Raw genomic sequence first — 72,089 nt, 5'->3', positions numbered from 1 at the left:
AGACCTAGGATAAGAATATTACTTATTATTTTTGTGACCTTGGACAAATCACATAACTTCCCCGAGTTTCAGCAGGGATTTTAGAGGTTATCTAATCCAAGCCCTTCGTTTTACAGATGAGAAAACTGAGGCCCAGACAGGTCAAGTGCTTTGCCCAAGGTCACACCAGTGACAAAACCAGGATTAATAATGACTACAATAGCCAGCATTTATATATGAGGTTTATATAGATACCATATATAGATTGTGTCTCTTGATTCTCACTCCAGCCTTGGGAAGTAGTTGCTATTATTATCCCGATTTTGCAGATGAGGAAACTGAAGATGAGAGGTTAAATGACTTGTTTAGGGTCACATAGCTGAGTCAGAATTTGAATTCAGGTCTTCTTAACTCCAAATCCTGGGTTCTATCTACTCTGGCATCTAGCTGCCAACCCAAAGTCTTCTGACTCCAAATCCATCACCCTTTCTACTACCTAAAATTTATACCATCCACCTCACAGGGTTGGTATGAGGAAAATACTTTGTAAGTCCTAAAGTGCTATATACATGTGAACTATTCCTAAATATTTTCCAAAGTCCATGCTATGGATATTTTGGGAGCTATGCTCAGCATCATACTGAGCAAGCAAAAATGTACTCACTAATAACAGTATGGTAACAGTGCTGGATTCAGAGTCAAGGGATGTGGACTTGTATCCTGGCTCTGCCACACACTACCTGTGTGACTTTGGGAAAGTCTCTTCATTCTCTGGGCCTCAGTTTTCTTGTCTCTTAAAGAAAGGGGTTGGATTAGGTGACCCCTAAGGTCCCTTTTAGATTTATGATTCTGTGATCCTATGAACCCTGGGATTATTTGTCATTGTAAAGTGTACCAAAACATTTTGTTAAATAGTTGCTAGAAACTCTTCAACTATTGGGAGAGCTGGCATTCTTCTGTCCAATATCACTTTTTGGTTTTAGGAAAACATGATACTAGATCAAATGATATTACAGATGACTGTTCTGTAGGAAGTGGGGGACTCCTTCCATTCATCTGAATGGAATTCCAAGTAGCGTTTTTTTAGTTTTATACTAGTGTTTGATTATAACATTGATGATGTCTAGTATCATGCCTTAGTTTGTTAAGTTACAATAATAGCTAGTATTTATATGACATTTTAAGGTTGGTAAAGTACTGTTCATAATCTCTTTTGATCTTCCCCATGAAGAAAGGGTTATTATCTTCATTCTATGGATAAGGAAACGGGCTCTTCCTCAGAGCAAGTTTTGAATTCATCTCTTCTTGACTCTAAATCCAATACTCTAGAGATCCACTGTGCCACCTAGATGCCATAAAAGATTCTCACTAGCAAATAGGAGGGCCCATGTTTTACTCCCAGCACTTCTAGAAGCGTAGTGATATAGTGGAAAGGTTCTAAACTTGGAGTCAGGAGAATTGGACTTTAATCTAAGACCTGACTCTCTAGCTATATAAACCTAGGCTACTTACTTAACAATTTGAGTCTCAGTTTCCTCATCTGTGAAATGGGGATTATTACACTTGCACTCCTCACAGGATTGTTGTTAGCAAAACATTTTATAAACTGTGAAGCACTGATATATGTGATTTGTTATTAACATGTCTTCTCAATTATTAATGTGAGATTATTAGTCAGCTCAATGAGGGGGATGTGATAATGATAGCATCATACTTTCTGACTTATAAAATAGCCTTTTCTTCATGATAACCCTCTGAATTGGGAAGTACAAATATTATTACCCCCACTTTATAGATGGAAAATCTGCAGGAGGTTGTCCATAAAGTGGTCTTTCTGGTAATCGTTGTCTGTAGGAAATTTTAAGTTCCTTCTAGTGTCTTCTTCCTCTTAGTTCCTCCCCAGATTCCTCTTAGACAGTTATAATTTTCTGCTTTCCCATCTGAATTCTGATACCCACTGCCTTCCTTGTTCCTCTGACTCTGCAAAGGGTCAATATTTGACTAGAGAAACACTTGGCACCTGGGCTGGTTGCTCCAGTCTGGAGAAATCTTTCACTGCAAACAGAAGGAAAGGCTGTGGAACAGGAAGAGGGGTTGTGTCATGTAACAGCATAGCTGATTCAGACAGAAGCACTGCAGAGTGTACTATCTGGACATAGAATCACAAGTAAAATCCTAAAAGAATGATCAGAATGGTATCTCATTTCATGCCAAAGAGCTTTTTGAAGAGCCTAATTTTTTTTTTTAAAGTCAAAACACATTGGAAATTCAGAGAGGAAAATTACTATTATCTAGTCTTAATAATTGTAGTCACAGTTCATAGCCTTTAATATCTATGTATTTGAAGATACCTACAGAGAGAAAACTAGGACACTTGCATATTGACCAATACGATATGCTTAACTTAGGAGAGAATTTCTTTTTATTCAGGGCTCAAGAAACAATATAGTTAATTTTCTAAAAATTGCATTGAAAATCATTAAGTTAAATAATCTTGGATACTTGGATGGACCTATGATCTTAGTTAGGCAGGTACTTCAGCAGTGCAGATTGCATCTTCTTGCACCCATCCATATCTTATCTTATATGATTCTTGTCCACGTCCTTACCAGAATCTTGCATAAGAGACAACCCAATGTGCTGGGAGTCTCACTTTAGATCTTTGGGCATTGCATGATATAAATGAAGCATCCTTCAAATGTCCATCAGTTATCCCTCATTTTCACTATATACTCAGTCCACCACCTTTTCCAGTATACATCTCTTATTTGCCACACTTTACCCAGTTCACTTTTTTTTAATTTTTTGCTTTTTGGAGGGCAATTTGGGGTTAAGTGACTTGCCTAAGGTCACATGACTAGGTTTTTTTTTTTGTTGTTGTTGTTAAATGTCTGAGGCTGGATTTGAACTCAGGTCCTCCTGACTCCAGGGCTGGTGCTCTCTTCACTGCGCCGCCTAGCCACCCTGCCCAGCTTACTTTTCACAAATCTTCCCTGATAATATGTTACAACCCCCTTGTGTCTCCCACCATGAATATCTCCATTGATCTTTGGGTAATCCACAACTTTTAACTCTTCCAAGGATTGGTACTCAGTGATACAACATTATCAAAAGAATATTGATGTTAAAAATAGATCTTCGCTGTGAGGATCAAATGAGATAATATTTGTAAAGCACTTAGACTAGTACCTGGCACATAGTAAGTGCTATATAAATGTTATTATTGTTGTTGTTATTATTAATTAGAATTCTGTGGTCATTAAAAGCACTGTCCAATTTCCAAAAGGCAATTAAGTCCACTCTTCTGTTTAATTCAGAACCTAGCTCACTGCTCATTTTCAGTGTCTGCATTTGCTGATTGGACAGTTTTATTGGTTATCTGTCTAATTGCATATCATTATCTGAACGATAGACATCATTCATCCATTTGGTTTTTCCTATGTGGATAGTAAAGCTGTACTCTTTTCATAATTATGAATCTTATTTAAGAGGTTGTGCAATATTCCAGGATCTAACATAATCAGTATAATGTTGTCTACAAGCAGAAACTTCCAAAGAAGGGGTTTTTAACCTGGAATCCATGAACCCCATGAAGCTGGTGGATAGATTTCAAGGGGGGTTGATGAACTAAGATGGGAAAAAAGAATTACACCTTTATCTTTACTAATTCTAACTGAAATTTTTAGCATTTCCTTCATTATCACTTCTTTTACATCTTTCATGGAATCTCAAATGATTTGGACATATTTATGACAGATACCTTATTGAAAGACAACCTTAAATGTAGGTATTTTGCTCTAACAAATCAAATGCTCTAAAAAAATCAATAATCAGCACAAATGATCTAATATCTTTTATACCTTTCAGTAAATTGTGTGACTGTCAAGATGGATTTTTCTGTAAAATATCATTTATGATACATTTGCCCTTCTTAGACCTTTAACAAGGATGACCCTTTATAAATGTGTGGATTATTCTCATAAAGATTATTGTGATTTTCACAGTTTCCTTTCATTAGGTAGTGATGATTTGTGATTTACTCCCAAAGGATTTGGTATCCTTCTCCCTTCCAGACATATTTAGAATAGATCCCTCAACTATCTCAAAACTGTTGCTTTTGGCATGGGCTTTCTCCATGTTTACATAGTTTCTTCCACCTGCTCTTCTCACCTTTGTTTTCATTATCATCATTTCTATTTCTTCATAGATCTAGAGCTCCAAGAGAGCTCCAAGGTGTACTCATCATACTTCCTCATTTTATAGATGAAGAAAGGAAACAAACATTCATTAGGTGCCTGCTATGTAGTGGGCACTGTGCTAAGCATTTTACAAATATTATCTCATTTGTTTCTCACATCAACCCTGGGAAGTAAGTGTTTCACTCTTCCTGTTTTAGAGTTGAGTAAACTGAGGCTAACAGATGTTAAATGATGTGGCCAGAGTTACACAGCTAGTAAATATCTGAGGCCAGATTTAAATCAGGTCTTCCTAACTCTAGGATTAGTACTTTATTCACTGTGCTACCTAGCCTTTAAAAGAAGAAACTGAGGCTCAGGGAGGTTAAGTGATTTGAATGAGGTCATATAGGTAATAATAAATCCTGAAGATGAGATGTAAATCTGGGTGCTTTGAATTTGGAGCCAGTGCTGTTTCTACCATACCACACTAACTCCCTCATGTAGCATATCTGGGAACATGCTGTTTAATTCAATTCAGTTGAACAAATTCCTACTCATGTCAAGGTCAAAAGGAAAGGCCATACTTACACTAAAATAGTTATAGCATCACTTTTTGTAGTTTTTAAATGAAAACAAAGTAGATGTCTACTGATTGGGTCAAGCTAAACAAGTCATGATATATGAATGTAATGGAATATTACTGTGCTAAAAGAAATGATGAATGTTATGGATGCAGAGAAGTGTGAGAAGACTTTTATGAACTGATGCAAAGTGAAGTAAGCAGAATAAAAAACTTCTTACTATGGTCAAAGCACTGAGGATACAGACAGAAACATAATAGTTCCTTCCCTCTACATTCTTCTGGGGAGAGGGAAGAATAAAATAAATTATGCAAAATGTATAAAAAGTCAATTCACAAGTGACCTTCATTATTTCTTCCCATAATAGCTCAAATTCATATTTATATCATGCACCAAGTATTATGAAGCACCTTCTTCATAGCATCCCTGTGAGGATTTGTAAAGATCAATATCCTCATTTTATAGATGAGGCTCAGAGAAGGAGACATGCCCAGGCTCATGTAATTAGTTAAAACTGAGATTTAAACCTATGTTTCCTTAGTCTACATCTAGTATTCTTTCTCTAACATCCCATTAAACTGTAAGCTCCTTGAGAACAAGGGCTATCTTTTGTCTTTTTTTTTTTTGGTATCCTCACCACTTAGCATAGTGCCCACATAGCAGGTGCTTAGTAAATGTTTATTGATTGACTGTACTACTATACAACTTGTCCTGACCACTTTACCTGGGATTGGTCCTATTGGTAGCACTCATGTGACCTTTTTTGTCCTGAATTAATTTAAAAAGTTATGGGGCAGCTTCATGTCCTTTCTTAGTATTATCTTCATCTAATGATATATATTTTTTTTATTGCCTACAGATGCCCAGAAGTCTGCTGGGATACTGAATCTGATCAGTCAGACAGACAGAATTCTTCCCCTCTGTTGGCTTACAAACTGTGATAGGCATCACCAACAGACAAATATTCCAAGGAACAACAAACCAAGAATAGCCAAGGCTACAAATAAATAAATGAATATAAGTATAAATGCACATATGTTTATATTATGTGCAGAATTAGGGTCTATGGTTCTGAGTTCAACAGTAATTTGTTTGGATGGGGAGAAAAATTATCACCTGATTTGTCCAATCAGGGAAGGCTTCTTGTAAAGGCAGAATTAGTAAGAAGTCTTGGTGGGAAGAGAGGGAATTTACCAGGTAAACTTGGGGAGGGGCCATGAGAGCAGGGATTGTTTCATTCTAATCTTTGCAGCCTTTAGTATCCAGAACAGTGCTGGACACATAACAGATGCTCAATAAAGGCTTGCTGAATGAAGGATTGCTTGATAAAGCATTGTATACCTTAAAACATGGAACTGAGAATTAGATGAGGAAATGGGCTTATATAACAGTTATTTCTGTTATATATTTGCAAAGTATTTTATGGACATTGTCTTAATTGATGTTCAGTCTGAAAGAGAGATAAACTTATAAGTTGCTGCATAGAGAGCCGATATGGAGCTGGCCCCCGAGTTAGAAAGACCTGGTTTTAGGTCCCTGCCTCAGGTATATGCTGACTGAGTGACCCTGGGCAAGTCACTTCTTTCAGTAGCCCATATATCTGTATAAGAATATAAGCTGCAAAGCAGTTGTCAGTCTGCGTTAGTGGAAGAAATCCAATAGAATCACCATTACTGGCCTTTGTCCCACTTTCTTCCCCCATCTCCCCAAACCAGGGAGGTAGAAAATGCACAGAGAAGAAACAGGTTCAGAGTATAAACATAGTGGAAAACAAGTTGTAGATTTTGCAGGTGAGAAAACATTTGACTGGAGATAGCCTTAGAGATACAACTGGAGTGAGGTCAGCTGTTTGCATTGGTGCTGTTGCCCAGGGTTGCTATGGGTCTGAGTTTTTAGATTCTGAAATAGAGCAAATAGGACTAGTGAATCTTTGGACAAAGCTCCCTGTTCAGAGTGTGCATCTTGTGGAGATTGTGTGTGAAGGGAGGTTGGTGGCAGGAGCCTGGTCACCTTTGTGGGTATTACTGGGCAGCACAGTGACTGTGGCAGGGAGATTTTGGGGATTTTCCTCTCCTGGGTGTTTGTGAGTTCTGCTGATTGCCTTCCCCTAATAAATGCTTGTTGATTGATTGATCAACAGTTAGGAGAGTTGTGGTATGTGTGGTTTTTTCTTTCTTTTTTTTTTTTTGTCTCCTTCTTGAAACCCAGGAGCTAGGAGATGGAAGAGAGTTTCTAAACCAGCCCTTCTTTATTCTACAGATGAGGAAACTGAGGCCCCCTGGGGATAAAATGACTTACCCAAAGTAACACAGATATTAAATTGAGGAGTTGAGATTTAAAACTAGATCTTCAGATTCCCAAATCCAAGACTATTTCTCTTCTCCCTTGTCTTTACCTGTTGAGAAGGGTGATGATGAAAGGTGTGGAGTGCTGGAAAGAGCAATAGATTTGAATTCAGAATATGTAGGGTTCACATTCCATATCTGTTACTTTGCATGGTTGATGTTGGGCAAGTAGCTTCAGTCAGTTTGTAAGCATTTATTAAGCACCTACTATTTGCCAGTCATTGTGTTAAGCACTGGAGATATACAGAGAAAGGCAAAAGAAAAGGCACAATTTAATGATTGTGATGACTCAGCTCTCTGGTCCCCAGCTTCCTCATCTATAAACTGAGGAGGCTGGACTCAGTGACCTCTAAAGTTCTGTCTAGCTCCATATCTATGATTCTATGAGCAGTAGAATATAAGCTCCTTGAGGACAGGGATTATCTCACTTTTTCTGTATCCTTAGCACCCATAACACTTCCTGGTATATAGTCAGCACTAAATAAAAACTTGTTGATTGGTTACTGATTAACTGTCAAAGCTGTTCTTCAGAACATTCTCTTTGAGCCATTCCCTGAACCTTAAAACATGACTGCAACATCAGTTTTAATATCCTTGTAGTCAAAGGCCCTGGGACCCTACTACAGCAAGATTCCACGACTCTTCCAAGGTTTCACTGATAATAGGTAAAAAAAAAAATCCAAACCTCAGAACTTTAATCCAGTTCTATGGACTTGGAGTAGTCGTTTTTGTGACTAGCTCTGTGCTAGATACTATAACATATCAAAAAGGAATAGAAAACAATATCCCTGTCCTCAAAGAGCATGGTTTCTATAGTATTTGGGGGGGGGGAGTGTTCAAATCTATGTTCTTGAAACTGGAAAATATGGTGTCTATTCACATATGAGATAATATAGCACAAAGGTATATGGATGAAGGTATCCAGTGTGAGGAAAAGATAATTGTAAAGTGAAGCTCATGAAAAAACTTTAAGTTAAAGGTGAGTCTTTGACCTCTAAGAAAGTATAGAATAAACAGAAAACAGATGGGATAATAACCTAAATAGGTAGCAGCTACAAAATACTTTAAGATTTATAAAGGGCTTTACATATATTATCCCACTTGAACCTCACAACATCTCTGTGAGGTAATTATATGTGCATTGCAGAGGTGAAGGAACTGAGGCTCAGAGAGGTTAAGGAAATTGTCTGTGGTCACAGAGTATGCTTTGGGGGCCAAATTTAAACCCAATTCCCTTTTGACTCCAAGTCCAGCAGATGAAATACTATGAATAGTAGCAGAGAGTTTGGATTGAGAAGGGTATGTGAAGGCGGGGTACTGCAAAGAAATTGGAGTAGAGAGGAGGGGCTACATAGTAGAATAGGGAGTGGTATTCCATGATAGGTAAGGTGGACCTTTGAATGACAGATCCAAGATTTGGGATTTGTTATATTAAATAATTGGGAGCCATTGTGAATTCTTAAGTTGGGATTAGAATGTTGGGAGAAAATTGGTACAGAAGCAATATGCATAAAAAGGGGCATCTGGGGAAAAATAATCTGACAGTGGTATGTATATACAATGGGTTAAAATAAGGAGAGAGTGAAGGCCGGAAAACAAGCTAATAGGTTATTGCAACAACACAGGCATGTGACGATGAGGGCCTAGACCCAGGCTGTGGCTGCAGAAACATAAAGGAATGACAAAATGTGAGAGGCAGTGTGAAGTAAGACCTGACAGGTCTTGGTGACTAATTGTTTTTAATTAAGCAATCTTTTTATGCCAAGGGTCCCCTCATTCCCTATCAACTATTAGTGAAGCTAGTTCCCAAATTTTCTGGCAGAACTAGTCTGATAAATATAGGAATCTTTGGACAATTGGCAATAGCATGACTTGGTAGATTGTATCACCAATGAGCCACACATAAACATGAATTCCTTGGAAACAAGGGTGTGTATTTATTGAACACACTGAACTAAAATACACATTGATTACCTTGATGAAAGGTTAGGTCAAAGACAAATACTAATTGAGCAAATAACTTTTTTTGCATAGGGAATTCAAGTCTCAAAATCTATTCATGCAAACATATGTATGAAATGAAATATAATTTGATTTTACTTCTCATTGAGCTATTCAAATGCTGAGTCTAGAAGTTTAGAAAACTGGCCGAGGTCACAAGTCAGCTGGGAAGTTATAAAGAAAGAGAGAAGAAAATTCTGTCTTAGGAATAAGGCTTCAGCTGTGAATGAGATTGGTGGGTAGGGGATGAGAGAGGAAGAGACAGAAAGAGAGAGACACACACACAGACAGAGACAGACAGACAGACAGACTGAGACAGAGAGAGACAGAGAAAGAATCAGGATTTCAGAGCCCCAACTTTCAAAGATTTATTTCCAACTAAGAAGACAGAAGAAAGAGGCCCTGCTTCTGTTCTAGTCTTAGTCTTCTTTCCCACTGACTTCTGACATGGTCAAAGGTCAGTTTAACTTTATATATAGGAACAGTGAAAGAAAAAGGAAATAAATGATCACAGTCTTATGCCTTAGAGATAAAAAAAAACGGCATTGACAGAAATGGGGAAATTGGAGAGAGGAACCAGTTTGGAAGGCAAGATGATGAGTCCTTTGTAAATGAACATTCTGTGGATAACTTGCAGGAAGTGGAGATATTTATTTGGAAGAAGAAAAGACCAAGGGGTTGGGTGGAAGGGAAGAAAGGATATGATCACTGTTATCAAGGATTTGTAGAAGTGTCAGATGAAAGAGGGATTAGGCTTGCTCTGTTCTGACCCAGAGAACAGAACCAGGAGCAACCTGTAGTTGTCAAGTCATAAATTTAGGCTTTATGTCTTCCTAATAATTACATCTATCCCAAAGTGGAACAGACTACCTTGAGATGGTTGGACTAGACAGCCAGGGAAATCCCTTCTATCTCTAAAATCCTGGGATTCTACGATGATCCAAACCTGGAAGAGAAATAAATGATATGTGGGACAATCGAGTCACAATTCTGAAAGATCACTTCCTTGGTAATGTCTTGATAGAACTTCTTCCTCACAAGTTATCCTTGGCAGTAGAGTGCTGACCACTGTACTTTTTTTTGCATTGTTTATAATTTGAGATTGTGATATTTCATTGATTTATGGACTCAAATTACTATTATACCAAGAGATTACTGGTATAAAAGGGATAGGCTTTTGTAACAGCAAGCAATTTGGCATCACTGAAAGTACTGGGGAATACCCCAAATGCACTTAAGATCTTTCTCCTATTACCTCCTCTTTTTAGGCCTCAGTTTCCTAATCTGTAAAAAGATGAGACTGGACTAGATGGAGGAAGGAAACAATCATTTATTAAGCATCTACTATGTACTGGGCACTGTGTTAAGCACTTTCCAAATATTATCTCTTTATAACAACCTTGTGAGGTAAGTGCTATTATTATCCACATTATAGAGAAGAGGAAATTTAGGCATAAAGGCATTAAATGACTGGCCCAGGGTCACATAGCTAGTAAGTGTCTGAGATTAGATTTGAACTCAGTTTTTCCTGAGGCCAAGTCCAGTACTCTATCCCCTGTGCCACTTAGCAACATCTTTTTCAGCTGTAAAATCCTATGAATTTGTGGTCTTAATAGGCTACAAAAATTAAACTGACAAGATGACTTTTAATATGGAAAAATTTAAATAAAGCCCAGCAAGTAGACTCAAGAAATCAGCTGCGCAACTACATACACAATAGGAGAGAAAGGACTTAAGAGTGATTGATGTGAAAAAATACTTTGGGGTTTTATGAGCTATTGTTCTCTCTGCTTGCCAAATGTTCCCTTCTTTCCTGTGTCCCACAGGTACTTAGACTACTAGGGTCTCCAAACTTGGGTCTGTCTTACCCTGAATATCCTCTAGCACATATACCTCTGCCAAAGGGTTCAGTTCATGCCATTTGTGAGGGAATTAATGAATGAATAGGGCAGCTAGGTGGCACAGCAGATAGAGTGCTGGGCCTGGAGTCAGGAAGACTCATCTTCATGAGTTCAAATATGGCCTCAGATACTTACTAGTGACCCTGGGCAAATCACTTAAGCCCTGTTTGCTTCAGTTTCCTCATCTGTAAAATGAGCTAGAGAAGGAAATGGCCACTCTAGTTTCTTTGCCAAGAGAACCCCAGATGGGGTCGCACATCGTTGGATGTGACTGAAATGACTGAACAGCAATAAGTAAATGAATAAAGGTATAGAGCTTTCTAAAGGTTGCCCATACCTATTCTAGAAGGATTGTCTAAACAGGAATCATGTATTTTTTTCAAAATTTAAATGATTTCATGAGCCAGGGACTGCTTTAGAATGTAATTAGCCCATTGTTGAAGATTCTGCTTCAACAGTAAAGGGTGGTAATAAGAAGGCCTGCCCCATGGAGAGATGGAGAAGTGATTGTTTACCTGGTGATTTGAGGAACACCAGAAAACCCACCATGTCCAAAACATCTTCTTCACCAGCCTTCCTTCACTAATGCTTGGAACTCCAATCATTAGTATCTGCTAGGTGACTCAGTGGATAGACTATAGGAAGACCTTAATAAGAAATCTAGTTTCACACGCTATTTGTGTTACTGATCCTTAACCTCTGTTTGCCTCAGTTTCCTCAACTGTAAAATGGAGATAATAATAACACTTATCTCTGAGGTTGTTGTGGGGATGAAATGAGATTATAAAATCTCATGTCATAGGTGTGATATAAATACACATTATCCCCCTCTTCCTTCTCCTCCTCCTCTTCCTCTTCTTCCTCTTCATTCTTCTCCTCCTCCTCCTTTTTCTCCTTTTCCTCCTCCTCCTCCTCTTCCTCCATCTTGTCACTAACTTGTATTAGGGGATTGGTTACCACAGACCTCCTGAGTAATACTGCTTGAGTGGAGCAGCACACAAATAACATTGTTAAGCATTATAGGATTAGCCTGGATGAAAGAAGTGGTAGATTGTCTTAGGAAGGACATTGGACTTGGAGTCAGTAGAGCTGGGTTCTAGTCCTACCTCTGAAATTTTCATGACTTGGACCTTGGGGAAAACACTTAGTTTTTCTGGATGTGTTTTCTTATCTGCAAAATGTGATATTTGGATTAAATTCTAGGTTTCCTTCTAGTTTTTGTTGTTATTCAGTCATTTTCCAGTTGTGTCCCACTGTTTGTCATCTCATTTAGAATTTTCTTGGCAAAGATACTGAGTGGTTTGCCATTTCCTTCTCCAGTTCACTTTATAGATGAAGAAACTGAGGCAAACATGGTGAAGTTACTTGCCTAGGGTCACACAGCTAGTCACACAGCTAGCTGAGGTCAGATTTGAACTCAGGAAGATGAGTGTTCCTGACTTCAGGCCCAGCACTCTGCACCACTTTGTTGCCCCTTTCTACCTTAAGTATTCTATCATTTTAAGCATGGGACATCGTTACCAAAAGAACTAAGGCAATCTTGGGTTGTATTTTATATTTATATAAGATGTTTTCTGCTTTGTTCAGACCAATTTGAAATACCATGGAGAGTTCTGGACCCTGTATATTAAGCGGCACGTTGACAAACTAGAAGCCGAATACTAAAATTTTGACATGTGGAACAATTGAAGAAACTTGGGGGTATTTGATCTAGTGATGAAAATAATTAGTGGATACATGATAGCTTTCTTCAGATATTTGGAGGATTGTCATATAGGAGACATATTAGAGTAATAATAATAAAATAACTCATGTTTATATAGCTCTTTAAGGTTTTCACAGAGCATTATAAACATTATCTCATTGGAGCCTTACAACTAACCTATGAGGTAGGTACTGCTGGTTATTATGGTTCCATTATGCAAATGAGGAAACAGACTTAGGGAGATCATGTGACATGCCTATTGCCACACAGCTAGTAAATGTCAGAGGTGGGTTTTGAGCTCAGGTCTTACTGACTCCAAATCTATCACTCAGCACACACCCTCTCCAGGGCCAGTTCCAGAGGGCAGAATTTCCAACAGGTGGAAGTTAAATGAAAGCTCATTTTAGTTCAACATAGAGAAGATACAGAATAGAAGATCCCATTGTGTTTATGGTCTGATGACTATAAAAAAGCATTTGATTTGGGAGAACAAAATGCCATCTTAAAAGCTCTCTTCCATCAAGGTGTCTCCCAGCCATGCGTAAAAACCATCCAATATTCCTTGAAAGATATAACAACAGAAACCCTTTGTTCAATGACCTTCTGATCATAAACATTCAAATACTTGTTGAATAAACATTAGATGAGCCATAAAACATGGCAACTTATGCTTGTCCTACCACTGCCACACAGGAGCTCCAGCACAAAGGTCCAAGTTGGACAGGGATTCCTGATATATGTTGAGAGCCTCTAGCCTCTTCTTTTTTCAGAAGGCATTGTGTTGTTTGCTTCAAGCCCCAGAACACTGCAGAACCTCCTGGAAGAGATCTGTAGCCACTCAAAATGTTTGTCTAGACCAGCCACCCAGGAATAACTGGGATAAAGTGGATAAAAAAGGCTATTGATCAGATCATAATATGAATAAAATGATAACCTGTAGAGCTTGTCTATTAATGTGTGTATATATGTATATACATGTGTATTTGTATATATACACACATATACATAAACATGCAAATATATAAATGTCTGTTTTATCTGTATGTATACATATACATAAAAATCTTATGTGTTTTAAGCTTTAATAACTTCAGAAATATAAGTGCTACAAACTTAAAAAAAATCAAAACATCATTTGGAAGTCTATTTAAATTCTTTTATTTTTATTTTTTGTCATTCAGTTGTTTTCAGTCATTTCTGACTCTTTGTGAACCCATTTGGGGTTTTCTTGGCAAAGTTACTGGAGTGGTTTGCCATTTTCTTTTCCAGTTTATTTTACAGATGAGGAAACTGAGGCAAACAGGGTTAAATGACTTGTCCAGGGTCACATAACAAATAAGTGTCTGAGGCCAGATTTGAACCATGAAGATGAGTCTTCCTGACTCCAGGCCTGGTGCTCTATTCATTGAGCTACCTAGCAGTCCTTTATTTTTATTTAACTCTGTGAATTTTTAACAATACATTTTTTCATTTACATTTTAGCAAGATGGGGGGCCTTTCATTACATATTGCATAAATGAGAGCTTCTGGATGACACTTTCTCAAACTCATGTAGAAGCAAGAGGTTCTCTTTGTTTTTTGGTTCCTTTTTTGCTTTTTGGAGGGGAGGGGAGGCAGGGCTAATTGGGGTTATTGACTTGCCCAAGGTCACATGGCTAGTAAGTGTTAAGTGTTTGAGGCTGGATTTGAACTCAGGTCCTCTTGACTCCAGGACTGGTGCTCTATACACTGCACCACCTAGCCGCCCCAAGGTCCTCTTCTTTGACCACCTTGATCACTTGATCTATCTTCATGAGGCTGTGGGCTGGTTTTGATAAAATTGTGGGATATGCCCTGAGACCTCATTCTTCAGATGATCTCAAGGCTAGGACTACAAATTCAATCCCTCTAGTCACTGATGAAAGTTCTTAATGAAATTTGAAAGTTGACTAGAGTGATATATAGTACAAGACAATGATTATGTTTAATTTTAACAAAAACTTATCAATAGTTTAAAAATTTAAATAATCTTTCAAACAGTTTAAAAAAATCTATAGCATTTATACTTTTGAAGTTATTAAAGCTTAAAATTATTCTAAGACTTTTGGGACATTATGTATATGTATGTGTATACACACATATATGATACAAATGGGTAGTGAATAATAAACTGGGTTAGAATTATACAGAAGGAGAGCAGATTCATTGCTATGAGGAAATTATAAAGCTCCTTTAATGATTGCCACCTTTTCCCAGAAACAAAGTCTCATCTTTTGCTACTGTTCTTCTTGTATGACTGATTTGTGAAATACTGGTCTATGAAATATTAAAAATGAGTATCACAGAAGTCAGTGGATAGGAAAAATGGTGGGTGTGAGTAGGCTGCCATGTGTAGTAAACAAGAAACTTCAAAGAACGCCAGTAAAGGATATTAATCAATTACTCAGCAAACATTGTTAAGTACCTACTATGTGGCAGGCACCCTGATGTGTTCTGTCATAAGGGAAAAATGTCAGCAAAAAAAAACCAAAGGTTAGTCAAATGATAAGAATGAGGGATAATGGGTATATAGCCTTAGGCTCCACTGGAATTTTTGCATTGTCAGGATGAAGAGAAGGCTCCCAGGACACCTGGTGGATCCTCATGGCAAACTCCTCCAAGGACATAGACAAGAGCTACACAGAGGAAGGTCAGGCATGGATGAGTGGCAATCTGCATCATTGGATGGAACATCCATGTAAATGATATCACAGATTCATTTGAGTACAAGAAAGGACTTGCCTGTAACTACAGCCATCCAAATGTGAATTAGGCTGCTTTATGAGAGTGAATTTCTTTTTGGTAGGAGATTTCCGAAGGGATTTTTGTAGAGGGCATTCCTGTATGGCCTAGGATGCTAGACCATATGACTATCAAGGCTATTTCTACTGCAGAGATTCCGTGACTCTCCTAAAAGTAACTGGACATACAAATGGCAGCAAGTGGGAGACTGAGTTAGAGAAAGAGAAATGAGGAAGCAGAATGGGATTGTAGTGAGAGAGAGAGTAAGGAGAGAGGTTTGAATAGTCCAAGGAACTGTGTCGGTGAGATCTTAAGGACATGGTATGTTTACTAGTCCAATTATATGTGTCTTGGTTCATATTCTGAAGAGTGGGAAAGGAGAAGAGAGAAACCAGATGTGACTGGCTAGAGCTAGCTGGGAAGTGATAACTGAAGGCAAATGAATGGATGATCTCACCCAGAGATTGAGTGTGGAGAGAGGATAGGTGTTAAACATCAAGATAATGCTCCAAAACCCACTTACCAGCAAGATTGTCATGCCTGTCTGTGAACCTCATAGGCTTCTAGATTTAGAACTGGGAGGGGAACTTAGAGTTCACCTAATCCAACCCCCTCATTTCCTTTGATTTTGGTTTCCTTCTCAATGTTTCTTGGGGACCTATATATCCAAATACAGACCTAGTGTGTTTTGGAACTTTTCTTTTCACGGTTTAGTTTGAAAGTAAAATTTCAGGCCTATTACATCTATTCTCACCTTCAGCTCTAGCCCAACCTCAGAATGCCTTGCCAGGTGCCAGAAGCTCTAGAGACACTATTTCTCTTTCCTAGGTACTTAAGTAGGAATCAGCTTTTTCTCACTGGAGAAAATGACACTTCACAGGGGCCAAATATATTTTTGTCATTTGTGAAGGAGTTAATAATAATACTGGTCTAATGGAGTTCCTTATGCTCACAGTGTAGAGAATGACTTGACCTCATAAAAAGAGGACAATAGAAGCAGGTGTACCATTGCCAAAATGGTCTCACCTGGAAGATAAATATCATAAACCATTGCTGCCAAACAGGTCTACAGAAATCTGAGGCATCCTTTCATCTCTCTCTCTCTCTCTCTCTCTCTTTCTCTCTCTCTCTCTCTCTCTCTCTCTCTCTCTCTCTCTCTCTCTCTCTGTCTCTCTGTCTCTCTCTGTCTCTCTCTCCCCTACCTATCTACCTATATATTTTGCCCAAAAAGAAATAGATGGATATGTAAATCAAGAAACTTTAAAGATCTGGGAAAAGAACTCTGGAAATGAGCAGTCGTGCTGAGCCAAGTGGCCTTTTTGCGAGTCTAGAATTTCTTATGTCCCAATAACAAAGGCTAAATCCCTCAGGTAAACAGTCCTAGAAAAAAAAATATTATCAGCTCTCCTTAGATGAAGTTAACTCAGAGCTCCTAAAATGTCTTTGTTTTCCTGAGCACTGCTGATTCCTTTTCAGGAGATTTGCCCACAGATTTTATTTGCCCCCAAAATGGTCAAGGCCAAGTTTTATAACAAATTATACCTCCTTCCCTCCCTGTGGGCACATGAAATAAGATTGGAGCACAAATGACATGGCAGGAGCATTGTTTTGGCCCAACTCAGAATGATAATGCTGGTAATCTGCTAATCTGGTTTTGAATTTTGGAGATGGGGAGAAGAGAGTAGATAAGGAAAATAGCAGAAGAAAGAACCCACAGATTTACCTAATGTTCAATTGGATTAGCTGTAGGCCTAATACAATATTACCTGGCACAGTGATTTTTTCCCCTTTTACTAAAAATGCCATTTTCCCCTTAAGGTATCAATATAAACTTTTATGACAAAAGATCAGTAAAAATTGAAAATGGCAATGGCAATTTTTAAAAATAACTTACTTTAGGGAACAAAGTATTTTTTTATCCCAGAAAACAATAGTAGCTTATATCCATATAGCAGCTTACATTTTACAAGACATATTACATATACTATTCCATTTTATCCAGACCTCACAACCACTATCTGAAGTAGGTAGTATAAGTGCTATATTCTCATTTGACAGTTGAGGAAGCTGAGATCTCCCTAAAGCATAGTTTTTCTTTGATAAACTCCAGAAGCACTCTATTACCTCCAGGATCAAAAACCAAATGCTGTGTTTGGTTTTTAAAGTCCTTTGTAAACTGGCCCCCTCCGACCTTTCCAGACTTCTTATACCTTATTCTCCTCCATGCTTTCTGTGATCCAAGGACACTGGTCACCCGTCTTATTTCTAAAACTAGACAATCTGTCTCCTGACTTTCAGCATTTTCACTGACTGAAGCAGTTGGGTGGGTACAGTCAGTAGATCGCTGAGCTTGGAATCAGGAAGATCTGAGTTCAAATGTGACACCAGACACTTTTTATATACTTATAGTATGATCTTGGGCAGATCACTTCTGTTTTCCTCAGTTTTCTCAACTGTAAATTGGGGATAATAATAGTGTCTACCTTCGAGGGTTGTTGAAGGATCAAATGAGATAATATTTATCAAAATAGAAAAAAAGGCATAGTGCCTGGCACATAGTAGACTTTATGTAAGTGTTTATTCTCTTCCCTTATTCCTATCCCTCATGCCTGGAACACTTTCCCTTCTCATTTCTGACCTTCTGACTTCCTTCAAATCTCAGATAAAGTCCCACCTTATGCAAGAAGCCTCTCTCATTCCTTCTGAATATTAGTGCCCTCTCTCTGATATTGTCCCCAATCTTTCCTATGATTTGGATAGAGTTGTTTCCACATTGTTTCCCTATTGGACTGTGAGTTTCTGGAGAACAAAGACAGTTTTTTTTAACCTTCTTTTGTTGTTTCTCCAAATCTTATCACATGCCTGATATGTAGTAGGTGCTTAATAAATGCTTGTTTTTGACTGAAGCCCAGAGAGTTTGCATATCTTGCCCAAAGTCATACAACTGAGGCTTAAACTCAGGTCTGTTAACTCTAAGTCAGGATCTTTTAAAAGAAAATGCAATTTATTATTATTTATTCAGACCAGTAATGTTTTGTTTTTAAGTGATATTTGGCTCTTTCACAAGCAGGCTATGGCCCTGTTCTTTAAGGCATTTAATTTCTGGAGTAGAGTAGTGTATTGCCTACTTGCTTCACACACCAAAGCCATGTGACTACTTTGGTTAATGGTGATTGTAAATATGACTTCAAAGTCATATAATTGTGACTAAGACCATTATAAAGATAATTTGCAGGGCAGCATTCTACCCAGCCAGATGACTATCCATAGCATCCATGATTTCCAGTCCTTTTACCATAAAGAAGAAAGACCCATGGATAGTGATCTGTATTATCTGGATCAATGCTTTGGTTCCACCCTAATCTGGAGACATCATGTTATAATAGCCCAGGGATTAAGTGAAATGTAATGAAATGGATTGTAGAATATCTATCAGCAGCTGGTGGGATATAACTCTCCACAAAGAAAATGAACGTGCCTACCATTTCTATAGCACCTCCAGTTTAAAAAGACTGCATTTTCATGAGGTCATTCGTTGCTCAAAGCACCCGATTGGTATGGAGAAAATATTCATGTGTACATTTTACAGATGAGAAAACAGTCTCCTAGAGATTGAAGAGTCTTGCTCAAGGTTACGTGGCTGATAAAAAGCAGATGTAGGTTCTCAAATCTTTAGGTTTCAAATCTAAGGGTTCTTGTTGCTATGCTATCCCACCTCTCTAAAGAAATTCATGCATTGGGGCAGCTAGGTGGCTCAGTGAATAGAGCATCGGCCCTGGAGTGAGGAGGACCTGAGTTCAAATTTGGCCTCAGACACTTAGATCTTACTAGCCATGTGACCTTGGGCAAGTCACTTAACCCCAATTGCCCGGCTTTCCCCGCTCCAAAAAGTTAAAAAAAAAAAGGCAAAAAAAAATTCATACAAAACACTAGAAATGATGAAAGAATGATTTTTGTTTCTTGAATCATCTAAACGAAGATGGAGCAAAGCCTAGGCAAAAACAGTCCCTATCTCCCTTAGTGGGATGAGAAGATGAATTGGATCTCCTCATAGCATAAGTATTGGCAATATGCCCATTATCTCAGCTCCTAGATATATATCCTAGATATCATTGTTCTAATGTTTAGCTAGAAAGAATTTGGAGATTAAAGTTTTTATGATGCCAAAATGAGGGGGAATCATTAAGACAGAAGGAATTTGAGATGACCTATTTCTACTTTATCATGTAAAATTTAAACTTGAAGCAACAGTGATTATCTGTAGCCTTACGTTTTCTGTTTCTAGAGAAGACCAGTCCTCTTTGTGGGCAGAGGAGAGATTTTTTTTTTGGAAGGCAATTAGGGTTAAGTGACTTGCACAAGGTCATGGGGCTAGTAAGTGTTAAGTGTCTGAGGCTGGATTTGAACTCAGATCCTCCTGACTCCAGGGCAGGTACTCTATTCACTGCACCACGTGGCAGCCCTGAGAGATAGTTTTTTAGAAGATATAATTTGAGGGCCTGACAGACACACAGACTATCCTGTCACAGGGTTGTTCATTCATAGTATGTAAATTTAAATTTCTAATATTGGAATTCCTAATAGGTTAGACAATATGGCAGAGGAATTGTCTCTTACAGCCACAATTAAGACACAGAGATCATTTGGATGTTCACAGGAACGCTGTAAAGTAGGGCAGGTTTCCCTCTTTTACTCTGTAGAACCCCAAATTATTAGGAGCCAATGAAGGCCTCCAGCATGTTTTACCTTAGAAACCCACTAACCATGTGACCCTATGCAAGTAACATAAGTTCTCTTAGTCTCAGTTTCCTCTTCTGTAAAATGGAGGTAATAAAGTGACCTTATAGGATTGTTTTGAAGATTAAATGAGATGACATATATTTTACAAACCACAAGTTGCTATATAAATGCTATAACTATTAAAAAAGACTTACAGGAAGATAGACAAGAATAACTCCGGATCAGAAAGCATGAAGGACTATTTATTTTGTATATACAATGGCTTGTTGTGAGGATTAAAGAAAATCATAGTTGTGAAGTGCCTAGCACATAGTAGGTGCTTAATAGATGCTTGTTTCCTTCCTTCTTTGTATTTAAAAATGATAAATGGTCCTCCTTTCTTTTCTTTTTTTAAAATTTACTTGGACAAGACTATTTTTATCTCTCTTTCCCAAACCTCTCTTCTCCCCTACCCTGTATTGGAAAAAAAAAAAAGAGAAAGAAGAAAAACAAAACATAAATTAGAAATATGCCTGGTCAAGCAAAACAAATCGCCAAATTGTTTTATATATATGTCTCATTCTGCACCTTGAGTTCATTCCTATCTTTCTGAAGGTGGGTGTAATACTTCATTGATTGGTCATCAGGAATTGAGATTGGTCATTGTATGGCTCAGAGATCTTCACTCTTTCGAAGTTATTTCTCTATACGATGTTTTTATTGTATAATATTTTTCCTGGTTTTGCTCTCTTCTCTCTTCATTAGTTCATAAAAGTTCTTCCAGGTTTATCTGCAACCATTCTTTTTGTCATTTCTTATGGTGCAATTGTATTCTATTCCCTTCACATGCCATAATTTGTTCAGCTGTTACCCAGTCAATAGGTACTCCCTCAGCTTCTTCTTCTTGACTAATAAAAAGAACTAATATAGGTATTTTTGTGTGTATGAACCCTTTTCTTCTTACTTTAATTTCTTTGGCCTCATAGTGATGTACCACTGAATCAAAGGGTGACTTTTTGGATATAGTTTTAAATTGCCTTCCAGAATGACTGAACTAATTCATAGCTCCACCCGCAGTAGCAGCTTTCCTGCAATTCCTCCAACATTTGTCAGTTTCTTTCTTTTTAAATCATCTTTGTCAATCTCATGGATGTGAAGTGGAACCTTACAATCTTTTAAATTTGCATTTCTCTAATTATTAATTATTTGGAGCATTTTTATATGGTTGCAGATATGTGGACTTTTTTTTTTCTTTTGAGAATTGCTCATTCATATTCTTTAACCATTTATCTATTAGGAAATCTCCTTACCTATCTTAGAAACAAGAATGTATCAGAGAAACTTGCTACAATGATTTTTCCTTATAATTAAAAAAATGTTTTATTTTTATTTTCAGTTCCAAATTCTCTTCCTCCCTCCTTCCACTCCCTCACTCATTGAAAAGGTAAGAAATATACCACCCATTATACATATGAAGTCATATTAAAACCTATTTCAACATTACCCACTTTAAAAAAAAAAGAAAAAGAAATAAAGAAAAAAAATACTTCAATTTGCAATCAGAGTCCACCAGTTCTCTCTCAGGATGTGGATAGCATATTTCATCATGAATACTTTGGAAATATTGTAGATCTTTGACCAGAGCAGTTAATCTTTTACAATTTATTATCATTACTGTATTGCTGTTACTGTGTACAATGTTCTACTTGGTCACTTAATTTTGCATCAGTTCATATACATCTTCCCAGGTTTTTCTGAAACCAGGGTTACATAGCTAGTGTCTGAGGCTGGATTTGAACTTAGAAGGATGAGCCTTCCTGATTCCAGATTTGGTGCTTTATCCACTTCGCCACCTTCTAAGTCTTTGGCATTTGTGGGTTGAGAAGTATGGAAACTGCCACAGCTGCCAGTGATTCAGTGCCCTGATGCCCCCCCCCCCCCCCACCTCCTATGCCTGTGCAGCCCTCACTGGACTTTGCTCTTCTCTCAGACTGGTGCAACAGACCTTTCCTGCCCACTTTCCAGGTGTCTTGGGCTGGAAATTTGTTACACTGTCATTTTATGGGTTCTGTTGCTCTAGAGTTTGTTTAGAGTAATTTTTTTACAGGTATTTGGAAGGGTTTGGGGGAGAGCTCAGGCAAGTCCCTGCTTTTACTCTGCCATCTTGGCTCCTCCCTGCTTCCTTATAATTTTAAATGTTAGTTTTGCTTGTGCAAAAACTTTAAATTTTATATAATCAAAATTTTCAGTCTTACCTTTTGTGATCATCTATATTCCTTGTTTGGTCATGAACTTTTTCTCTATTCAGAACTGCAAAAGACATTTCCTCCTTTGTTCCTCTGACTTTATGTTGTGACCTTTTTGTATTTAAATCATATATACATTTGTAGCCTATCCATACTTGACGTTAATCTCTAATAAATGTCAAGTATCTATTATAGGTCCCATGACTTACTGTTATTGAGTAAAAATAGATACTCCTTTGTCCAATTTGGGTATATTTGAAATAAAAAGATTTGAATACTTTGAAGGACTTGATGGTTGTCTTCAAATACATCAGTTAAGGATGTTGTGCAAAAGAGATTAGATTTGTTCTAACTGATCTTAGAGTGCAGAACTAGTAAAAATGGTTGGAAATTGCAGAGAAGCAGATATCAACATGAGGTAAAAGTTTCTGAATAAGAAACTCACTGTAAGTCTCTTAATAAAAGACTCACTAAGAGACTCCAAGACAAGGCTAGATACCTTTGTTGAGAACGTCCAACTGTTTTTGTTTTGTCCAGAAGCCATAAGGGTCTTCCCTTCCCACATTGATTTTTTTTACTAGGTAAAGAGGCCATTCTTTGCCTAATTTCTTACCTAGCCTTTATCACTGAATGGGCTTTGCCTCAGTCAAACTGAGACCTGCTTAAAAAGGTCAAAGTCTCCCACTGCATCTGGGGCCATCTCCAGTTGTCCTGATCTATATCTTGCCACTGGGCCCAGATCGCTTTAGAGGAATAAGTGAAGCTGGTAACTTTACATAGCACTCCCTAACTTAAATCCAGTTCACTTGAAAGTCATGGCATTACCTTCCTGATGTCATGGTCCTCTTTGAGAATGAAGGACAAACAACAAGAATAACTCCGTTCACATATAGATTAGACTAGTTAGCCCCTGAAGTTCCTTCCAATAGAGATGCTCTAATTCTGTGGTTCAGCTAAAACACTATAGTTTGTTTTTCACACTCTCATGGACACACTAATTAACCTCCCAATACACTATTTGTTAAATAGTCTACTGTTGTTTATGGAAGTTAAAGTTATATAAGTACCTCTGTCTCTGCTACTGGGTTTATTTATTCTGAATTTTTGCTATTATTAAAACCAAGGTGCTCTCTGAATAACATATCATACTTAAAAAAAAATAAACCAGAATTTTAGGCACATCCTATGTAGTACTGTTGCATAGCTTAAATTTACTCTCTTCTTCTCTTTCACCACCTCCTGATTTGAAAACCGAGATCTTCGTCAATAATTTTAGTTAATAGTCACTCATTTAAGAATTGCTCTTCTTTTGATGCTATAATTCGAAATTTGTTTTTGTTCTCACCTGACAAAATAGGTCCTAAAAATCTCTGTTGAAAAGCATCATATTGTAGTCCAAAGAACACTAGCAAGGTATTTATGGAGAATAGTGATTAGTTCAGATCACCTAGATTATGGACTATATGAAATGGAGTAGCATGAGATAAGGCTGAATAGATAACGTCTCTTCAAGGACAAAGACTATGAGATCATAGTGTAATAGGGAAAGCCCAATGAGGCCCTGGTATTTGCAAAATGTATGAATTTGCCCTCCCTGGTGCATGCACACAGAGAGCATGTACAAGATCCCCTGCTTGGCAGCAATTCAATGTGTGGAAACTTGGTAAGCCTACTTCTTTCTCCGAATGATGGAGGGGTTTGTACTGTGGTGACAAATAGTTTTCAAATTGCTTGAGGAAGTGGAACTAAGAGTTCATACAAAAGGAGAGATGGTCTGGATCAAGCAGGTCACTTCTTAGGATTGGGTCCTTGCCAGGCACAATGACTGTTGCTGTCAGCTCCAGTGGTAAATTCTACCAACTATGGTGGCTGAGGTGATCTCCAATGACTTTTCTGACTTTTTGAAGCTCAAAGGGTTATAGTGTGGTCTATTCAAACAGTCTTTTTATCTCTTTTCTGATGGTTTTGGAGTGAGGAAAAACAGCTGTGGCTGCCGTATCTCTTTACCTGGCTGCCAACTGTCCCTAAGTAGATGGTAACTGTTCCTGTTTATTCTTTCCTGATCTTTGGTGAATGAGTATCCGGAGATGGAATGGACCAAGTTATGACCTTTTGAGCTTCAAAAGGTTAGAAGAATCATTAGAGGTTCCCTCAGCAACCATAGTTGGAGCAGAGACCATTGGAGTAGGAGTCATCCCTGACCAGTGACATGTTTGACCCAACCAACCAGTGACTGTATCTTTTAGTTAAGATTATCTTATCCACAAGGGGGCAACTCATGTATCTCAATGCCTTGCCCCAAAATGAAGTGGTGGGGGGAAGGGAGATAACTCCTTAAAGAAAGGCCTACCAAGGCCAAATGACATGAGGCACCTTTCACCCCCATATGTTCCCTAAATGTATAGCTCAGTACCTATGCTTTAAGCTGGAGCTCAGTAGGGACTGAATAGGTGTCAATGGGAGAGTACACCCGTGACTTGGGGGGATATTTTTGTAATTTCTGTTCTTTCTATATCTTCTCAGTAAATGTCCCTTTATGAAAGCTGATTTAGGTCAATTGATTGTTATTCAGAACACATTGGATCTGGGGCTCATTCATGATAGTATTGTAAGTTACAGTGCCTTAAGGTTATCCTTAGATCCATGAAGGAAAAAAGTAGTCAGGTGCCTTCCAAGGACCCAGCCTAGTGGAGGATGGAAGAGTGATCCCCAATAGTGCCCTACAATCGGATTATAACTTTAGACCCAGAAAAGGTCTTAGAGTCAATCTAGACCAAGCTCCTCATTCTACAGAACAAAATCTGTCACAAGGAGGTAAATTAACTTGCCCAGGGTCATACAGCTAGTAAGCAGATAAGATTTGAATCTAAACTTTCCTTCCTCCAAACCCATTGTTTTATCCATTATGGCATGCTCTTTCTTAGACTTGGAATCTAGTGTTGGCTTTACTTCTTACTAAGCTGAGACTTTAGATAATTAACTCCTTTGACTCTCAGTTGCCTCATCTATAAAAAATGGTGATAATAACTGCCCTCCCTCGTTCAGGAGTTGTTGTGAGGATGAATCAATAAGCATTTTTTAATTAAATGTTTATTGTGTGTTAGACACTGTGCTAATTGATGGAGATTCAAAAGAAAAGCAAAAATAGTCCCTGCTCCCAAGATCAGTGTATTCTAGTGGGACGATCATGTGGCACAGTAGATAGAGTGCTGGGCCTGGAGTCAGGAAGACCAAATACCTGAAATACTAGCTGACTCTGGGCAAGTCATTTAACCATTGTTTGCCTCAGTTTCCTCATCTGAAAAGATGGAATAATAATAGCATCTACCTTGCAGGGTTATTTTGAGGATCAAATGAGATAATAATTGTAAAGAACTTAGCCCAGTGCCTGACCCATAGTAAGCACTATATAATTGTTAGCAATTATGAATATTTACATAAGCTAATACATGGGGTTTTTTTGTTTGTTCCTGTTTTAAGAAATAAGGAGACTTTACTGTGTTTATAGGCAACAGGGAAGGAAACAGGAGACATAGAGGGACTGAAGAGGATCAAGTGAGAAAATATATGACAAAGGGTTTTGGAAACTGTAAAATTTTAGGCATAGAAGTTATTATTAGCATTAGCATTAATAGAAGACTTGTATCCACTTGTACTCTTTCTTGGCCAGATGATTTCTGGAGTCCTAAATTTAGTTCTGGGTGGCATATTTTAGGAAGGACATGGACTCATCTAAAGAGGGTGACTGGAATGGTCAGGGGACCTAAAATTCAATTCAGTTTAAATGTAACTTATCAGAAATTTATTAATCTCCTCATCTGTATGGAGTATTATTCTAAGCACTGAGTAGGATATAAAGTTTAGATTAGATATGGTCCCACCCCTTATGGTGTTTACAATCTAGGAGGAGGCTATGATATATACACAAATAATGGATACAAAATAAAACACTGTAAGGATGTAAGGGAGGTAGGAGTAAATGCAAGGTGCATCAGGGAGGGTCTCCTGGAGGAGTTAACATTGGAGTTGGGTTTCAAAGGATGGTAGGAATTCAACACACATGGGAGGGAGAGAAGAGAGTACCTGCCAAATAAAAGGTGCTAGAAAAGGCACAGAGAGGTGGCAATGAATATTAGTTCAGGTTGTCTAGAATATAGAATACATGTGGGTGGGAGTAGTATGAGACAGGGCTGGAAAGATAGGTTGCTGCCAGACTGTGGAGGGCTCTGCATGCTAGGTAAAGGAATCTGGATTTTACTTAGTAATTTATCTTTTCCAAGTTTTGAGAAGATTGACTTGTCTATATCTTTGTGTAAAGTGAATAGTTCTGGCAGCAGCATGGAGAATGGATTAGAAGGAGAAAAGGGCAGAGGTCAGGAGACCTATGAGGAAACTATTACAGTAGCAGGCAGGTAGTAATGAGGGATTGGAACAGTGAGGATCAAGAGGAGGGGAAAGAAACTAGAAATATTTTGGAGATGGTATCAACAAAGCTTAATGACTTATTGTATATGTATTTGAGGTAAGGGAGAGTAGAATAAATAACACCAATGTTTTTAATATGGAGGATTTGATGAATCATGGTACTCTGAAAGTGAACTGAGAAAGTTTGGATTTGGGAACGGGTTGGAAATTTAGCACCAGTTTAGAGAGAGAGACAGACAAAAACAGAGACACAGAGAGAGAAACAGAGACACACACAGAGGCAGGTATTGTAGCATGGTAGATAGAGACTTGGTCTGGAAGTCTGAAATCAATAATTAGTCAATCAATAAGCATTTGCTAAGCACTTATTATTGTGCCAGACATTATGCTAGGTGGTAAAGATACAGAGGCTAAAATGAAACAGTAGTTGCCTTTAGGAGTTTACATTCTATGCAGGTGGGGTAGAACAACACGCCCAAAGATAAATGAATGTAAACTGTATTGCATATATGCATATAAAATATGAAGTATATTGTGTATAAAATATAAACAACATATATGTACATATAAAATTTGTAAATACAAAATAATTTGGTGATGAAGGGCATTGGAAACTCTAAGTATCAAGATCAGCTACAGAGGATCTTCATAGGATTCAGAGCTGGAAAAGGACCTTTAAGGCCATTTAGTGTAACACCTTCATTTTACAAATAAGAATACTGAGACCAAGGAGGGTGGAGTCAAGATGGCAGAGTAGAAACAGTAGAAACAGACTAGAAACAGAGTAGAAACAGAAACAGGCTCTGGCTCCCACCACTTCCAATTCACGTAAAAGGTGATTCTGAACAAACTTTGGGGCTACAGAACCCACAAAATGAGACAGAGAAGCTAACCTGCCACTGAGGACAGCCCGGCAATCTGGCAGGGAGCAGCCAGTGTAGCACTCTGGTTGCTGACCCCAGCCCCACAGGAGCCAGAGGTTTTAGTCCCAGGGTGGGCCTGACCAGCTGCTGGCTGGAGGGACTTCAGATCACCAGGAGCTGTGGTGGTTTCCAGAATCATCAACCCATAGATGCTAAGGACAAAGTGAGAGGTCAGTGCAGTGGGGACTTTGGGATCTGGTAGTTTGGGAGTGCATCAGTCTTTATCCCCTGATTGGAGAAGCCTCTGAGGTGCCGTAACCATGCAGCCACCATCATGTGGCAGCTTCAGCTCCTGGCCTGAAGAGTGTAGGGGGACCAAAAGACCAATCTGAGGGGTAATCGCTCTTGCTTTAACCTGCTTGGATCTGGATTGTGGTCTAGGGTGGAGGTCCTGGGGTGTGTGACCAGCTTGCCAGAGTGTGTGGAGCTTCAGAGAGGGCACACAACTAATACCTTCGGCAGCTGAGAAAACCCCAGTGTTTGGTACAAAGCTCCCCTGTCTGGTATCAGAGTCCTACTGTGGCAAAAATCCCCAAAGTCAAGTAATTGAGTGGCAACATGAGTAAACAAGGGAAGCAAAGCAAACAGAGGAATCCAACATTAGACTCCTCTTTTGGGGACAAAAAGGATCAAAGCATGGAACAGGAGGAAGACAGTGAATTCAGAACTCTGGCAACAAAAGCTTCCAAGAAAAATACAAGCTGGTTACAGGCCATAGAGGAGCTTAAAAAGGATTTTGAGAACTAAATAAGAGAAGTGGAGGAAGAATTGGGAAGAGAAATGAGAATGATGCAAGAAAATTATGGAATGAGAGTCAACAGCCTGACTGAGGAAAATAACACCCTAAAAAATAGACTAACTCAAATGGCAAAATAGACTCAAAAAGGCAATGAGGAGAACAGTTCCTTAAAAAGCCAAATTTGTCAGATGGAAAAAGAATCTCAAAAGCTCACTGAAGAGAATCATTCCTTCAGAATTAGATTGGAGCAAATGGAAGCTAGTGACTATATGAGAAATCAAGATACTATTAAAAAGATCCAAACAAATGGAAAAATAGAAGGCAATGTGAAATATCTCATTGGGAAAACCACTGACCTGGAAACTAGATCCAGGAGAGATAATTTAAAAATTATTGGACTACCTGAAAGCTATGATCAAAAAAAGAACCTAGAAATCATCCTTCAAGAAATTCTCAAGGAAAATTGCCCTGATGTTTTAGAACCAGAGGGCAAAATAGAGGTTGAAAGAATCCACCAATCACTTCCTGAAAAAGATCCCAAAAAGAAAACTCTTTGGAATATTATAGCTAGGTTCTGGAATTCCCAGATCAAGGAGAAAACAAAGCATCCAGAAAGAAACAATTTGAATATTGTGGAAACACAATCAGGATAACCCAGGATCTGGCAGCTTCTACACTGAGGGATCAAAGGGCTTGGAATATGATATTCCGGAGGTCAAAGGAGCTGGGATTAAAACCAAGAATCACCTACCCAACAAAACTGAGTATCACGTGTCAGGGGAAGATATAGTCATTCAGTGGAATAGAGGACTTTCAAGCATTCTTGATGAAAAAACCAGAATTGAATAGAAAATTTGACATTCAGATACAAGAAGCAAGAGAAGAATGAGAAGGTAAACAGTGAAAAGAAATCATAAGGAACTTACCAAAGTTGAGCTATTAACATTCCTACATGGAAAAATGATAATTGAAACTTATGAAACTTTTCTCAGTATGAGAATAATTGAAGGGAAGAGAAATGTGTGTGTGTGTGTGTATATACATATATACATACATACACATATACACACATACATATATATATATATATTTCTATATAGGAGGGTATATGGGTGTATGAATACATATGTGAATAGGTGTATATATATATATGTACAGGTATACATAGATAGAAGGCACAAGACCAGTTTAATGGGAAGGGATGATACTTAAAAGGTGAAATTAAAGGTGAGAGAGGAATATAATGACAAGAGATGGGGAGAGACAGATTGGGGTAAACTATCTCATATAGAAGAGGTAAGGGAAAATGGTTACAATGGAGGGGAAGAACAGGAAGTCAAAAGTTCTCATTGAATTTGGCTTAGGGAGGGAATGACATACACACTAAATACAGTATCTCACCCTACAGTAGAGTAGGGGGGGAAGGGGATGAGAGGAGGGATGATGGAAGGGAGGGCAGGTTGGGGGAGAGGGAAGTTGGAAGCACCCATTTTTGAAAAGGGACAGGATCAAAGTAGAGAATAGAACAAGTGGGAGGTGGGATAGGAGGGAGGGAAATACAGTCAGTCTTTTACAGTATATCTACTATGGAAATGTTTTACATAGCTACACATGTACAACCTATATTGAATTTTTTATCTTCCCAGTAAGGGTAGGTGACAAGGGAGGAAGGGAATGAATCTGGAATTCAAAGTTTTAAAATCAAATGTTTAAAATATATATGCTACTATCAATATTAATAAATGGGAAATAAGATATGAAGGCACTGGGGCATAGAGATCCACCATGCCCTACTGGAAAGTTGGAGGGGGGATGGGGGAAGATATGGGAGAGAGCAGATTGGAGGAGGGGATATCCTGTGGGACTGCTATTTTGGAGTGGTGGGTAGGGGAAAAACGGGGAGAAAATTTGTAACTCAAAATCTTGTGGAAATGAATGATGTGAACTATAAGTTAATAAAACATTTGATTAAAAAAAAGAATACTGAGACCAAGAGGAGTTAAATGACTTGCTCGTTGTCACACAGGGGGTTCACTAACATAGCTGGGATTCATGTAGGGGGACATACTCAACCTGAGGTCAAAAGGAAACTAGAGATACTAAGAGGCAGAGGTGAGGAGGGAGAGCATTTTAAGCATGGAAGACAGCCTTTGCAAAGGCAAAGAGTTCGGAGATGAGATGTCATATATGGAGAAAACCTATAAGGTATAATGTGCAAAGGGGAATAAAGGGCAATGATGTTGACTTGGGAAGGTGGACTCTGTGAAGGGAATGTAAAAAATGAGGGCCACCAAACATTTTGGGGAATTCTCTTAGATTTCTTAACATGACGTTGATACTGTTGGAGTGTGCAGGCCATCCTTTGATTGTACATCACTCTCACTGTGTTTTGACAGATCCGTCTCTTTCCCTGGTCATACACCTTTCTGATGACTTCCTTACCTTATTGCCTATACTGTTCAATTTATCATTAGTAATACCTTGCAAACTGCTCACACTTACCACATACTTCTCCACCGCCCTTTGGTTACTCTCAAATTTAATTCTTTGAGGACAGAAATTTTCTTTATTCCATGCTTTTTACTACATGCTAAATAAAATGTAGAAAAAGAATTTAGTCCTTTAACAAATAACCAAGTCACTTGTGTCTCTACTTTAAAGCAAACTGCAGATTTCCTATTAAAAAAACAAATCTTTCATTTTAAAAGGTTGAAAAGGATAGTGCTTTAAAAAGAATCCCAGCTGGTGAAATTTAGGAGCCTGAAAATAGCCAAATTCAAGAATATCCCCTGACTCCAATCATTTAGCATTTTCAGTTGATTGTGAATTGGATAATTTGTAGATATTAAACTTTTTTCTCGTGTTTTTTTTTTCTTTTAAAGACTGGAACACCAAAGTGAGTGGTGGTGTTGAATCCAATAACATCATCTCCTTTTCTTACATGATCTAGTTTATTTTTGGTTTAAATAATGCCTCATTTATACTGACATATTTTTAGCATGAGGAGTTTCCATCCCTGATGATCTTAAGAAGAGAATAGATAAGCATCTTTCCTGGATGGTATAGTCATTAATCTCCCTGAAGGCAATGGACTGGTATTAGATAATCTTTTAAGGTTGGACCTGGCTCTATAATTGTATAAAAACAAATGGACTTGATTTGTATTCAGAAAGTCATAGAACCTCTGAGTTAGACAGGATATCAGAACCCATCTAGTCCAATACATAACTGAACTTGCATTCACTCTACAACATCCAACCTTGGCTCTCAGATTCCCTAGTAAAGGGGCTTTCTCTATTGCCCCCTGGTGTAGCCAATTTCGCTTCAGGACAAAGTTTTACCATTAGGAAGGGTATTTTTTTTTCCCCTTCCTATACCAAATCTGCCTATCTAAAATTTTTCACTATCTCTCCTACGTCTGCCTTATAGAACCCCCCCAAAAAAACCCCAAGTCTGATACCCATTCCATATGAAAGTCAAATTACTTTTGGAAGATATTTGAAGACATCTATCATAGTTTTCTCTATCGAATCTTTAGTCTAAAAATCATTAGTTCTTTTTTTTTTTTAATAATGCTCACATGGCATAATTTTTCATCCTGATTACCTTGCTTTAGATGACTATTTCTAGCTTATCAGTGTTTTTCCTTTCACATGTATCTCAGAACTGGATACAATACTTCAGCAGTAATCTGACTAGTACAGATTGAAGGAAGATATGAAGGATTTGGATTCAAGATGTCCTGGATTTGAATCCTTTCTCAGATACTTACTAGCTCTGTGACCCTAGGCAAATCATTCTCTGAGTCTCAGTTTTCTCATTGGTATGAAATTTGAACGAAATAATATATGTTAAGCACTTTGTTAACCTTAAAGCACCACTCAAATGTAAATGTATTATCGGTATTATCTTATTAGATAAGGCCCAAGATTGTAGCCTGTTGAAATCTTTTTGGATCCTGACCTTATCATCTAACATATTAGCTATTCTTCCTATATATGTGTCATCTGAAAATTTAAGTATGCTATCTATATCTTTGTCTAATTCATTAATAAAATTCTCAATAGTGCTTCCTCAAGCACAGATCTCTAGCACATTCCACTAGAGACTTCCATCCTAGATGACATCCAACTGTGAGTATTTGTATCTGACCATGAGACTAATTCTGAATTCATCTAACTGTGAGATTATCTAGACCATGTTTCTCAATTTTTCCTTTTAAAATATTACCTTTCTATTCTCTTAATTTCCCACAGAAGCTAAGTGTTGCAGTGGATGAAGTGTTAGACTTGGTGTCAGAAAGACTCATCTTCCTGAATCAAATCCAGCCTCAAACACTTACTAGCTGTGTGATGCTGGGCAAGTCACTTAACCCTGTTTGCCTCAGTTTTCTCATTGGTAAGATGAGCTGGTAAAAACAAACCACTTTAGTATCTTTGCCAAGGAAATCACAAATGGGGTCATGAAGAATCAATTATAACAGAAATGTCTGATCAATCAATCAGCTGATCAAAAAGTATTTATTAAGCACTTACTATATGCCAAATACTATGCTAAACACTGTGGATACAAAGGAAGGCAAAAACAGTCCCAACCTTAAGGAATTCACCTTTTAATTGAGGATAATAATGTGTAAATAAATAGAAAGATAGAAGATAAATACAGATTAGGTGGAAGTAATATCAGAGGGAAAGATACCAGAGAAAGGAGAGCAGGATGCAAAAGGAAAATTTTTAAATTAGTCAGTTGGCATGAGTAAGGAAAGCATTCCAGGCATGGAAAGCTGTTACAAAGGCTTGGTGATGGGTCACAGAGTGTGGTGTAAGAGAAAGAGTAGTGTGGCTCTAAGATCCATTGTGGCTACATCATAGATAATGTGGAAGGGTAAGAAGACCGGAAAAGTAGGAGGGGATAGAGTTATGAAGGAGTTTTAATGCCAAACACAGGGTTTTATAATTGATCTTATATGTAACAAGGAGATACTGGGGTTTGTTTAGAAGAGGGGTGACATGAGCAGATCTACCTTTTTAGGAAAGAATTTCGGTAGCTAAGTGGAGGTTGTATTTCAGACTTGAGTAGGGAGACCAATTAGAATGCATTTCAGAAGGCAAAATGGAAGGGAAAGGCAAATCTAGAGTGGGACAGTAGAGGACTTTGGGAATGGAGTTTGTATATTGGCAGTTCACAATTACTGGCATAAGAAGTGTATAAGGGTGTGGGAGTATGCTAACCACTGAGGAATGAGTCCAGGCAGAGTGTTAGTCATTGGCAAGAAGTCCATTGAAGGAGGGATGGGATTAGACTGTTCAAGGTCCTCCCTTGGACCTTGTTCAGTTGCTGGGTGTTAATATGTTAGGTTGTTCCCAGATTTAACAATCTTTCTGAAGCCATCACTGTTGCTTTTGAACCCCCTCTTCTGCATTTTCTTCCCTCCTGGAGATAAGCTGTTGACTGTCAGGAGAGTGACAAGGTTGGTGAAGGACCATGTAAGGTTCCATTGAAGGAAATGGGGATAGTTAGCCTGAAAAAGAAAATTTCTAGGTAAGATAGGATTATTACTTATTAGGAAGGATACATGGGGGATTTTACTTCAGTTATGGATTGGACTAGCTAACTTCTGAAATTCCTTCAAACTTAGTGTTTCTATGATTTCCTTTTTTCCTTTGTACTTGATCTATGTGGATAATTCCTATGATGTTGATTATACATTTTCGTAGCACATAAAGGACTATGTGACACATTCCTTGCCCTTTCTCTTATGAATTGTTGTATTCAGGGAGTGGTGTCTAAATCTAGATCCAAGGTCCAGCCATGAGATTTGCCCTAAAGGGTGATGGGGAAGGAAATATGAATGCACATTAAGAAAGGATCCCTGTTGAGGTGTTACCAAGTCCAACCCAGGGAATTTTGCCAATATTTAGTCTGTATTACTGTAGACAAACAAGGGTGTGACATGCCTAGAAGCTCAGACAAAGATTATTTACCAATTACTAGAGTTTAGCCCAGGAAGTATGGAAAAAATTATTAGGCCTATACCTCAAGGAAATCGAAGAAATGAACAAAAGTCCAATCTTTACCAAAATATTGATAGCAACATGCTTTGTGATAGCAAAAAAAAAAAACAACAACAAAAAACTGGAAACAAAGCGAGTACCCATAGTTTGGGGGAATGGACAAAAAAACAATGGTATATTAATATAATGGAATATTTTTGTATAGCAATGAATTATAGATATGAGGAATTCATAGAAATATAGGAAGATTTTTATGAATTGATGCAGAGTGAAATAAGTGGAACCAAAAGATACACAATATGCATAATATGAATAATAAATCAATATAAATAAAAAGATTACTAATAGGAAGCCAACTCTGAGTAACTAAAAAACCATAAAAGGTCCTAGAAAACAAAAAATGAAATATACCTTCTTATTATAGAGAGGTGGGGGCCCTTTAGGGTAGAATGCTCTATATGTTGTCAGATGTCATCACTTTATAACAACATTTTGTGATAAAGCTATTTATTTTTGTTATAAAGGAAGGTGCAATTTCTAAGGGGTGAAAGGTTACTTTTTTTGCCCCACCCCGGAAATGACTATAATTTAATGATGAAATATCAGTAAAACATTTTTAAATAAAAAAGAATTATATAAAAGAAAACCCCAATAAATTTGGAGAGAAGTCCATGAAGCAGCAGCAACAGAGACATTTATTTACCAAAGGACTATGGAGAAGGGTCTGTTTTTTAAGCCCATCTTGCTCTAGCAGAGTGGGGCATCCTCAGCTGGAACTGATGCACACTAATTTTGATTGTTATGCCATCAGTAGTTTAGTCTTCCATCATAAAGAATAACATAGATAGATGCCATGTTGTCCTTCTATGTCCAATTCAGTCTGCTATCATCATCCATTCTGAACTGAGATAGTTAAGGAGAGCAACTAAATGCCTTTTGTGGAAAGGCTTTTGCAGAATACCCCTCATGCTTTATCCAAATTACAGGGCAAAAGTAATTCTAAAGCCTTTGATTGTGAGCAGGACTAGAAATAGAACTGAATTAGCATTCGCCATCCTATTTTCCCTAACTTCTCATATACATATATTATTGAATAGTGCTTTAAATATGCATAAGGTTCTGTTAACATTAAAAAAAACTGTTTGGTCAGTAGAGATAGTGGCTATTCATGAGACAAAGGAAGTTACCATTTCAATACATGAACAATCTATGATTAGGGTGGTCGCTGCTTCCACTGATGCAGTTTGTAAGTTCTTTATTAGGATTCTATAACTAGAGCTGGTAGGGACCTTGGCCCTAGTCCCTTCCATTGTAGGTAAAAACCAAAATCAAAACCAAGACAAGTCCTAGAGACACTAAGTGATTTTTCCAAGTTGAGCATAACTGTGGTTATTCCCATTAAAAGAACTTTACACTGTAAAATTTAGACTACTAAACAGAATGATACTTACATAAATAAATCTTTAGGTTTTTAGTTTTTCAGGTCTAAAGGAAAGAAATTCTGATGAAGAAATGTGGACCAGCACTCCCAGTAAATTTATACTTAAACTTTATGGTCTCTGAATTTATTTTTAATTTGAAATGGAAGACTCAACTCTACTTAATCTTGAAGATACCTGGGAGAGGTTTTAAAGTGTAAGAGAGGGAGGCCAGGGAGCAATAATGACCAGGAAGATAATGAAAACCTCCTGTGAGCCAAATAGACACATGTCAGGGACTCATTTGTGTGGCTAAGAAGAGCTATGGGACCATGTGATCAAGGACTATGACATAAAATGCACAGCCAAATTCAGAAGCCAGGTGTGGGCCATTAGTTCACTGTTATTCTCTGGCCTATTCTGTTCCCATCATACATTTGAGGTCAATTGGATCATAGGTCTGATGTTCAACACAACTAACTTCAATTGAGGAAAGATGGTGTTGTTACTTGTCCATTCAACTCTGCCTTGCTCAACACTCTTGCATATCTCATTCCTGGACAAATAATAGGAAAAGTAATATATCTTAGGAGAGTACAGATAACTGATGTTTCCCTGTGAGGCTCAAATAAGATACATGAATAAATAAGAATATTAATTTTTAAAAAGCTCCATGATTATTGGGATCATTTATGTTGGCAATCTCTTGAAGAATAGATGCCAAGCAAGGTCCTTGTGACATATTTTCATTCCATCCACCCATCTATTCTATCACCTTTCTCTTTGTAAGCCAATTACAAATAGCACAGGATGATTCAATACAACGGCTTTTCTGGGCAAAGGGGTGGGAGTGGGTGGGCATTTCTCAGTAAGGATAGCCTAGTTATGGTTGGATAGTACAGTTAAAGTTGTGTTTACATAAAATCTTTCATTGAAAGAACTTTGAGTGCTTCATAAACATTACCTCATGAATCCTTCCACTATCCTTAGGAAGTGAATAATGTTATTGTCCCCATTTTAACTAATGGAAAAGTTGGAAAACAGAGACATTCAGCTGCCTATTCATTAGTCAGTGGCCTATCTGAAAAGAGCACCTAGAGAGTCCTCTGTTTCTCAGGATTCCAATGGGAGGGTTGAATATACAGCATGTTCATGTTCTAATTTCATTTCATTAAATCACATTCTATGCCCCCCTCCCCCTTCTGCTTTTGTAGATGTTGTGAGGGATTTGATAGGCTATCAAACAGCTGCTACTTAGACTGTATTTCAGTTATTCCTTATTTGGAGTAATTGCTATCTTTTATCTCCCCCAGATTTCTTTTTTTTTTTTCACTTCACTCTTACCAAAACATAACTTGGAATGATTCTGAGCAATTGTTATTGGAGAAATACCCTACTTATCTGAAGGTCAGAGATACTATCATCTCCAAACATTTGGAATGGAGCCATGAACCCAGATATAAGTGAAAAAGACCCCTGAGTCTCAAATAACCTTTACACTAACTATCCCATGCCATATAATCTTTTCTGGAGGGGAAGTAGAACCATCCTCAAGCCATATGACTACCCAGACAATTATGAACAACCCCTTTCTCCCCCCCAGACTATCAGAAAGATTAACTAGGAAGAAGTAATAACTGACAGAAGAGGGTGAACACAGAGGACTCTAAGAAACAAACTGATTCTTTGGTCTGATTTTTTGGCTCCTGAGCATGGCATTCTGGGATCATTTAGTGTAGGGGCAGTTTGTGTACTTCAATAGGTCTTAAAGGCCCTCACTTCATTATAGCCCAAGACAATAATTAATACTCATAATTGGGATCCCTTTGATTTCTCACTATCTTCTTTGTGTGTGTGTGTGTGAGAGAGAGGTAATTAGGGTTAAATGACTTGTGAAGGGTCACACAGCTAGTAAGTGTCAGACAGGATTTGAACTCAGATCCTCCTGATCAGGGCTGGTGTTCTTTCTACTGTACCACCTAGCTGCCCCTTGCCTGTCTTTTAAAACCTCAGTCAGTTGCCCCTTTATCCTTTAGTTGAGGACAAGGAAAGAAGGATGATTAGGGATAAAAATGAAGGGCCATGCAATCACTGAATACCCATCTATTATCCTTTATTTACTGGTTAGGTTTCTGAAGGTCTGAGCTGTTTCTCCTGAATGCTTCACTGGTAGAAGTGATAGGGCAATGACTAGAGTCAGAATTTATAATTGTAGCAGAGCTATGAAAACCGCGAGGATTAGACTAAAGAAAGAGTTTCATGTTGGTCAGACAAGCCAGAAATGGTGCTAGCATCCCTAATACTCAGACCTTGGTGAGTGTCAGAATTTGCCCTTTGTAGATTGCACATGGCACCATTGGGATGCTCTGCTAGACAGATGCTGGAGTGCTATGGAGCTGAAAATTAGTGTGGATATAAAATTGTTTTGGTAAATTGAATCACAGTTTCAGTGCCATGGGTGTGCAATATTTAAAGGAATTCTGAAGTGAATCATTTTGTTAAAGAGAATAAGCCTTTGGTACTTTGAATTATCACCCTCTAATTGACCGGCTTTGGATATCTGTACATAAGATTTTCTTAAATCAGGACATCCATGCAAGGAACAGAAAGAATATATCTTCCAGAAGCTTAACACAGAGTAAAGAAAAAATGGAAATGTGTTCAATTTTGATCATCTTATACAGCCATGGACAGATACTGTGATTCCTTAGAAGACTGTGATTTCATTGATGTGGGTGAATTCCTTTAATGCCCTATCCCTCCCCTTCCCATGACCCCTTCATATAGTGGAAAGCAAAGAGCTCTTGCTCTGAGTAGAAAGATCTGGCTTAAAATCCTGCCTCTGTTACTTGTTATCTGTGTGACCTTGGGTAAGTTACCTTCCCTTTAGATCTCACTTCCCTCATCTGCAAAAGGAAGATGTTGGATTAAATGGTTTCTAGCTTTGAATAGATGATTCTATGATTCTTGCTGCACCAGATAGTTTCATAAGTTGTTGTGGTGGAAAAAGTTGATTACATGGTAATGAACTCTGTTAATGCACCCCCCCCCCCCAAACTCCAGTATGGTGATCCTTAGGCAATAGGTACACAGTTCCTAACTCCTCCTCCTCCTCTTTCTCCTCAATATCATCATCATCATTTATAAACTAGTTGCTTGGAGTCTCAAAGTAAGTAAGTTTCTGAAGGGTGACTTAGACTCAGGTCTTCCTGATTCCCAAATCCCATGATTTATTCATGGCCCCCACAATAAGGATCTCTGCTAAGCCTAGGGTAACTTTAGGATCACCACCACACCATGATAAGTAACAAGGGAAAACTTAAGTGTAGGCACAAACAGACATCTTTTGAGGATTGTTAAAGGACAACTTCCCAGAACCTTGGCTAATTCAGGTTTAAGTAGTTTATTTTTTAAAACATGCAGATTATTTAGGACTCAGTGATATCCAGGATGATTTGTCATTTAACTAGATCGTTTACCCATTTATTATTATTATTTAGCACACAACTGTTGAAAAAGGGCATCCTGGAGAATCTGTATATACCGTAGCATCTTGCCTTATGTAGAGTAGCTCTTATAATGGATATTCAACCTTGAACACAGAGCAAATCTGAAAGACCTGTAGCTAGCATTCATGCAGCATCTCCTGCCTTCAGAATTCTGCTGAATATGCTTAACATTAAGAATACACTAAATATATGTTGATTTAATACATTTTTCACTATGGATGACAGAAGAGGTGGTAGGGGATGGCCTACTGCAGTTTTAATCTTCATATAGATGAACCCAGTTTCAACAAAAGTCATTTTATAACAATAAATCATATATACTTTGACCTGTTAATTCATTACAATTGTAGCAGAAGCATTACACTTATATATCAATATCCTTTCCTTAGAATCCAAAGAAGCAGAAAAAAAAGAAAATATATTATACTTTCATTGAAATGTGAGAATCAGAGGTGGCACAACTGGATTTTTTTTTTAAATGCTAACTTATGGAAGTATAAAAAGGTGATTAGTACTAGACCCTCTAATGGTAACTGTAGCAATTGGCTCAAAGAGAGAAGATGGGTAGATAGATGACAGACAGACAGATAGAGTCACAGTTAAAGTCTATTAATTAAATCTATCCAGAACAGCAAATTCCTATTTTGTATCTATGTTGATACTTTTCATTCTTCACTCAGTATTTTTATAGGTTCATGTAATTAACTGATGATTCAATAACAAACTATATTATATCTTAAAATTGGTAAGAGACAGAATGGTATCCTGGGTTGTAGGGTTGAATTTGAAGTCAGGAAGAACCAAGTTCAAATCCTGCCTTGGAACTTATTGTGACCTTGGCTGAGTCACTTAACTATTTCTATGCTTTAGATTGTTGTTGTTCATATCAGTCATATCTGACTCTTTGTGATCCCATTTGGGGTTTTCTTGGCAAAGATACTGGAATGATTTTCCATTTCTTCTCCTTATTTTACAGATAAGAAAAATGATGCAAACAAGGTTGAGTAACTTGCACAGAGTCACACAGGTAGTAAGTGTCTGTAGCCATATTTGAACTCAGGTCTTTCTGATTCCAGGCCCTGCACTCTATCCACTATACCACCTAACTGCCTATGTGATTCAGGTAACTCCTACAATGTCATATACTGTTGAGATCTGCATTGCTGGAGGTAGTTTTCATATACAGTGTTTTCTCTGCTACAGTGAACTATCCTGTTAGTATATAAATGTTTGCTTAATGAATCAAATAGCATTTCTGAAAACAAACTAGGCTTTAAACAAAGGAAAAAAATAAAACATATTCCATTATTTTGCCAGGTTTGATACTTTTTGGCACATGCATATGTATATACTGATCTATGTAGATTTAAATACATATATATGTGTGAGTAGACACTGAACTTTTGCTATAGTTTTGTAATTAAAGTACGAATGCACTGCTTGAAGAATTGTGTCATTTGTGATCTATTTGAATCTGGATGAAACAAAGCCCAAAACTAATAAATATATCTGTGACTCTGACAAAGTCTCTTTAGTTGTTTTCAGTTGTGTCCAACTCCTTGTGACCTCTTTTGGAGTTTTCTTGGCATGGCTTCTGGAGTGGTTTGCTATTTCCTTCTCCAGCTCATTTTACAGATGAGGAAACTGAGGCAAATAGGGTTAAGTGACTTGCCTAGAGTCAAATAGCTAATAAGTGCCTGAGGTCTGATTTGAATGCCCTGCACTCTGTTCACTACACCACTTAGCTGCCCCTGACTCTTGCATACTCCCAGGTAATTCTCTAAGGCTGTATTGGCTTGGAAGATATGCCATTCTTCTTCCTCAGAGGGAGTTTCTATACCAATTGAATCTCTGGTTTAATTAAAAAAAAAAGACAAAACAAAAGCCAATTAACAGAGCACTGTAAGCACAAAAACATACTTGAAGAAAGCAGAGCTCATCATATATTCCTTCCACTAATGGAACACCAGTTTGTATATCATTATAAATATAGGTCCTAAGGTCAATAGAAGATGACATTGCAGAAATAGGAGGAGATCTCAGTAAAGGAGAGAGCTTACCTTTCACCCAAAGACTTCAAACATGTTTTTTTTTAAATTAATCTCAGTTTATATATGGGGAAATAAAAGAGGTCAAGCAACTCGCCCAAAGGGAGTTGTTGACTAGAGCAGTGACGAGGTTCCTGGCTCTCTGCTGGAGATAGTAGATTGTGTTGATAGGAGCAGGAGCCTACAGATTGTTTTCTAAAGTGTAATGTTAGCATAATGAATGAGGAAGCTCAAAGGGAACATCTGCCACCAAAACAACTCTAGAAATCAGTTTATTTGTAGTAAATAAGGCCTTGAGCTACAGGAGAAAAAAAAGGTCTGGTGCAGGAAGGGACCTCAGAAACTGTCTAGTCCAAAGCCCTCATTTTATCAAATGATCAGCAGTCATTTGTTAGTCACCTACTATGTGCCTGATTCACTTATGTAGAAACTGAGGCTTGCACTGGTGGAGGGAGGCCAAATACTGTGCCTCTGATCAAAAAAGATCACACAATCACATAAGCAGCAGAGAGGGTATTGGAATGCAGGTCATTGGATTTCAAAGGTGATATTCTTTCATGACTAGACCATGCCATCTCTTCACCACACAGCTGCTACTGACATATCTATTAGGGATTTGCAGAGATGAATGTTCAACCCCCCAGAGTTAATCCAGGTGTATCTGAACCCTCATAATGCTCCCTACCCATAGATCCTTGGGAAGAAGCACCTATTATTTAAAAATCCACTATTTGCCCAGCACTGGAGATATAAAGAAAGACAAAAAAGATCATTTCTGCTCTCTAAGAGCTGGCAGACTTATGGAGAAGACAACATGAAAACAATTGTATGTGTACAAGATATAGACAGGACAAATTGAAGATAATCAATAGAGAGAAGACACTATGCCTAAGGAGACCTGGGAAAGGCTCCTTGTAAAAGGTAACACTTTACCTGGGACTAGAAGAAAGTCAGGAAAACCAGGAGGCAGAGACAAGGAGGGAGCATTCCAGGAATGGGGAAAGCCAGGCTGCCTCTCATCAAGCTATAGAATTTGGAGCCAGAAGGGACTGTGAGATTGTCTAGTCCAGTTGTGACAACTCCTCTTTTCTACAGGATAGATGGTAAAAAAAAAAAAAAATGGGTGGGGGGGGAAGACTACATTGCTTACAAGATTATATCTCTATTCCAGCAAGAGCTGATCCTCAAACTTCAGTGGCCCTCAAATTCCTCATAGCAGAACAATGGGAATTTCATTACCTTCCCCTCCTCCCTTCCTCTTGAGTCTCTGCTTGAGAAATCTTATGCAAGAGAAATGGCAGCAAGAGGTGATACTATTGTATTCACAAAGATTTAAAAGATGGGCAAGCTTCCACTGTTTGACCTACTTTACCACTCAAGCATTGTACACCTTATGAAGCCATCCTCACAAATCAGGCTCATTAATGCTTAAAACACACCTCTCTGAAGCTACACCTTTTGTGCGAGCTTGTACCTGTTTTAAAAGACAAAATGAATAAGAGTCAGCATTTCACTCATTTATGCATATCAATACAATGTTTTTTCTGGTTAGATATTTTAAAAAGGAAGCAAACACCTTTTATTTCAATGTTTTGTAGAAAGGGAAAGTGAATTTGGAATCCCTGGGGGGGAAAAGTTGAGCTATGCTACTATGTTAGTCTGAATTTCAGCTAATCTTTTTTTTTTCCTCTCCCAAATTTGGCTTGAATAAAGCCTGGTTGTGGCTGATAATTGGTGTTACTTTTCAGTTTATGTGTATGCATTTCTCTTTTCAAGGAGATTTTTAGCAGAGCTGATTGGAATTGGCCTGTATTTGCAACAATATAGTAACTGTCTGAATTGTGTATTGTAATGGAACAAGCGCAATTCTTCATTGTTAAGCTTGGCATCAGGGAGATGTATTACTAAGGAAAAAAAAGGTGGCACGTCAAAAATGAGGAGCAAAAGATAACTGGTATCTGCATCATTTCAAAAGGCAGGCCCCTAGCATGTTGGGTGCCCATGGTGGATTTATGGGAAGACACAGACATGACTTCTACATTATAAAATGGCTAACGGTCTGAATCTTTGGAAGTACCTCAATTTCCTTGTTTGTAAAAGAGGGAGTTGGATAAGATGGCCCTAAGATACTTTCCAACTCTAAATGTGAGATCCAATGATTTATGCCCTTGGAATCTGGATGGAATCTGGCACACGTGCAGAGTGCCCTGTATCGTGTCTCAGCATGTTGGAGACACCAGTGAGCCTTCTGGAAAAGTCATGAGGATATGTAAGGGAAGTGCCTGGAAGAGACTATATAGTAAGTAGAGATGTTCTATAATTGGTTCAGTTCAGATAAACAAGTGGCAAAGAGGAAGCTCTTTAATTGACTATGGAGTCCTCCAACAAGGTCTGTCAGCCCCAGGAGCCTGCTTTTTGGAAGTCCTCTTGTTGGAGCTATTAGGCGCTTTCACTCACAACATCTCATAAGGAACAATATTGTAAAGGGAGAGGCTTTATATATAATTTTATTATATATTGAAAATGGATAGGAAGTTGTACATAATAGATTTACAATTTCATGTGCAGTCTTTTTTTTTTAAATCTACTATGTTATGGAAATAATTGTGTTATTTCATAAGTTAAAAAAAAAAAAGAGAGAGGCTCTGGGGTCTTCTCCCTTCTAAAACCATATTGCCCCAAGAAACACGTTATGATCCTTGGACTCCATGTTTGTTCTTTTCCCTTTTAGAGAAAAAGAATGGAATTTCTAACCCTATGAGTTTTGAAAGATCAAGAGTATGAGTCCTGGGAATCTAAGTGTTAGAACAGAGGGTGGATTTTGTAGCTGGTGCCACATCAGATAAACTCATGGGCAGGAGAACTTATTTGGCAATCACGCTGGAAATGGCCTTGAAATTAATGGAATAGGGGCGGCCAGGTTGCACAGAGAGTAAGAGCACTGGCCCCAGAGTCGGGATGACCTGGGATAGAATCCGGGCTCTGATACTTAGTACCACACCCAGAAATAACTGGCCGTGTAACCTTGAGCAAGTTACTTAACCCCAATTGCTTAAAAAAAAAAAAAGAAATTAATGGAATAAATGTTATGTAGGAACTGACCTAAGTTCAAAGCCCAGAGACAGAGGTGGTGTAGCAGAGAATATGCCTCCAATATGTTGGGGGTAGGAAAATATGATAGGTAGGAATGTTCTACCTATCTTTGAAATATCATTGAAGTAAACATCCCTTTATAAAAGATAATTGATGGTAAGTACTTAAATGGAGCTAGGTGGCATAGAAGACAGAGCTCTGGGCTCCTGGATTTAGGAAGACCTCAGTTCACATCACCACATCTGTAAAATTAGCTGGAGAAGGAGATGGCAAACCATGTCAATATCTGCCAAGAAAACCCCAAATGAGGTCATGAAAAATTGGACAGAACTGAACAGCAACAAAATTAAATGGCACTGAAGTGCTAACAATGTTGGTACCTGGAATAGTACTGCCTGTAGGGGTTTGAGTCAATGGCAGTAGAGAAAAGAGATACCCACAACCCTTCAGGGTACCCAAGAATCTTGACAGGGATTATATGGTAGCCCTGACTCTAAAGAGAGAGTACCAGAGAATACCATGCTATGTAAAGAAGCATTACATTGTTTCCACATGTTTGAAAGTCTCCTTAGCTGTTAATTAGTCAGCTTCCCCCATTTTTAAAACTCTCCAAAACCCTCATCCCTGACTTGGTAGTATTCATCTAATAATCTCTGATCACTTAAAGGAAGCCAAATCTGAATAATAGAAAAATTGATCATGGGCTCAAGGAATAGATAATGTAACATAGTTTTCTCCTCAGAAAGGAAAATGACTAGGGTTAATGTTTTATACATTGTCAGATTTGATCATCTACCAACTTTTTGCTTAATTGTTTTTCTTTGCTACAAATATATTATTTGCTACATATATTTGTTCAAATATATTATTAAAAATAAAATAGCACATACCTGTAATCTCTGCTACTGGGAAGGCTGAGGTTGGTTGATCTCTTGAGCTCAGGAGTTGACTTGCAGTGGGGTTAGAGCTTGAGAAGTATACACATTAAGTCTGGCACCAATATGTTGATTACATGGGATTGGGGGTGGGTGGGAACAAGTTGTCTAGAGAGGGGAGAACTGCAACAAGTCAGAAATGGAACAGGTTAAATCTTCCATGCTGATCAGCAGCAGGCCGAGTCCTAGTGACTGGCCACTGAGCTAGATAGGGGAGACCCAGTCTCAAAACAAAACAAATTTGAACTCTAATTTTTTAAAGAGGGAAGTACTTGTTTTGTTTATACCAACCTATTTATTAAAAAAACCCTCGATTTTAATTTAAAATTTTAAGTGTAAATTTTAGACCTATATTGTACCACCTACTACATATACACTTTGTATCTTCGTTCAGGATACAAAGTTGGTAAGAAGGGGCTCATTAAACCTCAACTATTACAAGGTAAGGGAAGAAGTTATATATTGGTTTATGATACATTTACATATTTTAAGTGGAAGTATATTTCCCCCCCTGATATCATAATGCAAGTAAAGGAAACCTGATTATTTATTATATGGTATTCTAAGCAGGTGGGTGTGTGCTTCTCAACTTTCTGTGGATCACTTGGCTTTGCCACTTAACTAGCTTTGTGACCTCAGGCAAATCACAATTTCTTTGAGCCTGAATTACTTCACCAATGCCAAATGAGGCATTTGGACTAGATAATCTCTAAGGTCTTTTCTAGCTCTAAGTCTGTGATCCATTAACCTGAATCATGAGCAAATATATTCCGGGTAAGTAACTTGAATATGGTAAAGATTGGAGAGGCAGAATAGTATAGTTAGCTCTTTTACAATAGAAGGGTGAGGGGTGCAGCATCCCTGCAATCTGGAAAAATCTAAGTAAAATCCATAAGGGTAGATCCTTCACCTTCATTTTCCTTTAGGAAATCATATAAGAATTTGACTTTTTCTTGCATGATACCAGAACCTACTGGAATGTCTTTTTTTAAAAAATAACAATCCTGCATTTCTGAGTTTCTAAGCTTTTTTTCTGTGTCATCTGCGGGTTTTCCCTTGTCATCTGTTGTTTTTGCAAAACTCCTCCCAAATTCCCATTTAATTTCCTATGCTGACCTGTGATATATTGAAACTGCAATGGAGAAAGTCGAAATGTGGAAGGGATACCTATATAGTGGAAAACATGTTGGACCAATTGTCAGGAAGACCTGGCTTAGAATCCCCCTTCTGATTACGTATGTGACTATGGGCTTTTAATCAATTTGAGTCTCATTTTCTTCATTCTTAAGATGATGATAAATAATAACTGTAGTTATTACTACCTATCTTGAAAGGATGTCATAAGGCTCAAAATGAGATGTCAATGTGTGCCCTTCAATTTTCTGAACTGTAAGATGAGAGGGTTGGCCTGAATGACCTCTGAGGTCCCTTCCATTTCTGGATAATGCAAAGTATATTAAAAATAGTACCATTATAGAAATATTTTCATCTTTCAAAAAGTCAAAATATGAAAAGATTTAATCACATGAACCCATCAAAGACAGTGTTCATAAGATCATAGATGAAGAACTGGAAGGTAACTTAGGGGTCATGTAGTCTAATCTCATTTTACAGAGGAAAAAACCACTGTGGCCTAGAGAAGTTGAATGATTTACCTGTTTACAAAGTTCTAGGAGGCAGAGCTAAGCTTTGAACACAAGGCTTTAGAATCCAGCACACGTCACTGTACTGCATCATCCCGCAGCATTAGATAAATATTTGTTAATGAAGAGTAGAACCGGATTCTATAGTCTATAGTTTTATGGGCTTTATTCCCTATTGAAATGATCACTTGCTGTCCTTTAGACTCAGACAGGAGATTTAAACTGAGTTCTAGGATCTAATCAACTAATCAGTCAGTCAATCTGCAAGTACTTCATAATGGCTATCTACAGTGGCCCTATGCCCTCCAGGAGCTTATATTCAGATGAGGAGAAAATCTTTACATAAGAAGGTATACAAGGCCATTTACAAAGCAAACCTAGGTAACTTGGATGGCAAGGCACTAGTCACTGAGAAGTTGGGGATACAGGGAAGGTCTCATGTAGAGAGAGGCATTGGAGCTGATTCTTGAAAGAAATCATGGATTTCAAGAGACAGAGGTAGAAAGGAAGATTGCAGGCATAGAGGGGCAAAATGCATACAGAAGGAAGATGGGGCATCATGTGTAAGGAATAGCAAGTTAGCCAGGATGTAGAGTACCTGGGGAGGGTGGAGGTGGTCTTTGCTGTTGTTCAGTCATTTCAGTCCTGCCTGAGTCTGTGACCCCATTTGGAGTTTCCTTGGCAAAGATATTGAAAGTGGTTTGTTTTTTTGAACTAATTTACAGATGAGGAAACTGAGGCAAGCTGGGTTAAATGACTTTTCCAGAGTCACATAGCTAGTAAGTGTCTCAGTCCAGACTTGACTCAGTCCAGATACCAAGTCTGTTGCTCTATCTACTACTGCACCATTCCACTACTGTGGGAAATTAAGAGTAGAGAGGTAAGGAGGGGAGAGACTGAAAAGAACTTCATATATTTAAAAAAAATTTTTATTTGTCTTTCGTTTTTTTTTTTTATCACCAATGTACTTCTCTCTCCCTCTCCCTCTCCCAGAGAGCCAGTATTTTTTTAAAGATCCCCTCCCCCAAAAGAGGGAAAAAATCAGCACAATTTAACAATAATACATTGAAAAAGTTGGAAAGCGTGCAATATGTGAAACATTTGCTTTTGATATTTTTGTGTGTTTTTGTTCTTTCCATTTACATTGTTGTAGTCATTCACATTGTTTTCTTAATTGATTGTCTTTATCAGTTCATGTAGATCTTTTCATGCTTCTTTGTATTCATCACATTCATCATTTTTGAGGCATAATAACATTCTACTACATTAATGTTCCACAATTTATTTAGCCATTCCCCATTTGAGGTGTTTCTATTAGGTTTCCAATTCTTTGCAAAAAATTCTGCTGTGGATATTTTGGTGTATATGGGGCTTTTTTCTTATTGATGGCTTCCTTGGGATATAAGCCTAGTAACAGAATCTCTGGGTCAAAGGATATAGACATTTAGTCACTTTTTTTTTGCATATTGCAAATTGCATATATGCATTACATATTGCTTTCCAAAATGGTTGTACCAATTCTTAGCTCCATCAACAGCCTATCAGTGTGTCAATCATTTATAATCACTCCAAAATGAACTATTTCCATTAAAAAATCATCTTTGCCAATTTTTAGGGTGTGAGGTGAGACTTCTGGGTTTTGATTTGCATTTCTCTTTTTATTGTATCTTTTGTAGCTTGTTAATATTTTGCAATTCTACTTTTGAGTACTATATAAATGCCAGATATTATTATTTTATGAAAGAAGAAATTAAATCCCACAGCAATTGACTTGCACATAGTTGCAAAGTTTATTTAATGGCAGCACCAGGATTAAAATCCAAGTCATCTGACTGTTAGGCCAGTGTTCTCTGAATTTAGGCTCCAAAACATTGATGGGTCTTTAATATCAATGATGCAAGCATCATGACACTGTTTACAAAGAAGTTACTGTTTAAAAGAACAAAACAGGCTACATTTATACATATAATCTGCTCTGCCAGAACTTAATACATTTCAACAAATATTGTCCATCAATGTAGCCAGTCACTTTGGAAAACTACATGTTCTGTGACCTTAATTTCTGAGACAAAAATCAGGACACATGGTCCAATAAAGGCTATTCCTTTTGGAAAGCCTTGTTAAAAGTAAAAATTCTTTTCTTGAAATTGGTACTATCCTGGAAAATCTGGGACAGCTAGTCGCCATAGCTACAGAATTATTTCAGTGATGCAGCTACTACTTATAATATTTCTGAAAGTTCTCTTTTAATTACCTTGAGAGTCAGCTTGGGCGTTAGGAAAGAAAGTCCATATCATTACTTCCTAGTTATACCCTGTTTTTGACACCCAAGTGGCTCACCAAGCTTGATTACCCACCTAATGCTTCATACTTTTCTCTTGTTGACTTTTGTCTATAGCTTAATTGCCATTCCATTTACAAATGATGAAGGTTTGCCACACCTGAGATATAAATACACACACACAGACATACTGTGCCATAGATTCTAAAGGTCTATCCCCCAAAAAGAGTTCTATAAGTGTTTTGAGCACTAGGAGACTGTAAGGGTTATGGGATTTAAAGATCTTCCATGCCCCGTTGGACTTGCTGACGGTAGCAGGAAGGGGCGGAGCAAGACGAAGCGGAAGCCAAGCTAGCGTTCCTGCGGTGGCTGGTGGTGGTGGCGACGGCGGCAGCAGCAGCAGAGGCAGCGGCAGCGCAAAGCCCTTTTTGACTTAGCCAGAATTTCTGCTAAGGACTCTTGCTGAGGACTGCCAGGGGCCGGAGCTGCTGGGAGCGTGCTTCCTGGATGCTGGGTGGTTGCTGTGAGTGGGGAGAGGAGGACCTTTGCCTGTGGTAGCCTGTTCTGTTTTAAAGGCTTGAAAATGTGGGTGCTTTCTACTTTATCTACCTGTGCCAATATCATAACTACTCTGATGGCTTTCACTTTCTGGTTTTGGGACTCAGTCTTTTGGTATCTTAATAAATTTTCTAGTTTATTTCCCCATATGGCAAGCATGACATATTTTGTAATGGATAATTATATCAGCATATTTGTAATCTCCATAGGCATTGTGAATATGGCATTGCTGATACAGAGACTTATTGAAATGCGGTGGAAGCAGCACTGATTTTGGAGTCAAAGAAATTCCAGTGCTGTCTCTTCCCTTCTGTATCAACAAATCAACAAGCCAACAAGCATTTTTTAAAGCACTTGTCCACTTGACTGTGTGATCTTGGTCATGTTTTACTTGACCTCTCTAGGCCTCATTATTTTTTTTTCATGAAATTAGTGAGTTTAACTAGATGATTTCAAAGATTCCTTCCAGCCCTGAATACATGAGAAAAATGTTTAGCCTTTTAAGGTAATACTTGTTAAAGGAGCACTAAAACAAACATTTGTTTGGTCAGATATATACCAGTGTGGCTGTTCTTAAAGTGTGGCCCTGGGACCCCTGAGGATTCCTAAGACCTTTTCAGGGGTCTGCAAGGTCAACATTATTTTCATAATAATACTAAGACATTTTAATTTCTAATACAGTGCATATAAATAGACATGACATATATGCATATATCTTTATGGGGGTCTTCAATAATTTTTGAAAGTGTAAAAGGGTCCTGAGACCAGAAAGTTCTGGTCTGACATGGTAGTATAAAAGCCAAGTCCATTCCTTTAAGGTTCTACCCCATGTATTTGATATGATATCTAGTCCAAAGCAGCATCTTGATTATTGATTTCCAGTAATTACTATAATATTAATCATGGAACCTCTTAAAGCAGCAACACAGTTGTATTTCTATTTGGAGCAAGAAATAAAGAACACCAGTCGAAACTCTTAGAAGAATTATAGAATCATAAATCATTAGAGCTGGAGGGGTCTTAGATACTAAGAAAATGAGGTCTAAAGAGAAGAAATATGTTACACAAACAACTTAGTGACAGAGCCAGCATTTGATCTGCCTCCCAACTCACAAACCAGTATTTTTTTTTCACTGAACTACCCTGATTTTGAGTAGAATTGAAGTTAGTGTCTTTATGCTGGAAGATATTACTGTGGAATTCTCTATAGGTTTTAAGATGTCAATGGAAGCACAACAGTTGCTGGGACCACTGCTCCCTTAATCCTGCCTTGAAAGCATTTGTTGAGTACTACCTAAGAGGAGAAGGCTACTATCTATACAACTCTCTATGTCAGTTCTTCTAGCACCTGGGTTTTCTACTAAACTCTTTCAATTTAATTAAATCTAAATAAATACTTTCACTGATAATCCTGGGCCCTGAATAGATATCACTGTTCTTATTGTTTGCCTCCAGATTAATACTCAATGAAAGATGATTCATTCTCTGACATTTGTAATGACCACACACACTGAGAATTTCCATGTAGGGATTTATGTATGTAGAAAGTTTACACACAGACATGAGTGGTTGTTGAGAGAAAAAAATCTCATTGTTATGCTAAGTGCCAACCTGATAAACTCTATCTCAATGCATTTATACACAGAGATTTAAAATTATGGAGAAAAAGAATCATTTTTTAGTGACTTCATGGGCTACAAATGGCTGTAATCACTTGTAACACCATGGGAGTACAGTAGTCTTCTAACTTTTCTCCCTAGCTCTAGTTTCTCCCCATCACAATCCATTCTCCACATAAGTGTTGAATTGGTATTCCTAAAGGTCTGAGGTTTTCATCAGAAGCTTCAGGAACTTCCTATTTCCTCCTGGATAAAATGAAAACTGCCCTTTTTGGCATTTCAAATCCTTCATGATTTGGCTCTAGCCTATCTTTTTCAGACAGATTTCACACTACTCTCCCTTATGAACTCAATGTTCCAAGCAAAGTGGCTTTCTTGATATTTCCCAGGCAAAGCATTCCATTCCATGGTGGTACCATGCCTTTGGCATCCTAACTTTTTTTTTTTTCTGTGCTAGCTCTTTTCAAAGTTCAGTACAAATGCTTCCTCTGTCCAGAGATCTTTCCCCTTTCCCCAATGTTTAGTTTTTCTCACCCTTCTCCATACTCAGTACTTTTTATTTATATTGTATGTCTGTGTGGGTTTCCCCTAGTAGAATATAAGCTCCTTGGGGGCAGGAGAAGCCATTTAATTTTTATCTTCTTACCATCAATGCCTGACAAATAGTAAATACAGAATAAATGTGTTATATTGAATTGAGTAGAATCACTTTTCTTTACTCTTTTTGTTAATAATTTGAGAGACAGAGTGCCAGGGCACAGAGCTAGGTCCTTCCTTAAGGAAGGCAGCTGTTATATCCAAGGTTTACCATAAACTATTTAAGCATGAATTTCTGTGAATCTGGATCAATAGGGAAAAGAGGAGTAAATTCATGTTTATCACCTTCTTAATCTGTCTTAGAGTCTACAGTCAAGTCTTCCTCTTAGAAATGTCGAACTTTCTCAATTAATGGAGGAAAAGTGTGATGGGCAATTGAAAGCATACTGTTAAAAGTATAATGGGGTGGCTGAAGCATACTATTAACCCCAAACTTGATTTATCTATTAGTTTCAGTCCCTTTCCTTCTTCCAATGGTTGACAAAGTCTATTACCTAATTTGCATTCTATCTCCTCTTCCTTTTTAATATAGCTTTTGGTAGAGAGTTTGCCAATTGTTTTAAATTAGTAGGATTATTCTGGAGTTAATTTAATTTTAAGTGGAGGTGGTAATGGTTGGTTTAGGATGAACTATAGCCATTAATGGCTGAGGCCAGTTGGAGAACTTACTCAGATATCTAACCAAAGTGAGGTGATAACAGTTTATTTATATACTTAAATGCAGGCAGTGGTGGTTTTGTAATACTGTGGAAAGAATGATAGCTATAAAGTAAGATGTGTTCTTGGTAAGGTAATTTAACTTCTCTGGACCTCCATTTCCTCATCTGTGAAATGATAGAGTGATATTAGATGTCCTCTGGGATCTGCTTCAGCTTGAGATTATGACCATTATCTTTGCAAACATAAGGAATGACAATAGATCCTCAGGTGCTCCTAAGTATCATAATATGTAGGAACATGAAACTAATAGACCACTGACATTCTTCTTAAATATTCCAAGTTACTAGGTTGGTACTAAAATGTCTTTCTTGTGAATGGTATACATAGTAAATGAGAAAGAGTTAATCAGAGCCATTTTCTTCTGAAAAGTATACAGGGAACTACTGCCAACTAAAATGTCTTCCTTCATGCTGGGTCTCCCATATTCACTTTACATTCTCCATTTCTCCTGCTGTGGCCTAATCTAGAACCCGGTTCTTTTTTGCCTTCTTATCGAATGTTTTACTAGATGTGCTAATTGTGCCTGTTAATTCTGAATTAACAAAGTTGACTTTTCTGCCCATCCATTTGAGCAGTGAACACTATTCAGTAGTGTTCCCAATGTCACTGTTAGTGTAGCACAGTGGAAACAAAGCTGAATTTGGAGTTGGGGGAAAGGTTGGGTTCATTTGGCTCTTCCATTTACTTCCTGTGTTACCTTGGGCAAACTGGGCTTGAACTTAAGAATTAAATTTAATAAATTAAATAAATTTTAATAAATAATGAATTAAATATTTAATTTAATTAAAAATTAAAATTAAATTAAATTAAGAATTAAAGCTGTGAGCTCCCTTCTACCTTTAAATTCATGATCCCATGACCAGGAACTATGTCCCTGCTTTGGAATCTTTCTCCAGTGACCCGCACTCTCCTTCTATGCTTAAGATTTCTTCCTGGAATCACAATAGACTTATGCCATTGAATTCCTGCTTCGGGTGGACTTATTCCTCTCTCTGAGCCTTTTAAGTCAATTCCACTCAAACATTTACTGAGTTCTCAGTATGGGCAAGGTTCTATTCTGGGTGCCAGTGGGTCTATAAAGACTTAATTCCTGCATTCAAAGACTTTACTTAACATAACTTACATTGAAGAAAGTGGAAAAACAAGCAGACAAACAATTATGATACAAAGTTGAGTACATCAGTACAAAAATTAGGGTCCTTCATTGCTGACACTCTAATGGTGTTGTCTTCTCTTGTGTTTTCTTTCCAGATATAATAGGCTCTTAGAACAGGAAACAATCTTAAAAAACATCTAGAATAAATCTCTTATTTTATGGATAAGGAAAATGAGACCCAGGGAATGTAAGTGGCTGACACATAGGTTTGTGACAGTCAGTGGTGGGACTTGAATCCAGATCTTTTTGCTTCCTTTGTCTAAGATATGAATCTTTGGGTTAAGTGTAGGCAATTTAGGTTAAGTGGGATAGCTAGGTAGTGCAGCAGATGGAAAGCCAGCCTTGAGTCAGGAAGACATCTTCTAGAGTTCAAATCTGGTCTCAGATACTTGCTAGCTATGTAATCCTGGGCAAATCATTTAACTCTATTTGCCTCAGTTCCCTCATCTGTATAATGAGCTAGAAAAGGAAATGGCAAACCATTCCAGTGTCTTTGTAAAGAAAATCCCCAATTGGGTCATGCAGAGTTGGGCATGACTGAAAAATGACTCAACAACAAGGCAATTAAGCTTTTCTGGATTTATTGATAGCTCAAGCAATAATGAAAGTACAGGCTGGTTTTAGTAAGATTTTGGTGGCATCAAGAAACAATAGTTTGATTTAAAAATTAATCACTGGAATTCTGTACCTGCAATGTAATTAATGCAAGCCAGACTTCATTGACAGAGCTGAATGATTGTCTTCACGAGGTTCTTTGGAGTTGGTTCCTCCTGTGGAGTCTAGGCAAACTAAATACAGTCAAAGTTTCATGACCAGAAAAAGATGAAGTATCTTCTTTCATTCTCTTCTTTGTGATGCAGGTAACAGCTCTAACTCCTTATTTTACTGAACTCACATTTTGGTGCTATTATTACATGAATTAATGGTGTAATGGAGACCTAGAAGTGCCCTGGGTGTAAGTCCTGCCTCTGACACATACTGGTTGTATGACCTTAGTTGAATTACTTGTCAATAGCTTGTCAGTGCCCTGGGCAATTCCCTAAGGCTGTGAGTTGTAGTTATAGGGTCTATCTGCATTGGTAGAATTTCCTCACCAGAGGTTCTATAGACCAATGAAATCGCAGTTTTGATTCAAAATAAAATTTACAGATAATGATACATATGTGCTAATGAAGCAGCTAGCTGTCAGAGTGGATAGAGCATTGGATAAGGAAAACCTGAATTTAAATCCAACCTTAGAATCCTACTGGCTTCATGACCCTGAGTAAGTCACATGCCCTCTGTCTGCCTCAGTTTCTTTAATTGTAAAATGGGGATAATAATAGCATCCAACTCTTTTCACAGGATTGTTTTAAGCACCAAATGAGATAAATGTATATAAAGTGCTTAGCACAGCACCTGGTACTATATAATATTCTCCCTTTCTTCTTTTCATTCCTCTAATGCACCAAAGTTACAACTATAGCAAAACTAAGATGTGTACATTGCATTCAGGGGAATTTCATAACTTGTAGCTATGTGACCAGAAAATCCAGAAGTTTCTACTACATTTAGGTGGAGGAAAATCAGTGGGTACTTTGAGATTCACAGCTGAATTAACTATTGTCCAAAATTGTGCCTAAGGTAAAGATAACATTAAGTTTTCTTCATTATCATCAGATAATATATGAATATAGTGGTAGTACTATGAATTTTCAAAAGAGAAATATTAAAAACAACAATAACACTAGATCTCCTCATGAGAACCAAATGCCAGAAGACAACATAGATTGGGAAAACAAGTAGGAGGTTTTTGTTTTCATTTTTGAAATATAAAAATCTTCAAGATTTGGCTTCCCCGACCCTATCCCTCCAACTACCATGTTGATTCCTTTTCTTCCCATGTATTTATTACATTCTAACTTGTATTATGATTATTTGGGTGCATGCCTGATCCTTCTATGAACCCGTATGCTTTTCAAAGGCCCAAACTATGTTGTTTTCTATCATTGGATCTATAGTATTAGGGCCCATAGATGCCATAGTGGATAAAGTACTCAGCCTAGAGTCAGTAATACTCATCTTTATGAGTTCACATCTTTCATCAGACACTTATTAGCTGTGTGATCCTGGGCAAGTCACTTAACCTTATTTGCCTCAGTTCCTTCATCCATAAAATGAGCTGGAGAAGGAAATGCACTAAAATATCTTTGCCAAGAAAACCCCAAAGGGGTCACAGAGATGTAACTGAAAAACAACTAAACAACAACAAAAATCTACAGTATTCATGTCTAGTACTGTTCACCATACAAAATAGGTGCTTAATAAATGTTTACTATTGAATTAAATATCTGTTATAGGAGAATAATCTGTTTGACAGGCAAGGGTGAGGTGTGGCTTATACCCTAATTATGAAAAAAGCTATGTAGAGATTAGATCTTGGGAGAGTTTCCAAATTGGAGAGTCAATACTCAAGATGTTTTTTTATTTGTTTTTTACTTTTCTGCTTGGACTGAACAATTAGAAATCATTATTGGGTTTAGTCTTCTATGTTGAATCTGTAAAAGTACAGTATGCTCTCAGTGATAAGGAACACCTTTCCCATTTGCAAGAAGATCCCCTCTAGAGATGCCTGCTGATTGCAAAGCCCTCAGATGTTCTTATAATAAGGATTTATACACCAAGGGGGATTGACTCCTGAAAAGATTTCTGGCTCTGGCACTACCTAGCTGTGTGACTCTGGGCAAGTCTTGTAACCTCTCCTGGCTTCAGTTTCCTGATCTGTAAAATGAAGGGATTGAACTAGCTGACCTCAAAGGTGCCCTCTTGCTCAAAATCCTATGATCCTCTAAGACAGTGCTTCTGAGAGATCCCCTTTTCAGTACTCTCTCTTTTTTTTTTTTGCATTCAGAAGTGAACCTCTATTGGATTTTAATATCTCTTCAATACCTTTCTTAAGATTTTGTAGTTTGTGACTATCTCACATAGCTCTGGTTAGTTTTTTCTTTTAACGGAGGAGAGAATGTTTCCTTTTCATAGCTCCGGGGCACCATGGGTAGTCTCTACTAAAAATTGGCATGAAGACAACACAAGACCAGGGACAAACTAAAAGCTAAAATGAAAGAACATGTGCTAACTGGTCCAGAACCATCCAGAGAACACCAAGATTGGTTGTATCCTCACTGTGCAAATCCAAAGTGGTAAGATGTAACCATAGTTAAGGAAGGACACAAGTCTTGAGGCTCAGAGGATTGTACCTGCAAAATCAGTGTCACTGTTACATGATAAAGCATCATATAACAAATTGATCTGAATCAAGGCATTGGTAAAAATTTCATGGAACTCATCCATTGCTTCCATGCTTCTAGTAGTGGGAATCCCACTATGCTCTGCCCCTGGGACAGGAGAAAGGGGTAAGACTGACTCCTGAAAGGGAGGGGATATTTTAAATTATTTATTTCTAATTACTTCTAATATTACTTCTCATATTAAATTGGAAGTGGTCAAAGAAAATCTATGAGACATATGAAGAGCCAAAGAATACCAACATCAGCTCCATCACTGAGGAACAATTCCATCAGGGCAAGCTGCCCATGTGTATCTTCCTGAGGTTGGGCCAGTGTGGCCAACAGATGACTATATGCAGTAAGGAATGTAAGTTCTAACTGAGGAAGATTTATGCTTGAAAGGGAAAATAAACACTTACCATGAAATCCACTAATGGAATAAATCCAAAAATGGCTTGAGGAAAAAACAAAAAAGACAGAAGTCACCCCCTCAGAGCTTCTGTAGATTTCAGTATTATGGAGCAAGAAGCAGGATTGTGAATGATTAACTGGCACAGGAGAAATATTTGAAAGTAAGAACTATAAATCCAATAACCTGGATTATTTCCTATGTCATCCGATTTTACTTATGAACACTTTGAGGACAGTTATAGTGTCCATGTAGCTTCCATTAGATTGTGACCTCCTTGAAGGTAGGGACTACTTTTGCCTTTCTTTATATTTCTGGCATTATCAGAATGTCTGGTATAAAGTAGATATTTAATTTGCTTGTTAACTTGATTTTTCTATGACACATGGCCCAACAATATGTCTATAAAGGGCTCCTAATGCCAAAGATGATAATATTTTGTAATAACAGTTATAGCATAGTAACAATTATAATTTTCCTGTAGCCATGGAAGGCAATGCCCTTACTTCCTTTGAAAAGATGTTGTCAAATCATTTATTTAAAAACAAAATCAAAATCTTTCTTCATTAAGAATTATGAAGAGTGAAATATATTAGTACAGTTCTTGCTAAATTGTATTTAGTTGTATATTGTTCTCTATTTCTTTTTACTTTAAAATACAGAAGTTCCAAAAACTGTATTGTTGCCAGTATAGACTTTTTATATAAATTAAGAATTAACTACAAAGCCTAACCCAATTTATTAAAAAAGAACATTGAGAAAACGCTATTGATACCTTACTTTCTAAAAGGAGGCACTAGGGTTTTGCTCTTTGATTCAGCTATAGCAAAACATATTAGAAAAGGAAAAAGAAAAGGCATTGTTAGAGAGGTTTTGCAGATGTAGAAGTTCCTAGTACTTCATGTCCATGTCTCCCTGTGCGTGTTAGCTTTTTGTCTTTCGTTCCTACATACTCCAGTGTCCTATGAAGAATGCTTTTGATACAGTGTAACTCCAGAGCCCTTTCAATATAGCTCCCTGAAAGTTGCACCCTGGTTCCAGGTATTCTTTGGGTCAATGCCTATTCAAATTCATAACTCTGAACCCCCATTTCCAATGAATCTCACTAAACCATGAGAGATGGCACATACATTAAAAGGAAACAACAACAACAATAATAATTAAGACATGATAGCAAGGTACATATAAAGAAAAAGTTCTCCATAGACAGAAGGGGTATTCCCACTGATTAACATTGATTCTCCACAGATTCTCATAGTGAAAGAGGGTATATACTTCCTGAACAACTCTCACTCCTGTGATTGCATCCCAACTGTAGCACTTCTCGGGAGTCTGTTAACTCAATCTCTCTGCAACCCACTGTAGTTTACTGCTATTGGGTGGGCCTCCCTTATTAAATCTCAAAATAATTTATTTCTTCCACCTCCTAATAGAGTCACCATATATTTCTGGGTTTCTTCTTCATTGAGATGCTCTGTGAATCCATTTGCTTCTGCCACATCTGCTGTAGGACTTCTTCAGCTGCTAGGGCTTCTTTTACAAGAGAGGTATTATTATTCTTTTGAGAGATTTCCCATCTTTATGGCTATTTTAGATTTTTGTTAGATTCATAACCTGCATTCAGTCAGCATAGAAAGGAACCCTTAGAGCAAAACCTTTTCTTCCTCTTCCTCTCCCTCTCTTCTCTCCCTCCCTCCCTCCTACCTCCTTTGTCCTTCCTTCCTTCCTTCCTTCCTTCCTTCCTTCCTTCCTTCCTTCCTTCCTTCCTTCCTTCCTTCCTTCCTTCCTTCCTTCCTTCCTACCTTCCTTCCTTCCATCCATCCATCTCATTTCTCTTCAGGAAAATCTCCTTCAGGTCTGCTTGCTATTTAATTTGGGGTGAATAAATTCCTCTCAGCTCTCATGATGCCCTTGGCAACTAGCACCAAGGTCATGCTAATTTTCCTAGAGATTAATTTAGCAACACTAAAGGGGAAGGGAGGAGATGATTACCTTTGTGTTGCATTCTTGCAGCTACACTTACATTTCTACCCTCCTTACAACAGTGAACAAAATTAATCTGAAGTAGTCATCAATAATAGTCAACAAACATTTATTAAATGCTTACTGTGTGCCAGGCACTGTGCTAAGCTCAGAGGATAAAAAGAGGCAAAAGGCAGTCCCTCTCCTTAAGGAACTCACAGTATTATTGGATTGGTATTACATGCTGTATTTTCACTTGTTATTAATATTATTTTTCCATTCAAATTCTCCAATAACTCATCTCTGAATTGAGGTAACCTTAGAATCTGTGCCAATGGTGGAGTACAAACTTTAGTAAGCCCTACCAAGCTGGAAAAGAATTAAAAAATGTGCTTGGTAAAGAACTGTGCACCTGTTATCCAAAGCCTGGCCTCAGTAATGATTTCCTTCTGGATAGAGAAACTTAATGAAAAAGTTTCCACTAAGTCATAGAAGGGTTGTGATCTGGGTTTGATGGAAGGAGTAATCATTTCATTCCACTGAAATCAGACACCCTTAAAGCATTGAAATAAATATTAACATTCTTGCTTAATCACATGCTAATTTCTTTTATACCTTGCTTAATTTTTTTTCAGACTCACTGTGAATTTTGCATGATTACCTTTCTGGAAGGGACTGTGAAAAAGTTTCTTAACTATCAGCCAGGAGGCTAGAATCAGAAAAATAGCTTTTATTAGCTTAAAGGAGCTTGATCAAGAGAGCTACTTAATCAGTTTGATGAGCTTCCTGGAGGTATGTGTTTGGAACCTTTGATTGTTCATATACCTCCCCATAGAGAATAAAGATATGCCCAGTGGCACCTTGTTAAGAGAATAACAGACTATTCTTGGTTAAGATTTGGTGACTGGGCTGCCCCAATATGATGTTCTTAATCTAGAACTGTCCCTTGGAGCTTCCTAGAGGAGGCATTTCACTGACTGGGGCTGATCCCAACATGACTCTTGGGAGCCTGAACTCTATTAGAAGGATCCTCCCTTTGTGCTTGCCTGTAAAAGTCAGCTGATAGATGCCCTTGATTCATTTTATGGTGTTTTATACATTCTTAGTGTTTAATTCATGCTTGTTGAATTGAATTTGCTTAATTTACAGTTTACAAAGTATATTCAGCTTTTTTTCTTTTTGTTTGTTGTTTTTTAAATAGTTGAGGAAATGGAGGCTTAGAGAGCATAGCTGGTAAATCATAGTTAGTTCTAAAACCTTTCTTCTGACTCCAGATTCAGAACTTTTTCCCACAATGCACAGTGATGCCTTATTATTATTGTTTTTTTGTATCAGAGTATCATCAATGTTTCATATTTGTTGCCCATTTGTTTTCATTCCCACTATCAACGAACCATGTCTTTTTACAAAAACATTGTTTCTAGCCTTTGCACATGGTTGGATATTGGGCCTGAAAATGACCATGGTGAGAGATAGGAATGTAAACTTAGTAGAAAAATTTTGGGTTTTAAGGTGTTCATCTTTGTTTAGAAAGAACTCAATGTTCTCTTATTTCTCTTTAGAATCTTCTCCTGCAACAATAAACTCCTTTTGGACTCTGTGGGGGAAAGTCTGTAAATGGGAAGGCCTTGGTTTGTACTTTTTGTTTACGAATCCCTGGAAGTATTGTAACATGGTTGCTTTTCAAGGTGAGCTTTTGAGTCGAATGGAATCAACCAATTTAAAATTGTTTATTTTAGTGCTTTGTCAAATATTCTTTCTCCTGGCTACATCATAAAAAAGTTTTCTTGAAAATAGAATTTAAAAATTATTTTTGTTTATACATATATAATTATTTGTATATATGTTTTTGTTTATATGTTTTTATTTATATAATTTATGTATTATTTTTGTTTATATATTTTATATTTGTGTATATGTGTGTGTGTATATATATACATGTACACACACACACACATATATATGTTTGTTTCTATCTTTAGTGAAACAGAACACATGGCATAATAGGCAGAGTTGGTCCTGGAGTCAGAAATCCATCAATAAGCATTTATCATGCACTTACTATGTGCCAGCCACTGTTTTAGGCACTGAGGATATGTGAGTATGTGTGAATGTGTATACACATACACTTATATTAGGAGCAGCTAGGTAGTGTAGTGAGTAGAGCACCAGACCTAGAAGCAGGAGGATGTCAAATTTGGCCTCAGGCACTTAGCAGTTGTGTGACCCTGGGCAAGTCACTTAACTTAGCTTCAATTTCCTCATGTGTAAAATGAGCTAGAGAAGGAAATGGCAAACCATTCCAGTATCTTTGCCACGAAAGCCCAAATGGGATCATGAAAAGCTGTATGTGACTGAAACAACAACCACAGCTGTGGAACTCTTTACTTTGGAATAGTAGCTGATGAGTAGACTGCCTTCCCCTACCCCACTCATTCAACTTTTCATTATTTGTTGGAAAGAGTGTGTAGCTGATAAGGAAAACCTTCTCCAATTGATCAAAAAAAACAAATAAAAAAACCAACCCCCCCCCCCCAACAAGCAAAAATACAAAAAACAACCAAACAGGAATAAATGGATTGAAAAGATAATTTCACTATCTTTTCCCCAATACTCTTCCATTTCCTAGGAGGGCACCACTACCATAGCAATGACTCAGGTTCTTAACATTTTCCTCATCCTTCACTCCTCACTCAGTTGACATCACTTCAAAGCTATCAATGATCTCTTAATTTTTAAATCTGATGGCCTTTTCTTGATCTTCATTACTTTTAATCTTTCCAAATCATTTGACACAGTCATCATTTATTTTCTTACCTCTCCAGGTTACCCTGACAGTATTCCCTTAATCCTCCTATTTAATCAATGAATCCTTCTCAATCTTCTTTGCTGGATTATCTGTTATCCATAAAAGCATTAATACTCTTCCCACTCCCCTAACCCAAAGGCTCTATCCTGGGCTATCTTCTAGCTTTTCTCTCCATTATCTGACTTGGTGATCTCATCTCAAAAGAGTTTAATTATGATCTCCATACAGATCATATTCAGAGCTATAGATGCAGCCTAGATCTCTCTCTCTCTTGAGCTCCAGTTCCACATATTAAATTGCCTATTGGACATTCCAAACTGGATATCCACTAGGTACCTCAAACTTATCATATCTAAAATAAAACTCATTAACTTCCATCATCACCACTTCCAAAGCATCCCCTCTTCTGACCTCCTCTATTTCTGTTGAGCATACCAACATCCTTCTAGTTAGTTAGGTTCTTAATTTTGGCATTTGTGATTTCTCACTTTCCCTCACCCCACATATCATCTAGTTTGATAAATCTTTTCATTTCTACCTCCACAGTATTTCTCCATCATTCCCTTTCCTCTACTCACTTAATCATTTCCTTAATTCAGGGTCTCATCCCTTCTCATCAGACTATTGCAATTGTGTTCTATTTGTTCTCCCTGCCTCAAGTATCAACCCAATCCAGTACATCTTCCACTCAACTACCAAAGTGATTTCCCTAAAGCACAAAGTTGACTATGTCACTTCCCTATTGCATAAACTCTAAGGGCTCCCCATTAACTTTAGGCTAAAATATTTTATATTATCTCATCCTTTTAAAAATGGCTTATTTGTGTGTTTTAAAGTCATGTATGTATAAATATTTATATAGATGTACATGTATATAGTTTATGTAAAAGTAAATAGATACATATTAGGAACATATGCACACTTTTTTTTTACATTTAGGGATCTACAATCTCAAAATTTTGGAGACTACTCCTCTAGGTGATGGGTAATAAGGTTTTGATCTAAGATTGTGACTATGCTAATAGAGAGGGGATTGGATATGAGAGATGTCAAGATTTGGCAATGAATTGGATATATGGGTTGAGGTGAAGTGAGACATCAAGGATAATAGCAAGGTTAAAAAAGCTGGAGACCAGAAGAATAATAATGGCTTTGCCTTGAAATGGGAAATTTGGAAGATGGTGGATTTGGGAGGAAAGATAATGGGTTCAATCAGGTATGGTATAATCCCTGCTATTGGGAGAGGCTGAGGCTGGTGGATCAGTTGAGTTTGAGAATTCTGATCTTCAGTAGGGTTAACTGGTCCAGGTTAGAAAAACAGTAGGTTAAAATTTTCCATAATGATTAGCACTTGGGTCAGACTGTGAGTAGCCTCTGTACTTCTAGTTTGGTTGAGAAAGAGAGACCCAGTACTTAAAAAAAATCCATGTTGGAAGTGTGAGTTTAAGATGTCTACAGTATATTAAATTAAGCAGTTGGTAATGTGATATTGAAGTTCAGGGGAGAAACTGGAACCGCATTTATAGATCTGTGAGTTATCTACATAGACACGATAATTAAAACTGTGGGAGCTAATAAGGTCACCAAGAGACAGTGCTGAGAAGACCATATTAAAATCCTATACCTGACCCATAGTGACTGTGTGACCATGGGTAAGTCACAACCTCTCAGTGCCTCTAACCATCTCTCTAAAACTATAAATTATGGATGAATTGCTGACTTCCTCAGTGGTGGAAATTTCTATGCCTTGGAAGTTCCTTACACAAAAGAAAACATGAATTTGTACTAATAAACAAACAAACAAGTAAGTAAAAAAACAAATAAATGTAGGTGTAGAAAATATTTTCCTTCCTCCTCCCACCCCTGAAACAAGCTTTGAGATTCACTTATTCATTCAGTAAGCATTTTAAAAATATCTACTATGTGTCAGATATAATACTACTAGATTCTAGGGATACAAGTACAATAAAATGAAACAATGATGCCAAGAGTTTATAGTCTATTGAAGGTGGAGGTGAAGAGCAGGTATTAAGATGTGGTGTGGCACCAAATAACACTGTCATCCAGAAATCAGGGATCTTGAATAGCTAGCTGTTGGCTGCATTTCAAAGCAGCATTATATTCAGTTTGAACTAGTGGTCTAAGTATCTCTGCTCTAAGGACACAAGGAAAAGTAAAGCATGTCCAAGCATACGTCAATATTATTATTCACGGGTGGAGTGAATACTGCTACTGCTTCAGGACCATATGCCTGACTGATCTACCTTGATGTAGTTTCTTAGTGGATGGCTTCTGTGTTTTTGATCCTTGGCACAATTATTTCTGATCATTTCTCTCTATCATTTCTTAGTGGATGGCTTCTGTGTTTTTGATCCTTGGCACAATTATTTCTGATCATTTCTCTCTATCTGCCTACTATCCTGGCCTTAGTACCTATTAAGTCAGAGGCTCCAATTCATTCCAGTTTCTAATGGTCCCTCTCCCCACCCCCAACACCCCCAACTGAACACCCACAAATCCCATTCTGTTGTATGGAGAATATCTTAGAAGTGGGGGGAAAGGCATTTTTAATCTAATTAAATTCTCTGCTAAAATGTAAACTAAGTGGAAAAGTAGGAATGTCATGTGTTTTCACCCTGAATTTGAAACTTAAAAGAGCTAGAGAATGCTGGAAGAGTTTGCTTCAGCTCTCTTTTCAATTCTTGTATTTTTTTCCCCTCTTTCTCTTCCATGTTTAATTTCTTACTCCATCTTGAGGCTGGCATTCTAAACTTAGATAGGAGGAAGCAATCTGAAGCTAGAAAAATGCAAATACCAGAGAGATTCTCAGAAACTTGACAAAAATAACTATTGGCCAAAATGTGTTACTTTAATTGTTACAAAAGGCTATCATGTCAGAAGGTTCATACATTGCAAATGTGGCCCCATAAATCCAGGACAGATTTAGGTAATTATAGTTCATTGAGTCTCATCTTTGTACCAAGGAAACTTATGGAATAGCTCATCACTATATAGCACTTGCTTCAAGACAATCCTTTGAGATAGATAGGACAAGAATTATTTTCCTCATTCTATGGATTAAGAAAACAAGGCTCAGGAAGGTAAAATGTGTTGTCCAAAGTAGCACAGATAATAACCATCAAATTAGAACTCAAGTCTTCTAGTTCTAAGTTCAGCGTTCCTTTCACTATGTCACATTGCCTTTTGGAATCTCTAAGCTAAGATTACAACAAATTTAGACCTCAAGTCTTCTAGTTCTAAGTTCAGTGTTCCTTTCACTATGTCACATTGCCTTTTGGAATCTCTAAGCTAAGATTGCAACAAATTTAGACAAAAATACCCTTTGGAAAAAAGAAAACATGGTTTATGCTAGAGAAAATCATGACTGCCTAATTTCCTTTGAGGGAGAATAGGTATTTAGATAAAGGAGGACAAACAAGAGTAATACACTAAAACTTTCAAAAAGCTTTTTAAAAAAATTAGAAGGCTATGTAAGTGGAGAATCATTTGGTCCCTGACACGAACTGGTTTAAAAGTCTGAATAAACAGATGTTTTTCTGAATAGAAGAGAATAAAGAATGGAATTTCTTAGAAAACTGTTCAATAAACTTATTTAATATGTGAAATGCACTGTGTATTTTTTTGGGGGGGAGCATGGTGTTTGGGGTTTATTCTATAGAAACTTAGCTTTGGCTGGCCCTCAGTAGTCAGCAGTGTAGTCAATGCCATGGAGACCCTGACATAGAGATGTGAACTCTTTCATTATCTCCTTCACTTGTTGCCCATTCACCTTCTCTATGAGGACCTATTGGCTGAAGGTTTCCTTGTGTTCAAAGCTAAGCCAGGGTAAGGGGAAACTCAGTTGTATCACCTCATGATCCATACACTGAGGCAGCTAAAGCAATGTTGGTTAGGGGGATATTTTATATATTTTTGTAAAATATGACATACCTTTCTACCTTCAAGGAATTTACATTCTATTGGGATTGATGCCAGGACTGGTCTCATTTGAAAGGTTTTGTAAATGATCTGAAGGAGAGAGTACAAAACTAAGAAAAAACCCAGATTTGCTGATGACAATTACCTCCTAATTGTCAAGTTAATGGGGATTGATCATAGAAGTAATACGTAGGAATAGGAAAAAAAAGTGATGATGAATATTATGATGGATAAGTCCAAGGTAATGCAGCTAGTGATGAATATGACTTACTTATTGCATGAAGAACTCTTAAGTTATTATGAGTCATGGCTGAGAAAAGTAACCTAGGGATCATTGCAGAATTTTGACTAGGACACTGGACTAATGTGCTGCTGTGGCCATGAATAAAACAATATATCATTCAATTGTCATGTCAAACTATGGTATATGTACTTGGAATACTGTGTATAATTCTGATTCCCAAACTGGAAAAGAACTGAATGACATTAGAGAATGCTGAGGAAAAGCAACCAAAATGATCAGCGGACTGGGAGACTAACATAGGAAGATAGACTTGAAAGATAAAGATAGATTTAATAAAAAGTGAAAAATACAGAAGCTACATTATGTCAGCCAGCAACTTTATTCAATATTGTTTTAAACCATTTAAAATACTAAGACCATATAAAATACCTGAGTGTATATCTGCCAAAACATATACAGGAACTATATGAATGTAAACATAAAACTCTTTTTATATAAATAAACTCAGATCTAAATAATTGAAATTATATTTATTGTTCATGGGTAGGTAAAGCCAATATAATTTTTAAATGACAATTTTACATAATTAATCTATTTATTCAGTGTCATACCAATTAAATTGCTAAATATTTTATCATTAGAAAAAAAATAACAAAGTTCAAAGAATCCAGGAAAAAAAATGTAAGGGAAGTAGATTAAGTAGTATCAGACCTTAAACAATATTATAAGATAAGAACATTGTTGAAGGATAAAAAGGATAATTTTGATTATTTCAAATTAAATTTTTTTGTGCATAAACAAAATCTATATAAATGAGAATAGAAGAAATTCAGAAAACTGGGGGGGGAACCTTCATAGATAATCTCTCAGAGAGGATGTGATTGGGTTGCAATATTGCTTGTGGTGTAGGAAATGATAAGCTTGTTGATTTAGAAAAACATAGAAAGACTTGGATGTATGAAGGAAGATGCTATCTACCTGTAGAAAAGGAGATGATATGAGGAAATGAGCATAGTATGGTCTTACATTTACATGTATGAGTGTATATTTATGTTTATATGTTTATAGATATCTATGTGTAGGTGTCTTATATGGGAATATATGCATATATGTGTATATATATATATTTATATGATTAATTGTATCCTTATTTATGGTGATGGAGAGAGGAGAAAAAATAAAGTAAAAAGTGCAAAACAGAGAACAAAAGAAAACCAACAAGGAAGCAAAGCTGGGCAGTTTTGAAAACAATGTGGAGTATTTATTATATATATTTTTCTTGAAATGAAAATATATTGTTTTTATATTGAATCCTCTCTTATGGTCTACTGTGTACATAGCTATTTTTCTTTTTTCCTTTTGTATTTAAGTTTAAAATAAAATAATTTTACAAAAAATAAATAAAAATTAAAGATAAGGACCCTTCATTATAGAAAGACAAAACCTGAGAGAGACATTATCAAAAAGTGTATTATCAAAAGACGTAGATAATTTGAACATAGGTTTGTTTACCAGATCCTGAAATAATTGAAAGGTTGATACTGGAGTGAGGCAAATTTAGTACAAATCAAAGGAGGAGGAGCAAGAGATTGTGGGAGGGTCACAGATGTCAAATTGAAGAGCTCACATTTATCCTCAAGGCAATGGGGAGCCACTAAAGATTTTTGAGCTGGGAAGTGATGTGATTGGTAGGCTGCATAAGTCTAGGGAATCTACACCTAAAAGGGGTGATAGAGGTAGATTAATATAAATGGATACATAAAGGGATTGAACAAATTTATGAATTTTATTTATAAATTTTGAATATTTATGAGTATATAGTACTGAACCTTTCGGTAGATTTCAGTGAGGACAATTCCATCCTCCTTCAACATGTCTCTTAAATTTCTCTATATTAAAAAAATAATTTTATGTTGCTTAAGATTCCCCCTGTATCCCTCCCAGAAAGCCTTCTCTTATAATAAAGAAATTAGTTTCCATATTGACAACAAAATGCTAGACTTCAGATGGATCATGAGCATAACCTAATATGGTAATTCCTCTGTTTCTAAGACAGTGCCTAACTATGCCTTTTTGACAATACTCCAGAATTCCAAAATAATCCAAGCACATTGAAATGAACATTCAAGAGTTTGTGCCTTTTAAAACAAACTAACCTCAGGCTAAAAGCTTATGAGGACCTTTATTTACTCTGTGATATGTATTTTAGGCTTTATTTTATCTCTCCATATATGTATATTTGTGTTAAGATTAGAAAAGTGCTTCGAGATCCTTAAACCAATGAGAAAATATACCTTTATTTAGTATATTTCTCTGAGGACTTTAAAGTCACTCCCAGATGCCTCTATGGTTCTCCTCTTGGTCTCAGAGTGATAACTGGGTATTTGTTTCCTTCACTGGCTCCTCTTCTTGGTCCCACTCCCTAAATGTGGGCCTCCAATACTTGCTCCTGCTTTCTTTCTCTTCATTTACATTCTCTCCCTTGGTGCCCATTTACTCCCATGGCTTTGATGATCATTGACCCTTTAAACCAGAGGTGTCAAATGTTGCCTGAAGGCTGCATGTGGCCCATAACACTCCTGAGTGCTTCCTGAACCAGATTAAAATGCAATTGGGAAATATTTAACAAAATAAAAAATAAATAACAAAATAAAGAATAAATAATGTTACATTTTAAAACTAGCCTGCAGGGAACTTTATGTATGGATTATTGGCCTCCAGTTTCATTTGATTTTGACCCCACTGCTCTAAACTATATGCCCAAGACTATCCTCTCCCCCAGGTTTTACTTACTCCAGTCCAATTGCCTGCTGGACTTTTCTGCTTGAATCTCTCACCATCATCCCAAATTAAGCACATCAAAAATTTTACTCTTCATCTTTGTCAACTATATCTGTTCTTCCTCTAATTTCTTTATTTCTGTTGATATCATTTGGTTCCCAGTTACCCAGATACAAACTTTCAAATTCATCTTTGAGACTTCCTTGTTTTTCATTTTAGTGGTTAATCAATTGACATATTCTACTGATTTCACTTCTACAGTATGAATCAAATATATCTCCTTTCTCCCTTACATAGTCACCATCCTAGTAGAGGGTTTCACCCTCCCTGATCTGGAATACCAGAATACCTCCTAACAGGTCTCTTATTAATCCAACCTATCCTTCACACTGCTTATAGATTAATATTCCTAATCATTATTTCCCTGATAAGAAAAACCTTTAGTTACCAACTACCCAACAAATAGTCAGTCAACAAGCATATATAAAGTACCTACTATTGCCAGGAACTGTGCTAACCACTGGGGTTGCAAAAGGAAAATAAAAATCAATTTCTGATTTCAAGGAGCTCTCAGTCCAATGGGGGATGAAAACATGCAAATAACCAGGTGCAAATGATATGTATGGGATAAATAATGAATGGTCTCAGAGAGAAGGCACAGAGATTAAGGAGGAAAGATTAAGGAAAGGCTTCTTGCAGAAAGTAGGAAGATAGCTGAGACTTGAAGTAAACCGAGCAAGCCAAGAGGTGGAGATGAGGAGACAGAGTTCTAGGTATGGGAGACAAATCAAGAAAAATACTTGGAGTCAGGAGATGGATTATTAAGTGTGAGGAATAGCAAGAAGACTAGTGTCACTAACCCACAGAGTATGTGGAGGGGAGAAAGGTATTAGAAGATTGGAAAGGTAAGAAGGGGCCAAGTTTGAAATGAAAGATTTTGTATTTCCTCCTGGAGGTAAAAGAGAATGATGAAGTTTATTTGATAATAAGTATAAAATCCTTAGCCTGGCATTCAAGATTCTCTACAATCTGGCTTCTATTTACCTTTTCAGCCTGATCTCGTACTACTTTCCTTTGTGTACTCCATCCTAGACAAGTTTGATTATCTGTCATCATCTGTTCTCATCTTTCCTTATCCCATATTTCTATCATTGTTCATGCTGTTCCCCATTCCTGGAAACGATTCTATCACTACTCTCATATGTACTTTGGTGAAATCTTTTATTTCTTTTTCACAAGACCCAGTTCACTCGGTACCTTCTCCATGAAGGCTTTCTTGATTTCTCCAGATGGAAGTTGTATCTTACTCCTCAAGTTTTTCATAATATTTTGTATGAAACCTTTCATTTATTATTATCTTCTTTTGTTGTTGTCTCCTTGTCCAGGGTGTGGATTGCATCTGATTTCACCTTTGTATTCCTAGAAACTAGCATAGTATAATATACATAGTATAAGCTTACCAATATCATGAAATTAAGTTATCATATCATTTCTCTTGGAGTAATCCAAAGGATTGGAAAACTTCATAATATTTTTCCTTCTTGCCCACTACCTGTCTCTCTCCTCACCAAGACAACTGAGAAGTCATTAACAACTATAGACCCATATATCTACTTCATCATCTTTTTTTAAAAAAAACATATATAATAAGTATAAGGAACAGCTAGGTGATATAGTGAATATATTGCTGGGCCAAGAGTCAGGAAGACATATTCCTGAATTCAAATCTGGCCCTGGACATTTACTAGCTATGCATCCCTGGGCAAGTAATTTAACCCTGTTTACCTCTGTTTCTTCATCTATAAAATGAGCTAGAAAAGGAAATGGCAAGGAAATGGCACTCCAGTATCTTTGCCAAGAAAATCCCAAATGGGGTCATGAAGAGTCAGATACAACTAAAAATGACTAAACAACAAATGCGTGTATTAAGGCCCTGCTGAATGGAAATGTGAGACTCATAGATGATAATAACTTCTATTTTTATAAAGTACTGTAACATTTATAAAGTACTTTCATCCCAATAGCCTTGTCATAGGTCAAGCAGACTTCCAGAGACCATTTACTATAGCAGCCCACATCTTTACATTCTTGCAACTAACAGTATAGAGAATATAAGATTGTCTATTGTTTGTTGTTTTTTAAGAAAAAAAAATCCATGAAGGCTCTCTGTAGGTAAAAAAAAATGTACATCAAAATCATACAAGATTCTATGTTAGATATGACTACCAAGATAACTTTTTTTTTCTCACCAATTCAAGTACTGACATCAATTGAGGTGTTTGTTCAACAAATATCTCCCAAAGGAATTCATCTGTATCAGCTAAAATGTCCTTCTATGGACCTTGGAAGTTTTCCAAATGTTCCTATTTATAAAGGGCACTACTTGCAATCAGATCCTAGAACACTATAAAATATTTGCATAGAAATCCATAGTAATGTAAAAGAGATCATACTAACCATCCAAGTTAGATAAACAAGTTGGATGAAAACTACATGTTGACTGGATGATGAAATGATGCAACCTGTCAAATTAATCCTTTAATGTATCTATTTTAAACAAGCATTGCAGGTGAATAGTGAGCTGGG

General features: G+C 37.4%; 3 long non-coding RNA genes across 3 annotated transcripts in view; 2 read left to right on the top strand and 1 right to left on the bottom strand.

Moving 5' to 3' along the window:
• Nucleotides 1-6,494, top strand: part of LOC138153110 (uncharacterized) — a 15,019-nt gene extending 8,525 nt beyond the window's left edge. Inside the window, exon 3 of the long non-coding RNA XR_011166298.1 lies at nt 5,598-6,494. This is a non-coding gene — a long non-coding RNA (uncharacterized lncRNA). The remainder of the gene's footprint in view (nt 1-5,597) is intronic.
• A 26,511-nt stretch (nt 6,495-33,005) lies between these two features.
• On the bottom strand, nt 33,006-42,562 carry LOC138152862 (uncharacterized). The gene is made up of 2 exons (XR_011166213.1): nt 42,425-42,562; nt 33,006-34,023 (listed from the first exon to the last, which is right to left on the bottom strand). It is a non-coding gene; the product is annotated as an uncharacterized lncRNA (long non-coding RNA).
• LOC138152863 (uncharacterized) lies at nt 40,436-61,786 on the top strand. Its single transcript, XR_011166214.1, has 3 exons — nt 40,436-40,566; nt 60,366-60,522; nt 61,293-61,786. It is a non-coding gene; the product is annotated as an uncharacterized lncRNA (long non-coding RNA).
• Nucleotides 61,787-72,089: the final 10,303 nt, after the last annotated feature.

This window comes from Petaurus breviceps, unplaced genomic scaffold (genome assembly GCF_028583685.1).
Source record: "Petaurus breviceps papuanus isolate PSGF00001 unplaced genomic scaffold, PetGlider_PUasm1.0 90977, whole genome shotgun sequence".
Classification (NCBI taxonomy): Eukaryota; Metazoa; Chordata; class Mammalia; order Diprotodontia; family Petauridae; genus Petaurus; species Petaurus breviceps.
The sequence above is the reverse complement of the archived record's forward strand: the minus strand, read 5'-3'. Positions and strand labels throughout refer to the sequence as shown.